Consider the following 72,089-nt stretch of genomic DNA (forward strand, 5'->3'; position numbering starts at 1 on the left):
CTGGGGTAGTATGAATGAAGCTGAGTAGGAGCTGATCTTTCATCTCTCACTTAATGGAAACAAGTGGTTGCTAGATTTTCCTGCTGGAGTAGTGGCAAATAGAGTCCAACATCAATCTGAGCATCCACTCTCACTTGTCAGCAAAGAGAGTTAACAAGGCAGTGTGAGGCAAAGCTAGTATCTAATCTGCTTCATCCTCACCCCAGAGTCAGTGGATCTCATTGAGGGGCTGTGCCTATACCCCCACCTGGCATTACTACGAGACTCAATATGGTGGTGTGAAATGGAGCTAGGTAGCACTCCACTATCTTCCTGGTGTCAGCAGGGCCCCAGGGGGAATTAACCGGCCACAACCTTCTAGAAACAGGACACTGAAAGAGGAGATGTGAAGCAAAGCTTAGTGGCACTCTATCTCCTACCAGTGTCAGCAGGGCCAATGGAGAGCTGAGCCTCTAGCAACATTCAATATCAGTTGCACAGAACAAGGTGATTCAAAATCAGGATAATGAGCACTCTGCTTCTCCACATCCCTTCAGTCAGTTGGGTCCAGTAGGGAGCTGATCCTCTATTCCAACCTGGCATTAATGGGGTAGAATATGGCGGTGGCAGGTTGGGATAATTGGCACTCACCTCCCCCTTGCTCAGTTTTCATCCCCACTACAGAGCAACAAAGCACTACCCTACTCCCTTGTGTCAGTGGGGCCAAGCAAGAAGCTGATCTTACAACCTTCTCACTCAGAAGCAATGAGGGGGTGTGAGATGATGACCTCCTTTCATTGGGAAGGTGTCAGTAGTGCTGAAGGGAGAAGCTTAACTCCTGTACCCCCTGCCCCCTAGAGTCTACAATGAAGCAGCACTCCACTTTTTTGTTAACCAGCACTCCACTTTTCCTGGTGTGTGTCAGCAGGGCACAGACGGAAGTTAAACACATACAAAGGCAACAGTCCCTTGTACTGCACCTCAGTGGGGGATTAAATGGGACCACTGTCTCATAATATGATATCCAAAAATGTCTAGGATACAAGCATACTCACCTGTTATACCAAGAACCACAGATATCACAATATGAATGAGAAAATACAAATGGACAGATGCCAGTAAAAAGGTGAATCAGAATTTGAAATTATCTAAAAAGCAGTCATCATGAAAATTATTTAGCAAGTACCTGTGAATTCTCTTGAAACAAATGAAAAAATATAAATTATCAGCAAAGAAATATAAGTTGTAAAAATAATCCACTTTCAGTTCCAGAATAAGATGGGGTGGACCACTTTACCCCTCTTTTCTTTGAAACAAAAGTAAATATACTGAAAATAATTCAACAATCAATTATAAAATAACTTGAAAGGTGTGAAGAAGAAGGTTGACTGACTTTGGTCCTCCGTGGTTGTATAACAACACTGCATTATATTCCCTGTGCTTTATTTTTTTAATCTCTCATACATGCTGCAGTGGACAACAGAGCATCCTGAAACTGTCAACCACAATGGATAGAGAGACAAACACAACATAAAACAGGAAATGAAAAAAGAAAATCCTGATGGTGTTGGACAAGTCACTGGAAAGGGAAAGCCCAGTAGAGACTTGGGAGGCAGATTCATAACCAATGGCAGCAGTGGTTAATCCGCATACAGCAATATCAGTTGCAAAACACAGTTGGGCTATCCAATTTCCACCTAGCAGTGGTCAGCAGAAGTAGCACAATCTGCCATTAAAGCATCATTAGTAGACTCTACAAGGGCAAACCAATCACTGCCTCACATCAGCCAGCAGCAGTAGGCCTACCTGCCTGCATCAGAATCCCCAGATCTTAGGTGGATAAAGCCATTTCCTGCCTCAAAACCTCTGGTAGTGGTGAGTATGATCTGCATGCAGCAGTGGCAATAGTAGAAACAATGAAGGGTCAGGTCACCTCCTCTCCACTCTCACTGACAGCCAGAGAAGTATTTGAAGAAATAATGTCTGAAAACATCCTAAACTTGGTGAAAGATACAATATGTTCACAGCATCATCACTGGTAGAGCCTGTGGACCAATCCATTTTCTGTCCTACAAACACAGAGAGTGGCAGGTCTGATCTACCTATAGTGGGGCATCAGGAAAGTCCAGGAGAGCTGTTAAAATATATATGCTAAAGCTTGAAAGAGTGACAGTTTGGTAAAATAGATAATTTAAATAGAATGAAGTCTCCTAACATAATATCCAAAATTGTATCCAGGTATAATAAAAAATCACTAGTCATATAAGAAAAATGATAATCACAACTTAAATGAGAAAATAAAATGGACAGAAAACTATTAGATACATCAAATATTGATATTATCTGACTGCAATTTTAGAGCAGCTATCATAAAATTATGTCAGTAAGTAATTATGATTTCCTTTGAAATGAATAAAAAGTAGAGACACTCAGAAAAGAAATATGTTATGAAAAGATCTCAATATGAATTAAGAATTGAAGAATAAAAAAACCAAAATAAAAAATTACTGGAAAGGCTCACTAGTAGGGATGACAGAAGTTAAAATCAGTTAAACTGATGACAGTGGAACAGAATTTCCATGATATTAAGAACAAAAGTAAATAGACTGAAAAATATAAATGAGCAGAGACTCAGGAACCTGTGAGATAATAATCCAAGATTTAATATTTATATCATTTGAGCCCTGGAAGTAGAAAAGAGAGTGATTGTAACTGAAGAAGTATTTGAAGAAACAATAGCTGGAAACATCCAAAATTTGATAAAAGGCATAAACCTATAGATTCAAAAAGCCAAGTAAATATCAAACAAGATAAACTCAAATAAATCCATGACAAGACATGTCATAATTAAAGTTCTGAAAACTAAATAAAAAGAAAATAAAACCTCAAAAGCAACCAGAGGAAAATGACTCATTACCAATAGGGAGATATTAATTTAAATGACAGTGGCACAACATTTTCTCAAATACTGATAGAAAAAAACACTTACTGAGAATTCTATAATCAATGAAACAATTCCTCAGGAATAAAGGGTATGAAGAGATATTCTTAGAGAAAAGAATGCTAACATAATTTGTCCCTAGTAAATCTTACTTTGACTAATGGCTAAAGAAAGCTTTTCAAACAAAATAAATAAGAAGGATTGGAAATTGAAAAAAGAAAGGAGAACAACAGAATGGGTAAGTGTAGAAGTAAACAAAAGAGATTTTTCTTCTTCCAATGAATTCCTTAAATCATATATGATTGTCAAAGAAAAAATTATAACATGCATTGTGGTGTTTGATGTATGTGGAGAAAATAACAGAGACAATTATATTTAATAATTGGGGAGGGTAAAGGGACTCAAATGGAAGCAGTTTCAATACTTCACTTAAAGAGGTAAACCACTGAGTATCAGCAGTTTGTGATAAGCTACATATGTATATTGGAAAATCTAGAGAAACCAAAAGAAAATTAAACAAAATGATTTACTCAAAACAAATATAATTTAAAAAAAATGAAACCCTAAAAAATCAAGTAATTTACAAGAAGCCAAGAAAAGAGAAAAAGAGAGTAGAGAAATGTATAGAGTGCAAATAATAAAATGTCACACTTAGGTACAAACATATAATTACTTTTTTTAAATTTAACATCTTTATTGGAGGATAATTCAACTATAATTGTGTGTTAGTTTCTGTTTTAAAACAAAGTGAATCAGCGATACATATACATATACTCCATATCTCTTCCCTCTTGCATCTCCCTCCCTCCCACACTCCCTATCCCACCCCTCTAGGTGGTCACAAAGCACCGAACTGATCTCCCTGTGCCATGTGGCTGCTTCCCACCAGTGATCGATTTTACATATGGTAGTATATATATGTCCATGCCACTCTCTCACTTTGTCCCAGCTAACCGTTCCCCCTACTCGTGTCCTCAAGTCCATTCTCTAGTAGGTCTGTGTCTTTATTCCCGTCATGCCCCTAGATTCTTCATAACATTTTTTTTTAGATTCCATATATATGTGTTAGCATACTGTATCTGTTTTTCTCTTTCTGACTTACTTCACTCTGTATGACAGAATCAAGCTCTATCCACCTCACTACAAATAACTCAATTTCGTTTCTTTTTATGGCGAGTAATAATCTATTGTATATATGTGCCACAACTTCTTTATCCATTCATAGATCAATGGACACTTAGGTTGCTTCCATGTCCAGGCTATTGTAAATAGAGTTGCAATGAAAATTGTGGTAAATGACTCTTTTTGAACTATGTTTTTCTCAGGATATATGCCCAGGACTGGGATTATTGAGTCGTATGGTAGTTCTATTTTTAGTTTTTTAAGGAACCTCCAGACTGTTCTCCATAGTGGCTATATCAATTTACATCCCCACCAACAGTGCAAAAGGTTTCCCTTTTCTCGACACCCTCTCCAGCATTTATTGTTTGTAGATTTTTTGATGATGGCCATTCTGACTGTTGTGAGTTGATACCTCACTGTAGTTTTCATTTGCATTTCTCAAATGGTTAGTGATGTTGAGCATCCTTTCAGGTGTTTACTGACATTCTATGTATCTTCGTTGGAGAAATGTCTGTTTAGGTCTTCTGCCCATTTTTTTATTGGGTTCTTTGTTTTTTTGATATTGAGCTGCATGAGCTGCTTGTAAATTTTGGAGATTAACCTTTGTCAGTTGCTTCATTTGCAAATATTTTCTCCCATTCTGAGGGTTGCCTTTTCTTCTTGTTTATGGTTTCCTTTGCTGTGCCAAAGGTTTTAAGTTTCATTAGCTCCCATTTGTTTATTTTTGTTGGCCTGTGAAGCTATCTGGTCCTGGGCTTTTGTTTGTTGGAAGATTTTTAATCACAGTTTCAATTTCAGTGCTTGTGATTGGTCTGTTCATATTTTCTATTTCTTCCTGTTTCAGTCTCTGATGGCTGTGCTTTTCTAAGCATTTGTCTATTTTTTCCAGGTTTTCCATTTTATTGGCATTTACTGCTTGTAGTAATCTCTCATGATCCTTTGTATTCCTGCAGGGTCAGTTGTTACTTCTCCTTTTTCATTTCTAATTCTATTGATTTGGGTCTTCCCCCTTTTTTTCTTGATGAGTCTGGCTAATGGTTTATAAATATTGTTTATCTTCTCAAAAAACCAGCTTTTAGTTTCATTGATCTTTGCTACTGTTTTCTTCATTCCTTTTTCATTTGTTTCTGATCTGATCTTTTTAATTTCTTTCCTTCTGCTAACTTTGAGGATTTTTGTTCTTTCTCTAATTGCTTTAGGTGGAAGGATAGGTTGTTTATTTGAGATGTTTCTTGTTTCTTGAGGTAGGATTGTATTGCTATAATCTTCCCTTTTAAAACTGCCTTGCTGCATCCCATAGGTTTTGGGTCATCGTGTTTTCATTGTCATTTGTTTCTAGTGTTTTTTTGCTTCCTCTTTGATTTCTTCAGTGATCTCTTGGTTATTAAGTAGTGTTTTGTTTAGCTTCCATGCGTTTTTATTTTTTACAGATTTTTTTCCTGTAATTGATATCTAGTCTCATAGTGTTGTGGTCAGAAAAGATACTTGATACGATTTCAATTTTCTTAAATTTACCAATGCTTGATTTGTGACCCAAGATATGATCTATCCTGGAGACTGTTCCATGAGCACTTGGAAAGAAAGTGTATTCTGTTGTTTTTGGATGGAACATCGAATAAATATCAATTAATTCCATCTTGTTTGATGCATCATTTAAAGCTTGTGTTTCATTATTCATTTTCATTTTGGATGATCTGTCCGTTGGTGAAAGTGGGGTGTTAAAGTCCCCTACTATGATTTTGTTACTATCGATTTCCCATTTTATGGCTGATAGCATTTGCCTTATGTATTGAGGTGCTCCTATGTTGGGTGCATAAATATTTACAATTGTTATATCTTCTTCTTGGATTGATCCCTTGATCATTATGTAGTGTCCTTCTTTGTCTCTTGTAATAGTCTTTATTTTAGAGTCTATTTTCTCTGTTATGAGAATTGCTACTCCAGCTTTCTTTTGATTTCCATTTGCATGGAATATCTTTTTCCATCCCCTCAAATTCAGTCTGTATGTGCCCCTAGGTCTGAAGCGGGTCTCTTGTAGACAGCATATGCATGGGTCTTGTTTTGGTATCCATTCAGCCAGTCTATGTCTTTTGGTTGGAGCATTTAATCCATTGACATTTAATGTAATTATTGATATGTATGTTCCTATTACCATTTTGTTAATTGTTTTGGGTTTGTTATTGTAGGTGTTTTTCTTCTCTTGTGTTTCCTGCATAGAGAATTTCCATTAACATTTGTTGTAAAGCTCGTTTGGTGGTGCTGAATTCTCTTAGCTTTTGCTTGTCTCTAAAGGTTTTAATTTCTCTGCTGAATCTGAATGAGATCCTTGCTTGGTAGAGTAATCATGGTTGTAGGTTTTTCCCTTTCATCAGTTTAAATATGTCCTGCCACTTCCTTCTGGTTTGCAGTTTCTGCTGAAAGATCAGCTGTTAAACTTATGGGGATTCCCTTGTATATTATTTGGGTTTTTTTCCCTTGCTGCTTTTAATATTTATTCTTTGTGTTTAATTTTTGATAGTTTGTTTAATATGTTTCTTGGCATGTTTTTCTTTGGCTTTATTCTGTATGGGGCTCTCTGTGCTTCCTCGACTTGATTAAATATTTCCTTTCCTGTATTAGGGAAGTTTTCAACTATAATCTCTTAAAATATTTTCTCAGTCTGTATCTTTTTCTCTCCTTCTGGGACCCCTATAATTCGAACGTTGGTGTGTTTAATGTTAGCTCACAAGTCCCTTAGACTGTCCTCAATTCTTTTCATTCATTTATTTTGCTCTGCAGCGTTATATCCTTTATTTTATCTTCCAGGTCATTTATCCGTCCTTCTGCCTCAGTTATTCTGCTATTGATTCCTTCTAGAGAATTTTTAATTTCATTTATTGTTTTGTTCATCATTGTTTGTTTGCTGCTTAGTTCTTCTAGGTCCTTGTAAAATGTTTTCTTGTATTTTCTCCACTCTATTTCCACGATTTCCACGATCATCTTTACTATCATTATTCTGAATTCTTTTTCAGGTAGAATGCCCATTTCCTCTTCATTTGTTTGGTCTGGTTGGTTTTTTCCTTGCTCCTTCATCTGCTGTGTGTTTTTCTGTTTTCTCATTTTACTTAACTTACTGTGTTTGGGGTCTCCTTTTCACAGGCTGCAGGTTCATAGTTCCCGTTGTTTTTGGTGTCTGTCCCCCGTGGCTAAGGTTGGCTCAGTGAGTTGTGTAGGCTTCCTGGTGGAGGGGATTAGTGTCTGTCTTCTGGTGGCTGAGGCTGGATCTTGCCTTTCTGGTGGGCAAGTCCACATCCGGTGGTGTATTTTGGGGTGTCTGTGACCTTAGTATGATTTTAGGCAGCCTTTCTGCTAGTGGGTGGCGTTGTGTTCCTGTCTTCCTAGTTGTTTGGCATAGGGTGTCCAGCAATGTAGCTTGCTGGTCGTTGAGTGGAGCTGGGTCTTGGCATTGAGATGGAGATCTCTGTGAGATTTTTGCCGTTTGATACTACATGGAGCTTGGAGGTCTGTGGTGGACCATTGGCCTGAACTCGGCTATCCCATCTCAGAGGTACAGGCCTGACACCTCGCCTGAGCACCAAGACCCTGTCATCCACACGGCTCAGAATAAAAGGGAGAAAATAAGAAAGAAAGAATGAAAATAAAATAAAATTATTAAAATAAAAATTAAAAATAATTATTAACAATAAAAAAATTAAAAAGTAATAAAAAAAAGAAACAAAGAAAGAAGAGAGCAACCAAACCAAAAAACAAATCCACCAATAATAACAAGCCCTAAAAACCATAGAAAAAATACAACAACAAAAAAGGGCAGACAGTACCCTAGGACAAATTTTAAAAGCAAAGGTATACAGACAAAATTACAAACAGAAGCATACACATACACATTCACATAAAGAGTAAAAGGAAAAAAAAAAATATATATATATATATTACTGCTCCCAAAGTCCACCACCTCAGTTTGGGATGATTCGTTGTCTATTCAGATATTCCACAGATGCAGGGTACATCCAGTTGATTGTGGAGATTTAATCCACTGCTCCTGAGGCTGCTGGGAGAGATTTCCTTTTCTCTTCTTTGTTTGCACAGCTCTTAGGTTTCAGCTTTGGATTTGGCCCCACCTCTGTTTGTAGGTCGCCTGAGGGCATCTGTTAACACAGACAGGACATGGTTAAAATAGCAGCTGATTAGGGGGCTCTGGCTCACTCAAGCCGGGGAGAGGGAGGAGTACAGAATGCAGGGTGAGCCTGGGGCAGCAGAGGCCAGCGTGTCATTACAACAGCCTGAGGAGTGCCGAGTGTTCTCCCAGGGAATTTGTCCCTGGATCACGGGGTCCTGGCAGTGGCGAGCTGCACAGGCTCCCAGGAGGAGAGGCATGGATAATGACCTGTGCTTGCACACAGTTTTCTTGATGGCTGCAGCAGCAGCCTTAGAGTCTCTTGCTCATCTCTGGGGTCCGCACTGATAGTTGCGGCTTGCGCCCATCTCTGGAGCTTGTTTAGACGGTGCTCTGAATCCCCTCTCCTCTCGCACCCCAAAACAGTGGTCTCTTGCCCCTTAGGCTGTTCCAGACTTTTTCCTGCACTCCCTCCCGCCTAGCTGTGGTGCACTAGCCCCCTTCAGGCTGTGTTCACGCAGCCAATCCCAGTCCTCTCCTTGGGATCTGACCTCCAAAGCCAGAGCCTCAGCTCACAGCCCCCACCAGCCTTGGCTGGTGAGCAGACAAGCCTCTCGGGCTGGTGAGTGCTGGTCAGTACCAATCCTCTGTGCGGGAATCTCTCTGCTTTTCCCTCTGCACCCCTGTTGCTGCACTCTCCTCCATGGCTCCAAAGCTTCCCCTCCACCCACATCCCATCTCCCCCAGTGAAGGGGCTTCCTAGTGTGTGGAAACTTTTCCTCCTTCACAGCTCCCTCCCCCTGGTGCAGGTCCCATCCCTATTCTTTTGTCTCTGTTTTTTTCTTTTTTCTTTTGCCCTACCCAGGTATGTTGGGAGTTTCTTGCCTTTGGGGAGGTCTGAGGTATTCTGCCGGTGTTCAGTAGGTGTTCTGTAGGAGTTGTTCCACATGTAGATGTATTTCTGATGTATTTGGGGGGAGGTAGGTGATCTCCATGTCTTACTCTTCTGCCATCTTGACGGTATCCCCTATAGTTACTTTAAGTGGTCCATATACACCAAATAAAACATAGAGTTTCTCCCAGGTGAGTTTAAAACATTACTATATGCTCTATACAAGAAATGCACTGCAAGCACGATAACATAGGAAGGATTGAAAGGAAAATAATGGCAAAAGATATATCATACTAACATTACTCAAAAAAAGCAAGAGTGGCTGTATTAATATAAGATAATGTAAACCTATTGAAAAAGAAAATTTCTAGTGACAAAGAGGCACATTGCATAATTCTAAAAGGATAAACCAACCAAGAAGACATAAAAATCCTAAATGTGTATGTACCAAACAAGAGGACTTCAAAATACATTGAAAAAAACTGATAAAGCTGAAAGGAAAAATAGCTAAATTCATAAATATAATTTGAGATTTCACCTTCCCATTACCAGTAATTGATAGAATTACTAGACAGAAAATTAGCAAAGATATTGAACTCAATGACACATCAATGAATAAGATCTAATAAACAGTTATAGAACATTTCACTCAATAACTGAAGAATACATATTCTTTGTAAGTACCCATGGGATGGTCACCAGGATATACCATACCTTGGGTAATAAACTTCAACATATTTTTAAAAAGTTGAAATAATACAAGTATATACTGTGATCATAATGGATACAACATAAAAATAATAACAGAAAGACAACAGGAAAATCTTCAAATACTTCGAAACGTTTTTAAAACTACAAATTTAAAGAATCCACAGTCAAAGAAGATGTCTAAAAAAATAAAGCACTAAATAGAACTGAATGAAAATGAAAATACAACATATCAAATTTCTGGGATGTAACTAAAACAATGTTGAAAGAAGTTGTACAAAACGCTTACATTAGTAAAGAAGAAAGTTTTCAAGAAAGGAGAAAAGAAGAAACTCAAAACTAGCAGAAAGAAATACATTAAAAAAATAAATAAGAGCAGAAATCAATGAAATTACAAACAAGAAAGCAACAGAAAAAATCAATTAAAACACTAGCTAGTTATTCAAAAAATTTAATACAATTGACAAATCTCTATCAAAAGTGAAAAATATAAGAACAACAAAATCCAGTGTAAAACGGGGGCTATCACTACAGATCCTGCAACCACTAAAAGGATAATAAGGGAAAAATATGAACAACTTTGTGCTCCTAAATTGGGAAGCTTAAAAGAAATGGACCAATTTCTTGAAAATTACACACTACCAAAACTCAACCAAGATGAAATAGTGTGAATAGTTCCATAACCATTAAGGACATTTAATTTGTATTTTAAAAATTTCCAAAATGGAATCTCATGTACCAGATGGTTTCACTGGATGGTTCTAACAAATATTTATGAATTAATTCCAATTAATTTAATTAATAACATTTGTTTTAATCACCTACTATTCACTCCATTGGTGAAAGAGGGTCTCCCACCCTAAATAGTAAAAGATGGCAGGACACCTGACACCCAAAATGGACAGATAACATTAGCAGCAGTTTATTAATGACAAATACTCACATCCTGGGGAGGAAGACACCGCACATCATGCAGAACTGCACAGGGGTTGGACTCATGAGTAGATTGAACCAACTGGGGATGTGGAAGGCAGGCTTCATAGTAACCAGAGGGTGAGGTGACCCTTGGTTCCCAAGGGAGGATACAATTTGCTTGTTTGAATAATTTCAAGGGCACACAGGAAGGTAAAACCCATCAGGTTGAGGACCAGGTGGGTGACATCTGGTCTGGCTGATCTGGGAACTAGCTAGGTGGGCAACCTTTCCCTCTGGGTTGAGGACCTATCTGGTGAGAGCAAAGGAATGCATGGCTAGGCCTTTGCAGCCTTGTGAAGCTCTATGTTAGAAAGGTAGAATTTGAAATTTCAGGGGTTACAACAGCTTCTTCCAGAGAATAGCTGAGGAAAAAACCACTTCTCAACTAATTTTATGAAGTCATTATACATTAATACCAAAACCAGACAAAGAAAGAAACAAAAAGAAAACTACAAACCAATATCTTTCATGAACTTACATGTATAATGTAACCAACATTTTATATGCAAACTGAATCCTTCAATGTATAAAAAGAATTATGCAATATGACCAAGTGAGATTGATTCAAAGTATGCAAGACTGGTTCAATATTCAAAAATCAATCAATGTAATCTACCATATCAACATACTAAAGGAGAAATATTATATAGCCATACCAAATGATTCAGAAATGGCTTTTGACAAAATCTAAAACCTGTTGATGAAAAAAAATCTCAGAAAACTAGGAATAGAGAAAAACTTGCTCAACTTGATAAAGAACATCTACAAAAACCCTACAGCTAACATCATACTTAATGATGAAAAACTGAATGTGTTCAGCCTAAGATCAGGATCAATAGAAGATTGTTTGCTCTCCCCATTTCTATTCAACATTCTAATGGAGGTCCTAGTTAAGGCAATTAGACAAGAAAACAAAAGTCAAACATATAGGGAAGGAAAAAAATAAATCTGTCCCTATTTGTAGATGACATGATTTTCTATGTATAAAATCCCAAGATGTCTACAAAAATAACTTGTAGAACTAATGAATTCAGCAGGTTCACAGAAATTATGATCAACACACAAAAATCCATCATATTTTTATACACTAATAATTACCACATGAAAAATGGAATTTAAAAATAATACAATTTATAATTTTTCCAAAGAAATTGAAGTATTTAGGTTTTTTATAGCATAAAAACAAGCCTATTCGAAAATTTTATACTAAGACGTAAGACCTAGAATATCTAACACAAAATCTTTAAATACTAAAATTAAGTGGGAGGAATTGCTCTACCTGATATTAGGGTGGCCTAGGTAGCTAGAGTAATCAAGGGACTGTGATATTGGTGGATGGATAGGCAAATAGATCTGTGGAACAGAAAAGGTAACACAAAAATATAAAATCCATCCAAATTTGCCCAAATCATTTTTGAGAAAGGTGCAAAAGCAATTCAATGGAGAAAGGATATCATTTTCAACAACTGGTGCCAGAGCAATGGGACATATATAAGCAAAAAAATAAAAACAAACTAACAAACAAATAGATAATATGTGCACACTAGTTCTCATGTGCACACACACACATACCCCATCACCACCATGAAGAGTAAAAATCCAAATCAAAACAGAAAAAAAAAAAACAATATAAAAAGCCACCCCTATCTAAACTTCACACCTTATACAAAATTTAACTTGAAATTTATGATGAACTTGACATCGACAGAAGGAAAAAAATTACTAATTGGACTTCATCAAAAATTTTAAAGGTTGTTCTGCAAAAGACCCTGTTAGGAGGATAAAAAGGCAAGCTACAGGATGAGAACAAGTGTTTGCAAGCAATATATCCAACAACAGACTAATATTTTGAAAAGAATTATCAAAACTCAATAATAAAAATCCAAACAATCCAGTTAGAAATGGACAAAGGACATGAACAGACATTCCACCAAAGAGGATATACAAATGACAACTAAGTACATGAAAATATATTCAACTTCATTAGCCATTAGAGAAATGTAAATTAAAACCATAATTAGTTATCACTACAGACACGTCAGAAAGGGTAAAATAAAAATGCAGTGACACCAAATCAAAGGATGCACTAAAATAAGATGACTCATACATTACTGGTGGGAATGTAAAATGGTACATCCACTATGGAAAAGTTTGGTAGTTTCTTATAAAATTAAACATGCAGCTACCATAAGACCCAGCATTGCACATTTGGGAAATTAACCCAGAGAAATGAAAATTTATGTTCATACTAAAACGTTTATGGGAATGCTAATAGCAGCTTTATTCATGATAATACAAAACTGGGAACAACCCAACTATCTTTCAATGTGTGAATAATTAAACAAACTGTAGTACATCCATACCATGATATAAATCCCTTGAACAACTTGGGAGTTAGGGGCGCTGACTTTCCATGCAGTCGAAAATGCGGGTATATCTTATGGTTAGCCCTCCCTATACAAGGGTCCTTTGTATCTTGGTTCTTCCCTATACATGGTTCAGCATCTGCAGATTCAACCAATGCCAGATTGTGTAGTACTGTGTTTAGTGGAGAAAAGAAAGTGTTGTTCAAGGGTCCACTGTACTACTCAACAATAAAAATGAGTTAATTATTGATACAAACAGCAACTTAGATGAATCTCCATGGAATTATGCTAAGTGAAAAAAGCCAATCACGAAGGTCACATATTTTAAAATTGTGTTTATCTAACATTATTGAAATGACAAAGTCATAGAAAAGGAGATCAAATTAGTGCTTGCCAGCAGTTGGGAATGAAAATTAGGGGTAATATTAATGCATGTGGTTAAAAAGGGTGGAGGATCCTCGTGGTGATGGAAGTTTTCTGTATTAGTATCAATATCCTGATTTTGATATTGAACAATGGTTTTGCAAGTGCTACCATTGTGGGAATTTGGGGAAAGGGCATAGGGATGGATCTCTGTGTCATTTCTTACAACTGCACATGAATTTAAAATTATCTCAAAATAAAATGTTTAATTAAAAAAAAGTTCTCCACCCACTAGTAATATCCCAAAGTATGTTCTTCACAAAGTGGAAGAATCCATAGCTTTCATTCACTGAAATAGCTGCCTTTTGGTGCTCAAGGTTGGGCTGGAAGGGTCTTTTACCCTTTGTGATAATGTTCCCTTCTGTATACTGCTTTGTTTAACAAGCATGTAGCTAATTAAGTTTGTAAGCACAAATATATCTCAATTTCCTGAGCTCTTTATATTTCTTCCAGCTACATGCTCAGAATTTTATGTTGTTTTAGTATTATTCTTAATGCATATATTTCTCTTCAGTTGTTACATGATGCACTATTTTGTTATTATTATTTAACTCAAACTTTGTGCTTAGCAAATAGTAATTTGAGTAACATGAACCATGATAAAGAAACCATCAGGAACTTATGAGCTAGCAAATATTTTGCATAAAAGAAAGAGAATAGGCCAGATCATTCATGTATTATCTGTTTTGTGCTGCTGCAAGCAAACCTAGTTTGTACAGCTTCCACCTGCTACAATATTGTTATGCTATAGCTATAATGTTTCTGTGGATCTTTTAAAACCTTTTGCATAATTATCAGCAAGTAGTCTGTATCCTATCTCTTTGCTCTTTCTTGCATGCAGAACATGTTTCCTGCAATCTGTTCTCTTTTTGCTGAGTGTCTTTCTTAAAGAAATCATTTTACACTGACATGGAGTAGACAGTAAAAGAGTCCTGCTGGGTGCCCTCACCATAACCTGATTTCCTTCCTATTTGTTCCATCGGAAATGGTTACCTGCAGTGTTTAAACACAATTTTAGACTGCTGATTCAGAACTAAACAACTTAAAAAGCATATAGAAATGGGATTTGCAGGATCATTTGGAACATTAGAGCTTTTGCTCGAAGCATTTTTGAACAGAAGTAGTTATTTTTATGTAGTGACAGTAAAGTTTGGGACGCAGAAATTCAATTCTGTTGTCCTCGTCATGATTTACCATTCATGAATCCTAGATGCTATGCCCCAACATGTTGGCATGTGTAATTATTTTAAAATGTTCCTATTCACATAAAATTCTTCTCACAGTCCCTTAAATACTTAATGGATTTTATTTCCAAAGGCATTTCTAACTAATTCTACAGATACATACTTCAGTAAGCTCTGAAGAGCTCTTGAGATTGTTAAGCTTGGAATCATTTGGAGACGTGGTTGTGTTTCAAGCCCAAAGTTCTCATTATCAGATGGTTCTTTGGTGACCTCTGTGAAAAGAGATCCCAGGGTCTTAGTCATGTTCCTGAAGTAGAGGCAATTGCTACAGAAAAATCACAAAAGGGTAATTGGTCCCATGTAGTGCCAAACTCAAATGAAAGTCCAGGTACTGAATGAATCACAAACACAATACAAACCGGCAGTGTGGTTAGCTCACATGGCTGCTCCCCATTCAAGATCTAGTTAAAAAGTAAGATTCATTTCATTATATTTTCATTTTATTTATGGTTTCCTTTGCTGTGCAAAAGCTTATAAGTTTGATTAGGCCCCATTAGTTTATTTTACTTTTGCTTTTATTTATATTGCCTTGGGAGACTGACCTAACAAAATATATCTACTATTTATGTCAGAGAATATTTTGCCTATCTTATCCTCTAGGTGTTTTATATGGTGTCATGTCTTGTATTTAAGTCTCTAAGGCATTTTGAGCTTATTTTTGTGTAGGGTGTGAGGGGATGTTCTAACTTCATTGATTTACATGCGGCTGTCCAACTTTCCTAACACCACTTGCTGAAGAGACAGTCTTTTCTCCACTGTACATTCTTGACTCCTTTGTCAAAGATTAATAGACCACAGGTGTGTGGATTTAGTTCTGAGCTCTCTATTCTGTTCCATTGACAATGGACGGGAGAAAATATTTGCAAGTGATTCGACCAACAAGGGCTTAATTTCCAAAATATACAAACAGCTCATACAACTAAATAACAACAACAACAACAAAAAAAAAAACAATCCAGTCAAAAAAATGTGCAGAAGACCTAAATAGACATTTCTCCAAAGAAGACATACAGATGGCCAACAAGCACATGAAATGATGCTCAACATCGCTAATTATTAGAGAAATACAAATCAAAACTACAATGAGGTATCACCTCACACTGGTCAGAATGGTCCTCATCAAGAAGTCTACAAATAAAAATGCTAGAGAGGGTGTGGAGAAAAGGGAACCCTCCTACACTGTAGGTGAGAATGTAAATTGGTACAGACACTATGGAAAGCAGTATGGAGGTTCCTGAAAAATCTAAAAATATTGTTACCATATGATCCAGCAATCCCATTCCTGGACATATATCTGGAAAAAATAAAAGTTCTAATTTAGAAAGATACATGTGCCTCAATGTTCATGGCAGCACTATTTACAATAGCCAAGACATGGATGCAACCTAAGTGTCCATGTGTCCATCAACAGATGAATGGATAAAGAAAATCTAGTATGTATATATATATATATATATATATATATATATATATATATATATATATATATATATATATATATATATATATAATGGAATATTACTTAGCCATAAAGAAGAGTGAAATAATGCCATTTTCAGCAACATGGATGGACTTAGAGATTATAATACTAAGTCAGAGAAAGACAAATATTATGATATCACTTATTTGTGAAGTCTAAAAATAGTACAAATGAAAGTATTTACAAACTGAAGCAGATTCACAGACGTAGAAAACAAGCTTATGGTTACCAAAGGGGAAGTGGGGGGGAGGGACAAATTGGGAATATGTGATTAATAGATGCACACTATCATATATAAAATACATTAACAACAAGGATTTACTGTATAGCACAGGGAACTATATTCAACATCTTGTAATAAACTATAATGGAAAAGAAAAAAAATGATTTATTTCAGAGGAGGTTGTCAATGTAGCAATTCTCAGCATTAACAAGGCCATTCATTTTTTTTTAAGTCTTTGAGCAAGAAATATGTCATAGATTTCTAGGCCATATAGCCAATACAAATATCCTGGAGTTCCAGTTACTAGAATACTAAATTTTCAGTTGATTAGAAAAGATTATGTGATGTGCCCATACCATAAACTAAGATATCAAAATGGTCTGCAGTGGTAATTTTTTTTTTTTTTCTGGGATTGTGATTATGGACTGAACATTTGTTCTTTGGGAAGTTTCAAGAATTTTTATCACAAAGTCTAATAGAGATAGATTTACATTAGCCTATTTATTTTCCCAATACCACTTCATCTTAATACTTTGATTTTATAGTAAGCTTGGATTATCAGTAGGGCAAGACCCTTACCGCATGTTTTCTTAATAAGGCTTTTGTCATTTTTGGCCCACAGCTCTTCCGTATAATTAGAATTATGTTGTCAGTTGCACAAACTGTACCCTTGGGATTTTATTGTAATTGAATTCAGTCTACAGATGAATTTGGGTAGAATTGGTATCTATTTTAATATTATCTTCCTATTAATGAACAGAGTATATCCATACATTTATTTTAGATCTGTTTAAAGTTTAATACTTTTCTACAAAAAAGGTCTTACATTTATTACATTTCTTCCTAAATGCCTATGTATTTTTGTTGTTACTGAATGTGACAACTTTAAAATGAAATGTTCCAACAGTTACTGGTGTAAAGAAATAAAATGGACAGTGATATATTGACATTATATGCCACAAACATGCTGTATTTTTAATAAATTATAATAATTACTATATAGACTGAACTGGACTTATATGTATACATAATCATATTGTCTTTGAATATTGTGTTATTAACTTCTTGTGTTTTCTTCAGAGAATGTGTTCTTTATATTACAAATTTGTTGAATTTTTTGACACTTACATTATAGGCTTATAATATAAGGATTATATTACAAGATATAATCAAATTCATAATTTTGGGATGTGCATTTTTAAAAGTATGCATTTTCATTTGGTGGAATTTCTTGTGATTTGTTGTATAAGTGTCTATTTCTATTCATTTAGTTTAGTATAAATGATATTCTCTATATTTTTCTTAACAAATTTTAAAGACAATATATACTCTTACCATCTTCATGAACAATTCAAGTGATTTAAGATATGTTATTTTCAATCATCTCTACAAACGTGTATAATATATTTGTCTTCTGATCTAGTTCTAGCTTGTCTTTTAACTCCAGAAATTAGAAACTGTATATTATCCTATTCTTGAGATATTGAACTAATCTTACATTTCTGGGAGAAATCTATTTAGTCATACTATATCATCCTTTAAAAATATTGTTAGATTCAATTTGTTAATTAATCATTAAATGATTTGCATCTATGTTAATGGGAGATACTGATCTATAATTTTCTTTTATTGTAACAACTTCTTCAGGATAAAAAAATAAGATTATAAAATAAAATATGCTGGAAAGTGTTCTCATTTCCTATATTTTTTTGAGAAACTTTGTGGAAGATTGGTGTTATTTATTCTTAAATTGTTGATATGTGGTCTTGGAAGTCTCTTTGTGAGGAGATGTATGATGACTAATTCAATCTTTTAGTAGATGTAGGACTATTAAGATTTTAAATTTTATCTTGTGTCACTTTTAATGTATTGTTTTCAAGGAATGTAACCATTTCATCTGGATTGTCTAATCTGTTAGCATAAAGTTGTTTATAATATTCTTTTTTTTTTCTTTTAATGGATGTAGAATCTGCAATGATAAGCCCTATTTCACCCTAACGAGGATTTGTATTCTCTTTCCTTATTACTTATTAGTCTAGCTTAGAGTTCATGAATTTTGTCAATCATTTTAAAGAACCATATTCTATTTTTTTGTTATGTAATTGATTTCTACCAATGTCTTCAATACTTTATTTTTCTTATTTTGGATTTAGTTTTTCTGCCTTTGTAAGGTAGAACATTAAATCATTGAATTAGACCAGTTTTTTCTTTATGTATTTAAGCTTTTAAGCTATAAATTTTCCCTTAAGCATTGCTTTATCTGCAACCCATAAATTTGACATGTATTAATTTCATAATTTTTAAGTTTGAAACATTTCTGATTCTACTTGTGATTTCTTCTCTAACCCATTGTGTACAGAATTTACTGAGTTTTTTCTAAATATCTTATTTTTCTTGTTTTCTTTAAAAATTTTTATTGGAGTATAGTTGATTTACAAAATTGTGTTAGTTTCAGGTGTACAGCAAAGTGAATCAGTTATACATATACAAATATCCACTGTTTTTTAGATTATTTTCCCATATAGGCCATTAGAGAGTACTGAGTAGAGTTTCCTGTGCTTTACAGTAGGCCCTTATTAGTTATCTATTTTATATATAGTAGTGTGTATATGTCAATCGTAATCTCCCAAGTTATCCCTCCCCCCCATTCACCCCTGGTAACCATAAGTTTGTTTTCTACATTTGTGACACTATTTCTGTTTTGTAAATAAGTGCATTTGTAACATTTTTTTAGATTCCACATATAAGCAGTATCATATGATATTTGTCTTTCTCTTTCTGACTTACTTCACTCAGTATGACAGTCTCTAGGTCCATCGCTGTTGCTGCAGATGGCATTATTTCATTCTTTTTATGGCTGAGTAACATTCCATTGTATATATTTACCACATCTTCTTTATCCATTCCTCTCTTGATGCATATTTAGGTTGCTTCCATGTCCCGGCTATTGTGAACAGTGCTGCAATGAACATTGGGGTGCATGTATCTTTTTGAATTATGGTTTTCTCCAGATATATGGCCAGGAGTAGATTGATGGGTCATATGGTAGCTCTATTTTCATTTTTTTAAGGACCCTCCATACTGTTCTCCATAGAGGCTGTACCAATTTACATTCCAATCAACAGTGTAGGAGGGTTCCCGTTTCTCCACAACATCTACAGCATTTATTGTTTGTAGATTTTTTGAGGATAGGCATTCTGACTGGTGTGAGGTGATACCTCATGATAGTTTTGATTTGCATTTCTCTAATAATTGGTGATGTTGAGCATCTTTTCATGGGCTTTTTGGCCATCTATTTGTCTTCTTTGGAGAAGTGTCTATTTAGATCTTCTGCCTATGTTTTGGTTGGAGGAATCAAGCTCTCTGACTTCAGACTATACTACAAAGCTACAGTAACCAAGACAGTATGGTACTGGCACAAAAACAGAAATACAGATCAACAGAACAGGATAGAAAGTCCAGAGATAAACCCACACACCTACGGGCAACTAACCTATGACAAAGGAGGCAAGAATATACAATGGAGAAAAGACAGTCTCTTCAATAAGTGGTGCTGGGAAAACTGGACAGCTACATGTAAAAGAATGAAATTAGAACACTCCCTAACACCATACAAAAAAATAAAATGGATTAAAGACCTAAATATAAGGCCAGGTACTATAAAACTCTTAAGAGGAAAACTTAGGCAGAACACTCTCTGATATAAATTGCAGCAAGATCTTTTTTGATCTACCTCTTAGAGTAATGAAAATAAAAACAAAAATAAACAAATGGGACCTAATTAAAGTAAAAAGCTTCTGCCCAGCAAAGGAAACCATAAGCAAAATGAAAAGACGACCCTCACAATGGGAGAAAATATTTGCAAAAGAAGCAAGCAACAAGGGATTAATCTCCAAAATATACAACAGCTCATGCTGCTGAATATTTTCCTTGATTTTTATTTTAATTCTGTTGTGATCAGAGAATATATTCTGTATGATTTTACCTTTTTAAAATGAGTTGAGATTTATTTTTCTGGCCTAACATGGTCTACTTTTGGAAAGGGCTATGTTCTCTTGAAAAGAAAATGTATTGTGAAGAACTTAAGTATAGTGATCTGTAAATATTACTTAGGTCAAGGTGGTGAATAGTGTTATTTAGATGCTTTATGTCTTCACTTTTTGTCTAATTTTTCTACAAAATAATGATGGGGATCAGAGAAAAAAAGAGAAAGATAGAGGTGAAGCTGTCCAATTATAACTGTGTTTTTGGCTTCAATTCTGTCAAATTTTTCTACATTTATTATGAGGCTCTGTTTTGAGGTGCCTACATACTTCTGATTGTCAACCTTCATGCTGGATTGACTCTTTAGTCATTACAAAATTGTCCCTCTTATCTCTTTACACTGGTCTATTTTGCCTGGTATTAATATAGCATTGATAGGCCTACTGACAGCATGATGTCTATTTTTTCCCATCCATTTATGTTGAAACTGTATCTTTATATTTCACATATGTCCATTTTATATAGTTATAGTATCTTCTACTTAGTGACTCAAGTTTATGCAGTCTTTGGAGTCTCAATATAGTATATTTTTTCTGTTGATTCTCACATAAGATGTCTTGTTTACTTATGTGGGTTTTTTGGTTTTGTTTTTTTTAATTTTGTTTTTGTTTTTACTATGAACTTATGTTTGGTGAAATGTTATCTGTGAGACATTTTGACGTGAGAGTTTAAAATGGTTTCCATTATAGAAGATATTGGTTATTCATGCTAGGTTTTGGGGGGCACTACCAATACAGGAAAGTGTAAACTAGGGGTTCAGCTTTGATTTTTTTTATTGTGATAAAATATGCATAACATAAAATTTATCATTTTTAAATGTACAATTTTGCTGCATTAAGTCTATTCACATTGTTGTGCAACCATCATCACTATCTATTACCAGAACTTTTTCATCATCCCAAACTGAAACACTTTACTCATTAAAAAATAAACCTCCATTCCCTCCTCCTCCTAGACCCTGGTAACCACTATTCTACTGTATGTCTATATGAATTTGACTATATTAAGTACCTCATACAAGTGGAATCGTATAATATTTGTCTTTTTATGTCTGACTTATTTCATTTAGCATGTCTTCAGTATGAACGTCCATATTCTGCCATGTATCAGAATTTCATTCCTTTTAAGGTTGAGTAATATTCCATTATATTTATGTATAATATTCCACTGAATGTATGTATGAATGTTTATAAAACATTACATTTATCCATTCATCTTTTGATGGATATTTGGGTTGTTCCCTTATTTTGGCTACTGTAATAATGCTGCTATGAAAATTAGTGTGCAGATATCTATTTGAGTCCTTGCTTATAATCCTTTTGTGCATATACCTAGAAGGAGAATTGCTGAATCATACAATAACTAGATGTTTAATTTTTTGAGGAAATGCTGTACAGCTTTCCACAGAGGTTTCACCATTTTACATTTCCAATAGCAATGCACAAGACTCCAATTTCTCCACATTCTCAACACTTGTTTTCTGTTCTGGGGTTTTTAAAATAGCCATTCTGAGTGGGTTCAACTTGCATTTCCCTAATGACTAGTGATGTTGAAGATTATTTCATGTACTTATTGGCCATTGGTGTATTTTCCTTGGAGAAATGTATAACAATTTTTAAATTGGGTTTCTTTTGTTGTTGTTCTTGTTGAGTTGTATTAGCTTTTTATAGATTCTGACTATTAATCCCTTATCAGGCATACAATTAGCAAATATTTTCTCCTATACTGTGGCTGCCTTTTCACTTTCTTGACAGTGTCCTTTGATGCATGTTTTTTTTTTTATTTTGATGAAGTCCTTTTTATCTGTTTTCTTATGTTGCCTGTGCTTTTGTTGTCATAGCCAAATCCAATGCCATGACACTTTTCCCCTATATTTTCATTTAAGTTTTATGCTTTTAGTACTTATATTTAGGTCTTTGATCTACTTTGCACACACTTTTATATATGGTGTAAAGTAAGTGTCCAACTTCGTTCTTTTGCACATAGATATCTGTCCTTTCCCCATTAATTTGTCTTGGCAACCTTGTTGAACATCACTTGGCAGTATATGTGAGATTTATTTCTGGACTCTCTATTCTATTCCATTGTTCTATGTATCTGTCTAAATGTCAACAACACAATGTTTTTATTACAGTAGCTTTGTAGTAAGTTTTGAAATCAGGAATTATGAGTCCTCCAACTTTGTTCTTTTTTTTTCAAAATATTTTTGGCTACTCAAGGTCATTTGAGATTCCATATAAATTTCTCTATTTTTGAAAAAAATTCATTGGAATTTTGATGGCAATTACATTGAATATGTAGATTGGTTTGGGTAATATTGCCATTCTTAACATATTAAGTCTTATAATCCATAAACAGGAGATGTATTACCAATTGTTTATGTCTTCTTTAATTTCTTTCAGAACGGATTGTAGTTTTAAGTATTCATGTCTTTCACCTTCTTGGTTAAGGTTATTCCTAAGTATTTTCCTTTTTCTTGATGCTATTGTAAATTGAATTCATTTCTTAAATTCCTTTTCAGATTTTTCATTTTTAGTGTATAGAAACTAAACTGATTTTTTGTATATTTATTTTGGATTTGCAAGATGATTAATTTGTTTATTAGTTCTAATAGATGTTTTGTGGAATCTTTTGGGAATTTCTACATATAAGGTAATTTCATCTGTGAAGAGATCATTTCACTTCTTTCTTTCCAATTTCGACATCTTTATTTCCTTTTCTTGCCTTTCTGCTCTGGCTAGAACTTCCAGTTCTATGTTGAATGAAAGTGGCAGAATTGGGCATCCTTGTCTTGTTCCTGATTTTAGGGAAAAATCTTTCAATCTTTCACCATTAAGTTTGATCTTATCTGTGGGTTTTTCTTACATGGCTTTTATTATGTTGAAGAAATTTCCTTTCATTCTTAGTTTGGTGAATGTTTTCATCATGAAAGGTGTTGAAATTGTCAAGTGCCTTTTCTGCACCAATTGAGAAAATCCTGTGGGGTGTTTTTCCTTTACTCCATTAATGTGGTGTATTATACTGATTGATTTTCATATATTGTATTACCCTTGTATTCCAGGAATAAAACACATGCTCATGCTATATAATCCTTTTAATATGCTGCAAAATTTGATTTCTTGGTATTTTGTTGAGGATTTTTTTTTAATTTATTTTTTATTTTGGTTGCACAGAGTGGCATGCAAGATCTTAATTCCCCAACCAGGGATCAAACCCATGCCCCCTGAAGTGGAAGCACAGAGTCTTAACCACTGGACCTCCAGGAAAGTCCAAGTTGAGGATTTTTTAAATCAATACTTAACAGTTTTATTATTATGTGTCTCAGCATGGGTCTCTGGGTTATCCTGCTTGGAGTTTGCTGAGCTTCTTTTATTTACATATTCAGATTTTAAAAATCAATTTTGGGATGTTTTCAGCCATTATTTCTTCAAGTAATCCTCTGCCCCTTTCTCTCTTCTCCTTCTGGGACTTCCATGGTGTGTATATTGGTCTACCTGATGGTGTTCTGTAAATTCCTTAAACTCTGCTCACTTTTCTTCATTCTTTTTTTTTTTTTTTTCTTTTGGTTTCTCAGACTCAATAATTTCAAATGACCTATCTTCAAGTTTGCTGATTCTTCATTCTGCCTCTTTGAGTCTGCTGTTGAAGCTCTCTAGTGAATTTTTCAATTCAATTATGTTATTTTTTAGTTCTATAATTTCTGTTCAGTTCCTTTTTATAATTTTTATATTTTTTAAATATTTTCATTTTATTCATATATCATTTTCCTGAGTTCCTTTCATTATTTGTATATTTCTTTAGCTCTTTGAGCATATTTAGGACAGTTGTTTTAGAGACTTTACCCATTGAATCTGATTCCTGTATCTCTTCAGGGAAAGTGTCTGATAATTTATTTTCTTCCTTCAAATGGGCAATATTTTCTTATTTCTTTGTATGCCTTTTGATTTTTATTGTCATTGAAAGTTGGGCATTAAAAAAAAAAAAAACAGCTGCTTCTCTCAGTCTTGGTGGACTAACCCTGTGCTGAGATAGTTCTTCACTAATTACCTTGGTGTGGTGCGATCCTTGCAAACAGCCAGAAGTTAAAGTCTTCTGAAAACTTTTCTGAGCATACATTTTGCCTGGGCCTGTGTGATTTTTTGATTCCCCTGTATTACATGGTTTCTTTTGAATGTTTAATTTCCCAAATAGTCTCCCTCTAACTTTTTCTGAGTTCCTTAGTTGGTCTCTGGTATGTTTCCACCTGCAATCTCTTCCCCCAGGTGTCTGTGGATCTTATTTTCCCTGTAGCTTTCCTGAGAAGTGCCTGCTGCTTCTTCTCACCTGATATCTGAGTTAGGTGAAATGGGGATAATTCTTTCAGGTATCCCTCACACTGGTTAGAATGTTGAAAACATGGTCTGTTCTACTCCCTCCTGTTTGAGGGAGTAAATTGGGAACTGAGTTGTTGTCTCCACCTGAACAATACTTTGCCATGCTAGGGACAGTGTGGGACATGGGTGAGTAAAAATGCCATAAAATTTCCTGCCATTGTTAATGTGGATTTTTCTTAATTGCGTGTTTTTAGGTTGCCAAAGACCTTTGACTGTTCATCAGAGTTCCTATGAGGTTATTTTACCCAGTTTTGTTATTTTTGATATTTTGATGGAGAAACAAGGTCCTGGGGCTTCCTAGTCCATCATTTTATGATATCATTCTTGTTTCTCATCTTTGACTTTTGGAGGCCACACAGTTTGATTCAAGCCTCAGATTCACATGAGGGCTATCTTGTGTTTAAGGATCCTCAGAGCATGCTTTTTCTTTCCTCAAAAAGCCAAGTTCAAGTTAATCAGGTGTTTTAAACTGCTTCTTTTAGTGAGAAATTAATCTTTTTTCTTATTCAATCAAACTGAAGGTATGGCTCTTAAGATATACCTTCTTTATATGAGGCCCTCAATTCAATTTTCTACCTTGCTTTGTTCCTAGGTTCTGTCTCTTCTCCTCTGCTTCTGACCCATGAAAACAAGAAACTGACAGATGACACAAGAACAGTGCTTGGCTTCAATATAGTTTTGGTGATTCATGTTTTCTCAGTAATTTTATCCTCTAACCACGTCTTTTACTTTCCTAACATTTGTACAATACATTTAACTGTTTAAAAATATTTTTATCCAGATTTTTGGATATTTTGTAAAAGGAGATCTTTTCTAAAACATATAGTCCACCATATTGTCACACTCGTAAATCCTTCATGACTCACTTTTAACAGTTGTTCTTTACAGGCCATAAAAATAACTGTGATGATCTTATCTCCTGTAGTTCTCTAAACAATGTATGAATTTACATAGCATCAAGGGATCAGTCTTTGATGATGAAAATTTCCACATTTTGGTTAATAAGATATAGGTTCTAAAAATCCTAATTTGTGAATATTTTATAAATATTGGCAGCATGCAGAAAATGTTTAAACAGAAAATGTTTAACTCGTTGATTAAAAACTTAGTGCATGTTACATCACTGGTCTGATTATCTAAGATCTGCTGTTGGACTTGTAGCCATTCTTCAATTGTACTTTCCAAATGTCTCTTCCTTTGGAAACTTTATTTCTGGGGAGAAAAAGAAGGAGAATTCTGCAGATATAAAGTGGGATATCAATACAGAGACATTTGGTATACAATTGCAGATAGAAAGGAACAGATAGGAGGAGGAAAAACTACAAGAAAAGATGTTAAGTGCTGGGCAGATAAGGTGACATAAGTACTGAAGATGAATAGGAAATAATGAGTAAAATGGAGGAAATGAAGAGTCAAACAGAAAAGGCAAAATGAAATAAAACTGGGTAAAACTGATGAAGGGCTGAAAGTCTGTCTTAAAAATCCTCTCTATCTTTACAGGTCCCCAGTGGAAGTTAATAAATCATTTCTCAAGGTTGATAATATATCCTGTTACTATAATTCACAGTCTATTTCACTAATTTTATATTTTTTAAATTTATTTATCTATCTGTACCTTTCTATCTTATCTATCTATCATCTATCTATCTATCTATCTGTCTTCTATCTATCTATCTATCTATCTATCTATCTATCTATCTATCTACCTAACATCTATCTATTTTGCCAAGAGGTGGCTCTCTTTCTCCCACAGAGTAAAATTCAGGACCTTTATAATATAAATTTTCTGATTAGAAGCTATTTTGTTTCTGATTTACATTTATGTTCCCAGTAGTTAAAGTTCCTAGAATTCTGACCTAGGATAAATATAGACCTGCTAATTTGGAAAATGGAAAACAGACACCAGATTTGTTACTAAGTGCTTCCATTATCACTATGACAAGCTTACAGCTCTTTAAATTTCCATCTCTTTGCCTTGATAGTTATTGTTCTTTATTCAGAAGCTTTCTATTCTGAGTTAAACCTCTCCTTTAGATGCATTAGCCAAACTCTCACCTCAAGAAACTAAACCTTTCTCCTTGGATTGTAAGCTATTCATGACTATCTTAATTCCATGTTCAAGCCAATGGCTACACAGTCTACTCAAACTAGACTTCCTAGTTGAGAATGAGAGCATGAGAATATCTCTTTTTTCTTATCCCTAGGCCAAAAACTCTATTGTGTTATTATCAACAACGTGCCAAGTCTATCTCCTTTATCATCCCCTGAAAGGACCAAGTTTTCATTGGGCCTGGGACATTTTTTATTATATCACCTTTCCATAAAAGAAAATGAAGACAGTAGTCGTTGGCTGTGGAATTTGTGAGACATCTTAAAAATGAAAACTCAATTTATGAATTTCATAAGCCCATATATAACAGTTTCCTTATGGGTATGTAGGATCTATTATAAGTACTGTATCTACCAATTTTTGTCTCTGGCTTAACCTGAATCATGAATTGCAAAAGCAGTAGAATAATGAAAATAAAACTATACTACCCCAAAAAGATATTGTCTTTGACACTTTTTCTTATTCCATTAACAGCTTGCCAGTTTTTAATGTTAATTAGACTTATTAATCTCTATTTTATATTTTAATTTCTTTTTTCATGTAGCACAATTTGGAGCATATTGAATTTTCCATGTGTACCAGGTCTTTCTTTTCAATAGTTACTAAAGCACTGACCATGGTTAAGTTTTATAAGAAGTTGCAAATTGATGAGCAGCTTTTAAAGATAAGCATATTTATGGAATGATACATACTTTTTGAAAAATCTCACCTTCATTTTCAAAAGCTTTTTAAAATGAATGATTCACACACCAAAGCCAGTAGTTTCATTAAAGAGTGAGGTTAGAAAGGATAACAAAGTACAAATTGATTCTGTAACAATGTGGGTTCTAGAATTTGAGTTCAAGTTAATAGTCCAAAATTTTAAACTCCTTAATCACCCTTTCATTGTTTCAATTTTGCATCGTCTTGTCATTTTCTCTTTACTCTGTTATTCTGTTTCTGACTTTAAAAACATATTACTGACAGTTTGCCACTTTTACCAAATATATGATATGAGGTATGAAAATTCAAATTATACAGTTTAGTTATTTAATTTTTTTAGCCTTGAGTAATACTTGGAAAAAGTTATGGGTAATAATGACATTATTTATTTTACTTTTCTGATATTGACTTTAAATTAATTAGGCATCTGTAACTTACAAATAATTAATTAACCTCTTTCAACAATGGGTATTAGGCACAGTTCCAATATATAGTATGCAATAAAAATTGATGAAGAGAATAATCTGTAATTCCATGTGATAGTTGATAAAATCATATTGGCCAAATCAAATCAAGCTATTGATCAATTTGTTGTGGTGTAACAGAGAAATTCCTCTAGCCATATGATCATTAGATGCTTAAGTCATCTTTGGGTATATCTTTTAAACATTTCAGCTTGAAAAAATATTTTTCTTTCTTCCAGCTTTATTGATATATAATTGGCATACAGCACTGTATAAGTTTACGGTGTACAGCATAATAATTTGACTTGCATACATTATGAACTGAAGACCACAATAAGTTTAGTGAACATCCATCATCTCATATAGATGAGATTTAAAGATACAGATTTATAGATACAGATTTAAAGAAATAGAAAAAAATGTTTTTCCTTGTTATGAGAACCCTTAACATTTACTCTCTTAACAACTTTTATATATAATATACAGCAGTGTTAATTATATTTATCATATTGTACATTGCATCCCTAGTACTTATTTATCTTATAACTGGAAGTTTCTACCTTTCGGCTGCCTTCATCCAATTTCCCCTCCCCCTTCCCCCACCTCTGATAACCACAAATCTGATCTATTTTTCTATGAGTTTGTTTGTTCCGGGTACACAACATAGTGATTCAATATTTCTATACATTTCAAAATGACCACCATAATAAGTCTAGTTACCAATCTGTCACCATATGAAGATACTATATAATAATTGACTGTATTCTCCACACTCTACAGTAGACATCTATTTTTTGCTCAATACCCTTTTGTTAAAACAAGTACCTAGCATTTTCTTTGAGGACTATCCTCTTCTTTACTCTCAATCCATATGGTCTGTATAAGACTGAGACCATCCCAGACCTCCAAGGTTACATCCTGATTAGCCTAAACCATTTCTCTGTTCTCAGTCATCACTTTAAGGATGGATATCTGTCCTACTGTAGCCAGTCATATGCAATTAAAGTTTTGCTGATATTTTTGGAAAAGAGGCTGTTAATCCTTTTGCTTGGATAGAAAACTGAGATGATGTATACACTGCAGTGTCACTACCTTCTGACTTCGTAGAGTGTGAGTATGAAGCCAACTCAGCTGAAGAGTCATAACACAGAGGTGAACTGAGACTGAGTCCTGATAACATCATTTAACCGTAAATATAACTGTTCCTGAAGGCAGTTTTACCTTTGGAGTTTTCATTTGTTAAGCAACCTATATATTACTTTCTATCTCTCAGAAAGACTTTACTGACTCTAAGAGGTCAAATATAAATGAACAGGTAAAATGAGAGTAAATAGGCAAAGTTCCCCAAACTTGGAACATGTTACCATCTTTTTCAGGTCCTCTTAAAGTCTAAGACTTCAATAAATGTTACTTTGGAGTAAAGATGAGCACAAGGGTTAGATTTTACATCCTTAATACACCAATATGTGGATTCTTTGAAAGTAGCTTTTATTTGGTAAACTCTTTGCATCTCTTTGTCTAAGCTAGCTATAAAAGTGTTTATTACATTATATTTTAATAATTTAATATAATACTTCATTAATGTAAATTCTATATTTTGTCCCCAATATTTGTTTTAATGATAACAATATTAGTAATAATAACAGCTACTATGTATCATGTGTTTATGTGCCAAGCATTATGCTAAGTGAAAGGTACACAATTAATTATTTTAATTGAGAACACATATCTGTAAACTAAGCATTGTAATATCGATTTTATAGATGTGGAAATTGAGGGTCAGAAAGTTTAACTAATTTGTCTCAGATAACATAGCCGGTAACTAGCAGAGTACGATTTAAACTTTTCTGTCTGACTCCACGCCTAGGGCTTTAACTATTATGCCATTGAACTCCAAAATCTGTACTCTTAAACACTGTTCAAAACTATCTTTAAACCAAATGGTGAAAATAAAACAAGCAAATAAAACACTATGGATCCAGGAAGAGGAGAGAAAAGATAGATACTAATGATGAACCAGAATATCAAGTGAAGAGAGTGAATAATAAAATATTTTCAATAACAAAAAATCCATTAAAAATAGGTACAGGAACTAAATAGACACCTTTCCAAGGAAGACATACAAATGGTCAACAAGTACATGAAAAGATGCTTAACACCACTAATCATCAGGGAAATGTAGAACAAAACTACAATGAGATATCACCTCACACCTATTAGAATGGTTATTATCATCAAGACGACAGATAATGAGTTTTGGTGAGAATGTGAAGAATAGGGAGCCCCGTATAATGTTGGTGGGAATGTAAATTGGTGCAGCCACTATGGAGAACAGTATGGAGTTTCCTTAAAAAATTAAAAATAAAACTACCATATGATCCAGCAATTCTACTTCTAGGTGTATATCCAAAGGAAATAAAAAATAGGATATCAAAGAGATGTCTGCATTCCCATGTTTACTGCAGTATTATTCACAATAGGCAAGATATGGAAACAACCTAAGTGCCCATCAACAAGTGAATGGATAAAGAAGATGTGATATACACACACACACACAAACACACACACACACAAACACACACACACACAATGAAATATTATTCAGCCATGTAAAATAAAGAAATCCTGCCATTTGAAACAACATGGATGGGGCTTGAGGACATTATGCTCAGTGAGGTAACTCAGACAGAGAAAGACAAATATTGTATGATATCACTCATATATTAAAGCTAAAAAGCCAAATTCAAAAAAGCAGTGTAAAATGGTGGTTACCAGGGACTGGAGGGTGGGGAAATTGGAGACATGTTTCTTAAGTGTACAAACTTACAATGAGTAGTAAATAAGTTCTAGCAATCTAATGCACAATACAGTGCATATTGACAATAATATTGTATTATAATCATCAAAATTGCAAAGAAATGAGATCTTAAGTATTACAACCACAAAAAATTAAATGGTAACTATGTGATGTGATAAAAGTGCTATTATTACAATGGCAATCATATTACAATATAAAAATGTATCAAATCAACATGTTGTATACCTTAAATTCACAGTTATATATCAAATATGTTTCAATTTAAAAAATCTTCAGAGTATAATAAGAGAAATAAAGCATAATTCAAGTAAAACTTGGTGTTCTACACTTTAAATACAAAATACAGCATAGAAAATACCTAGGGTTATATACAAGTGCATAAAATATCCCAAGTTGAGAATCAGATGTTAAAATAAAATTTAAAGTAAAATAGTCAAGATTCTTATAAAACATGACAGATTTTGCTCAAGAGTTACCTAGGGAGATAACACATTTTGGCGACATATGTTAGGCTGTGCACAAAGAACCAACATTTACAATACAATACAACTCTCTTAAAAATAAGCTATGCTAGATTCCCCCATGAGACTTTTAAAGATTCTGTTACTGAATTTGCATACAGCTTGACAATATTTTTAAATTAAAAAATCAAGACTTTTAAAACGTGATTTTCAACTGGGTCAGTACAAATTTGCATGACAGCAAAGACAGGATTTACAGTTTCAATGATTTTCATATACTGATTAAAGTCATAGCAATGTCAGATAGTAGAACATGTTGATGACAAAATAATTCTACAATATGTTTTTCTTCTTGGAAATAAAGGTAGAATCATTTAGATGCAGCTAATTTGCTGCTTCAAAATCTGGTTCTGTAACTTCTTGTGAGATTTTTTTCTCTATGTTCATCAATGTATCTTAATCTATGTTCTGTGATACTTCAAGGAGTAATCTAGTCTAAAAATATAATTAAAGTGGGCTGATAAATCTGAAAAAAATGGAGATCATATATGAGACTTCAATAGAGGAACCCTATTAAAAGATTCCCAATAGTAATTCAGATTTGACCATTTTCATAGAATTTAGTGAACTTAGCCTGAGTTTGCCTGAGTTTGATCTATTGACCAAGAAGTAAACTGAATCAGAATGGGCTATATGTACTTGAAGGTGCAAAGAGATAATATGGCTCCAATTTGTTATTAAGTTAAATTTGAAATTAAAAATTGCCAAATAGTAGAAAATGGCCAGTGTCTTATGAGACTTGAGTTAGGATATAATACGTGGCGTCTGGAGTGGATTCAACAAAGACAATTGTAACCCATATTCATTTCCAAACCAAGGCTCATTCAGATCACTTTCACCATGATAATCATTCAGGGAAAGATTGAGATCTTTGAGTGATCACAATACACAGAAGATGAAATTGTTATTCATTAACTGGGAGGTCATAATGATATTTCAAAAGAATGTTGAACCATAACTTGAAAAGTTCATTCTTCAGGAGCCCTTGAGGAGTTGGAATCCCGAAATGACATTGGTAGGGATAGACAGAGAAGCAGGCTACCTCTAGGTGAGTGTGGAATCATGGTAGCCAAAAGAAGAAAATGTTTCAAAAAGGTAAAGTAAGTTGAGGACTGATAAGTGGTCCTTGGTTTAGAGAATACAGATATTACTGATGATCTCAGCAACAACAGTTTTGTGAAGTGATGAGGGACTGTGGAAGCCAGATTAGAAAAGGATGATATAAAAGTGGACAAATGGAAATAGCTTTGAACTCTGTCTCTACCACTGACACAGACATTTGATCACTCAGCTGCCATTTCCCTATCTCTTTCTAGAGGATAAGAATTCACTACACATATAGGAAACATTAAAGAGCACACTTAGCACATTGATTTCACATGCTAAGAAATCAACTTTGTGGTTTAAGAAACCTACCCTTCACCCAAGATGTACCTATATTCTTTAACAAGTGTGATTTTTACCAAGTTTGCCCTGCACTGTCAAGGGAGGAATTAACATGCACTTCTGTCTCACCAGTCACCCAGTAAACTTTATCCTCAAAAGTGTTGTGAGAATACTTGTCAAATGACTTAATGAACTCTTGATATGCTGTGTATAGAAATCCCTGAATCTAAGGACCTCTCAGAGAGAAGAGAGTGGTAGTTTTTCATTTTGCTTTGTATTGTTTCATTTTTACAGTAGTATATCTTTTAAAAGATATTTAATGTCAGGGTGAGATGCTTGAGATCGACATGAGTTGCTGATGCAATCAATATGGTACAATGAAAATAAATATTTCCTCTGAATTCAAAATTAGTGAAGCAGTAGATTCCTGGACAAACTGTAATTTCCCCCTTTAAAACTGAGGAAAGCTGCCATATGACATATTGCTCTAATTTTGATCCAAGATACATTACAGGGTAAATCAGTGTCTCAAACGCAATGAGGCTTTCAGCACGTCTCAAGATAGGTCCAAAGACAGGTAATGTAAGGTGCAGGATAGAAAGGTGTTTTGCAATATGATAGATAAGGACCCTAAAGGGGGAAAATGTGCAGGTCAAGCAAGTCCTGAAGTTGCACATTTTACACTACCATAGATTGCAATATCATCAAAATCAAGAGATGGTGGGTATTCTGAGGACCTCTGCTAACACCTATAACTGTGGATTATGATCACATTTGGTAGGGCCAGGGCCAGAGCCAGGGACAATCAGGCACAGTTCTTAGCAAGCTGCTCTTGTGAAAGAAATGCATAGCAGTAACATCTGGACACAGCCTGGAGAAAATCCATTTGTTATAAAGAACAGGTTATTTATAGGTGTGTTGTTTTGTTTGTTTATTTTTTGTCTGTGTTTACTCGCAGATATAACAAAATCCATTATAATAAAAGTGATTATTTTATTTGGAAAACAAAACAAAAGCAAATTAAAAATAAGCAAATATGCAAATCAATTGCATGTCTGACAGGTAATAAAAGAAAAAAGTAGTCTTTACTGACTTGTTTTTGACTCTATGGCCTATGTTGTTATTGTAGAGCACAGGAACGTTGCTGTCAAAGAAGAGTTATAAAAGATTTGATTGACATCTTCAAAGTTACAAAGGTGGGTAATACCATCTTGTCAGGCTCTCCTTTTAGTTCTGTGCAGTAATATGAAAATCAATATGTCATTTGAAATTAATGGCTGTCAAATTTGGATATAATTTAAAAATTACTATTGCTGTGGTCAATATGAAGCAGGCTGCAGGACTGAGGAAGGTCACAGAGGCCAATTCTGTAGTCATTTCTGAGAAGGGCCTCATAATTTTATGACCACTAATAAAGTTTGTGGATTTCATGCAAACTAAGCTAATGAAGAAGGTAGTCAAAGCATGCTGCAGTGTTTAAAATAGCTGTCCTCCATATGTTAAAGGAATAATTTCATTTTCACCTTGCACCATTAACTCCGAAAAAAAGATTATTTTCTCCATCTGGGAGATTCTAACCTAGGCACTGTGGTGCATTGAGTCATCATATGACTTCATTTATGGCATTAATAGAGATCCTTCACATTTGTATAGTAATTAACAGTTTTAAAAATATTTTATATTCAATTATCCATTTATTTCTCACAATATTCCAAAGTAATGATAATCCCATGGGATATTATTCTTACCTCTTGTTTATTTTTTAATTTTTAAAGATTTTTTTTTTTGATGTGGACCATTTTTAAAGTCTTTATTGAATTTGTTTTAATATTGCTTCTGTTTTCATGTTTTGCCTTTTGGCTGTGAGGGATGTGGGATCTTAGCTCCCTGACCAGGGATCGAACCTGCACCCCCTGCATTGGAAGTTGAAGTCTTAACCACGGGAACACCAGGGAAGTCCCTCATTTATTTTTTAACATGAATATAATCCAAGCCAGACATTTCCTAGAACTCAGCTAAAGTCCTTCATTATTGATAGCTGTAAAATCAGAGCACAGGGTTAAGGAGTTCAAGGAATCTCGCTGATATTGATCTCAGTTTTCTTATCAGTAAAATGAAAACGATGATCCTTAAGTTACACCCAGCTCTAATGTTACAGAAAGCTATAAGTCTAGGTTACTTTTAAGGCCAACCTCATTTTAACATTAAATCCTTCCAGCCTGAAAGCTTAATAACCCTATACCATCCTTGTAATGCTGAGGAACATGCACATGCACTGTTAGGAGTTGATGTGCGCATTTTTTCACTAATGTGTTTTACCCCTTAGGAGGCAGACTGTCAATCTCGTGCAGATTCAGACCTGTTTTCTTTTTCTTTTTTCATTTGATGCTAGTCTCTGTTAAAAATAAAATCTTATATGGAAAGCTGATATATTAACACCATGTTTAAATTTCATAGTACTATGAACTTAGGTGTGTTAAGTATGTAACATATTTTTCAAAACTTAAAATTAATTTCTACTGGAGCCTCCATTTGTTTGAATCAGAAATAGTTATCAAGTTACTTTCATACAAACTCAGTCACTTTTACTATTTTTCTCGGTCATTTTAATTTGAATGTGATTAAATTCATGGTATCACTGTCGCCCCTTCTTTCTCCCTGTGGTATATTCTAAGTTTACAGTAGAAGCTTATACAAATGCCACATTGACCTTACTCTAGATATTGATTTGTCTTGGTTTTATGATATGCAACTACTTCTAATACTGGGTTACATTCCCTTGCTTGCTAGCATCATTTTGACATAATGGTGTCCTTATCTGACTCCTTGCTGGATTATCCACTCTTGACCTCTGCTATAGCCTTCTCGCGTACCACCGGAAGATCCCCTGTATGTCAGCTGACTTTCTTTCCTCCTCAGCTAACTACTGCACCTGCCTCCTGGGAACTATAGGATATCTGTATATTTAACCACTCCAGAGCTTCAGGAAATCCAAGGAACTATCTCTGATACTCCAACTGTTCGACATGCCATACTATCAATTCTTATAACGTGATGTGTTCAAAGTAATAATTTTCTATGAGTCTTGCATGAGCCTCTGTGTTTCACCAGAGAAAGAAGTTCAAATATTTTCTCTTGGGGAAATCCAAACTCAAAATGTTCCCTACTTCCCCAGATCTTAGACAGGGTTCCCATGTTATTTCTAACTTTATATTCTCTCCAAACCCTTATTGCCTCTTCTGTAGCCCAGAGAGTTCTTTTCTCCTCTTCTTGTGACAGGAGAAATGGCTAGCTAAGTACTCTTCTAAATACAAGATTTATGCTAGGACCTGGGACCTTGGAAGTTCAATGTCAATATTATTTTCTTTACATTTCAGCTGTGGCTTCACGTTTCTGGACAATGGAGCCCAAGTTGAGTTTAAATCAGGAAGAAGGTGAGGCAAAGGGCGTCAGAGAGAAGTGGGAAGGGGTCCAAGTTAAAACAAATAAACTAAGAAAAGTGACCTCTCGATACACAGAGAGACAAAGTAAGAGCTATTCAGACCCACTCACTGTCTCTTGTTCCTGTCCTCTTGCAACAACCACTAAAATTTCCCAGAAACACTTGGAAACCTTGGAGCACAATTTGAAAACTGAGACATACTCAGAATTTTGGTTTAGTACTGGTTCTAACATTAACTAGCTGTATGACTTTGAAAATGCTATTAATCTCTCTTGTGCTCTGCTTAACACATATTTTAAATAACAAGAAAACAAAAAAGGTGTAATTAGACCCTCTATGCCTAACTCACAGGCTAGTGCAAGAGAATCAGAAGTAATATATATAAAGCATCACTATAGTCAAGCACTATAGTCAAGCGAAATATATATGTATGTACACACACACAACACACCCAGAGAAATACAGAGAGTATTTTTTTTTTTTCATTTTGTTTCACTCTGCCTAGTACTTTCAAGATCTGAGCACTTTGCTAACGATTATTTTCCCTATAAAGAGCTATCTTATAATGAAATTTTGATGTGACTTTGGAATGCTTAAAGGCTTCATTGCCACAACTTACTATGTATGGTCTCCAAAATCATACCTCATCATATGACCCCAATAAAGCCTCGTATCTGAAAACTTTTCTGCTTCCCCTTCTCCATCAAAACTTACCATTCAATCAGGATCTTAACCTCTGCTGCTCCATTCCTAATCATGTCTGTTATATTAGTAAGGATCACCTGGAGGCGATGATCCAACTTAGATTAGTAACTATGCTTGTGTAAGTTGAACTCTAATTGTGGGTATTAACTATCATGGAAAGGTATTTGAAAAAGTTAATGGTGGCAGCAAGAGTAGGAGAAACAGGGTAGACAGGCAGGGAAAAGATCTTTTAGTATGTTACAAATCATACCAAATTTTATTAAGTTGAACTCAGCCTTTAAATACTAAAAAATATTTTGAGCTAGAAAGCAAGTTCTATTAGTAACCTTGAATATTCATCAAAGGGTTAAAATATGGGTCATAAATCAGTGTGTGTGTGAAAAAAATTGTGCACACATAGTGGCAATTGCGGGGATAAATATGGCTTTTTAATTTCCATCAAAATTCAGTCTTTCTCAATTCAGACAAGATTTTACAAACATTTAATAGAACAGGGGGAATGACTGATAGAACCTGCAAGACATGAAATAAAGGACAGTATTACTGAGCTATAAAGTGCAAAGCATTTTGGAACATGCCACTGTTTTCTTGTTTCAGTCATTTCTTGCTTCTATTGTTTCAAGCCCCATGCACAGATTAGGAATGTCCCCAGCCTACAATTTCCTATTGCTTTATGTTTTAGACAGACTGAGGCATTGTTCAATGGAGACATAGGCATTTGATCATATTTCTTGACTGGCTCCATATTCAATTAGCTTTGCCATGCTTTTCAAAAGCAGGCTTAGAGTTGACTTATATAAAATGTCTTTTGTGATAGCGGGTTAAAAAATATGGTCAGACACTGTAGGGTGTATGTAGTGTCTCTGCGCATGGCCCACCACCATCTTGAGGTGAGTGTCCTCTGAGGAGGTTCAGTGCACACCCCGAGCTGAAGTGTCAGCTCAGCCATTGCACGAGGATATCTGGCCTGAAGGGCTGGGGCAAGGCCTCTGCACAGGGTCCATGATGAGTAAGTGAAACAGACAAAGCACAAAGGGAAAAAAAGTGAATGGGCTAGGCCTGAAATGAGATTGCCAGATTTATTTTCTTTCCAAATGAAATGTGGATCTTCTAGCAACACGAGCTGTGTGGCTGACAGGGTCTTGGGGATCTGGCCAGGTGTCAGGCCTGAGCTTCTGTGATGGGAAAGGCGAGTTCAGGACACTGGACCACCAGAGACTTCCCAGCCCTGTGTAATATCAATCAGCAAGAGCTCTCCCAGAGATCTCTGTCTCAACACTAAGACCCAGCTCCACTCAATGACCAGCAGGCCTCAATGCTAGACACACCATGCCAAACAAATAGCAAGGAAGGAACACAATCCCACCCATAAGCAGAGAGGCTATCTAAAATCATAAGACGTTCAAAGACACCACAAAACACACCACCAAATGCGATCCTAAACACCAGAAAGACAAGATCCAGCCTCATTCACCAGAACAGAGGCACCAGTCTCCTCCACCAGGAAGCATACAAAATATACTGAACCAACATTATCCACTGGGGGCAGACAACAAAAACATTGGGAACTATGAACCTGTAACCTGCTAAAAGGAGACCCCAAACACAGTAAGCTAAGCAAAATGAGAAAACAGAGAAATATACAGCAGATGAAGGAGCAAGGTAAAAACCCACCAGACCAAACAAATGAAGAGGAAATAGACAGTTTACTTGAAAAAGAATTCAGAGTAATGATAGGAAACATGATGCAAAATCTTGGAAATAGAATAGAGAAAATACAATAAACATTTAACAAGTACCTAGAAGAACTAAAGAACAAACAAACAATGATGGACAACACAATAAATGAAATTTAAAATTCTCTAGAAGGAATCAATAGCAGAATAACTGAGGAAGAAGAACAGATAAGTGTGTTGGAAGATAAAATAGTGGAAATAACTACTGCAGAGCAGAATAAAGAAAAAAGAGTGAAAATAATTGAGGACAGTCTCAGAGACTTCTGGGACAACATTAAATACACCAACATTCAAATTATAGGAGACCCAGAAGAAGAAGAGAAAAAGAAAGGGGCTGAGAAAATATTTGAAGACATTATGGTTGAAAACTTCCCTAATATGGGAAAGGAAATAGTCAATCAAGTCCCAGAAGCACAGAGAGACCCATACAGGATAAATCCAAGGTGAAACATTCCAACACACATATTAATCAAACTATCAAAAATTAAATACAAAGAAAAAAATATTAAAAGCAGCAAGGGAAAAGCAACAAATAATATACAAGGGAATCCCCAAAAGGTTAAGAGCTGATTATTCAGCAGAAACTCTGTAGGCCAGAAGGAAGTGCAGGACACATTTAAAGTGATGAAACAGAAAAACCCACAACCAAGATTATTCTACCCAGCAAGGATCTGATTCACATTTGAGAGACAAATTAAACCCTTTACAAATAAGCAAAAGCTAAGAGAATGCAGCACCAGCAAACCAGCTTTGAAACAAATGGTAAATGAAATTATCTAGGCAAGAAACACAAGAGAAGGAAAAGATGTGCAAAAACAAACACAAAACCATTGAGAAAATGGCAATAGGAACATACATATGGAAAATTACCTTAAATGTAAATGGATAAAATGCTCCAAATAAAAGACATAGACTTGCTGAATGGATACAAAAACAAGACCTGTACATATGCTGTCTACAACAGACTCACTTCAGACCTAGGGACACATACAGACTGAAAGTGATGGGATAGAAAGAGAAATTCCATGCAAATTGAAATGAAAAGAAAACTGGAGTAGCAATTCTCATATCAGACAAAAAAGGCTTTAAAATAAAGACTATTGTAAGAGAAGGACACTACATAATGAACAAAGGATCAATCCAAGAAGAAGATATAACAAGTGTAAATAATTATGCACCAACAAAGGAGCATCTCAATACACACGGCAAATATTAACAGCCATAAACGGGGAAATCAATAGAAACATAATAATACAAGGGGACTTTAAGAACCCATATTCACCAATGGACAGAATATCTAAAATGAAAATAAATAAGGAAACACAAGGTTTAAATGATACATTAAACAAGATGGACTTAATTGATAGTTATAGGACATTCCATCCAAAAACAACAGAATGCACTTTCTTCTCTAGTGCCCATGGAACATTCTCCAGGATAGATCATATCTTGGGTCACAAATAAAGCCCTGGTAAATTTATGAAAATTGAAATGATGTCAAGTATCTTTTCTGACCACAGCGCTATGAGACTAGATATCAATTACAGAAAAACAACTGTAAAAAATAAAAACATATGGAGACTAAACAATACGCTACTAAACAACCAAGAGATCACTGAAGAAATAAAAGAGGAAATCAAAAAATACCACGAAACAAATGACAATGAAAACACGACGAACCAAAACCTATGGGATGCAGCAAAAGCAGTTTTAAGAGGGAAGTTTATAGCAATTTAATCCTACCTCAATAAAAAAGAAACGTCCCAAATAAACAACCTAATCTTACACGTAAAGCAATTAGAGAAAGAAGAACAAAAAAACACAAAGTTAGCAGAAAGAAATCGTAAAGATCAGCTCATAAAAAAGTGAAAAAGAATTGAAGAAAACAATAGCAAAGGTCAATTAAACTAAAAGCTGGTTCTTTGAGAAGATAAACAAAATGGATAAATCATTAACCAGACTCATCAAGAGAAACAGGGAGAAGACTCAAATCAACAGAATTAGAAAAGAAAAAGGAGAAGTAACAACTGACCTTGCAGAAATACAAAGGATCATGAGAGATTGCTACAAACAACTATATACCAATAAAATGGACAACCTGGAAGAAATGGACACATTCTTAGAAGAGCTCAACCTTCTGAGACTGAACCAGGAAGAAATAGAAATTATAAACAGACAAATTACAAGCACTGAAATTGAAACTGTGATTAAAAGTCTTCCAACAAACAGAAACCCAGGATCAGACGGCTTCACAGGCTAATTCTGTCAAACATTTGCAGTAGAGCTAACACCTATCCTTCTCAAACTCTTCCAAAATAAAGCAGAGGGAGGAACACTCCCAAGCTCATTCTACGAGGCCACCATCACCCTGATACCAAAACAAGACAAAGGTGTCACAAAGAAAGAAAACTACTGGTCAATATCAATAATGAACATAGATGCAAAAATCCTCAACAAAATATTGGCAAACAGATTCCAGCAGCGCATTAAAAGGATCATACACCATGATCAACTGGGGTTTATCCCAGGAATGCAAGGATTCTTCATATACACAAATCAATCATTGTGATAAACCATTTTAACAAATTGAAGGAGAAAAACAAAATGATCATTTTAATACATGCAGAAAAAGCTTTTGACAAAACTCAACAGGATTTATAATAAAAAACTTCTTGAAAGTAAGCATAGAGAGAACCTAGCTCAACATAATAAAGACCATATATGACAAACCCAAAGCCGACATCTTTCTCAATGGTGAAAAATTGAACCCATTTCCTCTATGATCAGGAACAAGACAAGGTTGCCCACCCTCACCTCTACTTTTCAACATTGTCTTGGAATGTTTAGCCACAGCAATCAGAGACGAAAAAGAAATAAAAGGAATCCAAATCGGAAAAGAAGAACTAAAACTGTAACTGTTTGCTGATGACATAATACTATACATAGAAAATCCTAAAGATGCTACCAGAAAACTACTAGAGCTAATCAGTGAATTTGGTAAAGTAGCAGAATACGAAATTAACGCACAGAAATCTCTTGCATTCCTATACACTAATGATGAAAAATCTGAAAGAGAAATTAAGGAAACACTCCCTTTTACCATTGCAACAAAAAGAATAGAATACATAGGAAAAAACCTACCTAAGGAGACAAACACCTGTATGCAAAAATATACATCACTGATGAAAGAAATGAACCATGGTACAAACAGATAGAGAGATATACCATTTTCTTCGGTTGGAAGAATCAACATTGTGAAAATGACTATCTACCCAAAGCAATCTGCAGATTCAATGCAATCACTATCAGACTACCACTGGCATTTTTCACAGAACTAGAACGATAAATTTCACAATTTGTATGGAAACACAAAAGATCCCAAATAGCCAAAGCAATCTTGAGAAAGAAAAACAGAGCTGGAGGAATCAGGTTCCCTGACTTCATACTATAATACAAAGCTACAGTAATCAAGACAGTTTGGTACTGTCACAAAAACAGAAATACGGATGAATGGAACAGGATAGAAAGCCCAGAGATAAACCCACGCACATATGGTCACCTTATCTTTGATAAAGGAGGCAAGAATATACAATGGAGGAAAGACAGCCTCTTCAGTAAGTGGTGCTGGGAGAACTGGACAGCTACATGTAAAAGAATGAAATTAGAACACTCCCTAACACCATACACAAAAATGAACTCAAAATGGATTAAAGACCTAAATGTAAGGCCAGACACCATTAAACTCTGAGAGGAAAACATAGGCAGAACACTCTATGACATAAATCACAGCAAGGTCCTTTTTGACCCACCTCCTAGAGAAAGGAAATAAAAATAAAAATAAACAAATGGGACCTAATGAAACTTAAAAGCTCTTGCACAGCAAAGGAAACCATAAACAAGAGGAAAAGACAACCCTCAGAATGGGAGAAAATATTTGCCAACGAAGCAACTGACAAAGGATTAAACTCCAAAACATACAAGCAGCTCTTGCAGCTCAATATGAAAAAAACAAACAACCCAATCCAAAAATGGGCAGAAGACCTAAATAGACATTCCTCCAAAGAAGATATACAGATTACCTACAAACACATGAAAGGATGCTCAACATCACTAATCATTAGTGAAATGCAAGTCAAATCTACAGTGAGGTATCATCTCACACCAGTCAGAATGGCCATCATCAAAAAATCTACAAACAATAAATTCTGGAGAGGGTGTGGAGAAAAGGGAACCCTCTTGCACTGTTTGTGGGAATGTAAATTGATAGAGCCACTATGGAGAACAGTATGGAGGTTCCTTAAAAAACTAAAAATAGAGCTACCATACTACCCAGCAATCCCACTACTGGGCATATACCCTGAGAAAACCATAATTCAAAGACTCATGTACTGCAATGTTCATTGCAGCTGTATTTACAGTAGCCAGGCCATGGAAGCAACCTAAGTGTCCATCAAGAGATGAATGTATAAAGAAGATGTGGCACATATATACAATGAGATATTACTCAGCCATAAAATGAAACAAAATTGAGTTATTTTTTAGTGAGATGGATGGACCTAGAGTCTGTCATACAGAATGAAGTTAAGTCAGAAAGAGAAAAACAAATACCGTATGCTAACACATATATATGGAATCTAAACAACAACAACAAAAAAAATGGTTATGAAGAACCTAGGGGCAAGACAGGAATAAAGATTCAGACCTACTAGAGAATGGACTTGAGGATATGGGGAAGGGGAGGGGTGAGATGTGACAGCGTGAGAGAGTGGCATGGACATATATACACTACCAAATGTAAAATAGATAGCTAGTGGGAAGCAGCCGCATAGCACACGGAGATCAGCTCGGGGCTTTGTAACCACCTAGAAGGGTGGGATAAGGAGGGTGGGAGGGAGGGAGACCCAAGAGGGAAGAGATATGGGGATATTTGTATATGTATAACTGATTCACTTTGTTATAAAGCAGAAACTAACACACCATTGTAAAGCAATTATACTCTAATAAAGATGTTAAAAAAACAAAACCATTAACAACAATAACAACAAAAAAATTATCCTCCAGGTTTATCCATGATGTCACAAATGGCAGGATTTCCTACTCCTATTTTCCATTTTATAAGACTAAAGAATATATATATATATATATATATATATATATATATATATATATATATATATATATATATAAAATATAATATTTCTTTATCCACTCATCTATTGATAACAGGTTGTTTCCATAATCTAGCTACTGTGAATAATATAGGAAAAAACATAGGAGTGCAAATTTTTAAATTTCAATTCCAATTGTTCATTTCTTTCATATAGGAAAATAAACTGACTTCTGTATTTCAACCTTGCATCCCACAACCTTGATACACTTCTTTTTAGTTCCTGACATTTCTTTTTTTATAGGTAGGCAATTGAAACGTGTCATCTGCAAATAATTACTGTTTTATTTCCTCCTTTCCAATCTATTATACATTTTTAAAATTATTATCTTATTATGCTACCTAGGACTTCCAGTAAAATGTTGAAGAGAAATAGTGAGAGAAGACATCATTGCCTTTCCCCATTCTCAGGAGAAATCCTGTCTATCACCATTAAGTATGATATGAGCTGTAGTTCTTTAGAGTTGTCCTTTATCAAGTTGAAGAACATTCTTCTTATTCTCAGTTTGCTAAAAGTTTTTACTATGCATGGGTGTTGGATTTTGTCAAATGATTTTTCTGCACCTATTAATATGACCACATAACTTTTCTATTTTATTCAACTGATTATTGAGTGTTGAACCAACCTATCAAATCTGGGATAAATCTCACTTGTATAATTATTTTTATACATTGTTGGATTCTATTCATTAATGATTTGTTGAAGGTTTTTGCCTCTGTGTTTATGAGAGATATTGGTCTGCAGTTTTCCTTTCCTGTAATATCTTTTTCTGGTTTTGATAATGCTGATTAGAGTAATGCTGGCCTCATGGTATGATTTAGGATGTACGCATTCTGATTCTATAATCCAGAAGAAATTGTGGAGAAATGGTGTTATTCTTCCATAAATATTTGATAAATTCAACTGTGAGATAATCTGAGCTTAGCATTTTCTTTTTTGGAGAGTTAATATTCATTGTTTCAATTCCTTTAATAGATTTTGGGATATGCAGGTTATATATTTCTCCTTCTGTGGATTTGGGTAGTTTGTGTATTTAAAGGAATTGGTCCATTTCATGAAAGTTATCAAATCTGTGGACATGTAGTTGTTCATAGTATTCTTTTATTATACTCTTAATATCCTTGGGATGAGTAGTTATATCTTTTCTCTTTCATATATTGATTATTTTTGTTATCTTTATTTTTTCCCAGTTAGCATGATTAGAGCTTTATCAATTTTATTGATCTTATCAAAGAACAAAACTTTTGCTTACATTTATTTTCTGTATTTTTCTTGCTTTTAACTTTATTGATTACTGTACTACTTTATGTTATTCCTTTTCTTCTAATGTCTAGGTTCAAATTACAGTTTTCTCTAGTTTCTTAATGTGAAGCTTATATTACTTGATTGTATATCTTTCTTCTTTTCTAATATGTACCTCTAATATTACACATTTCTATAGAACAGTTTTTGCTGCACCTCACAAATTTTGATATATATATTCTTTTCACTCTCACTTCAAAATATTTTTTAATTTCTCTTGAGAATTTTTCTCTGACCCATGGGCTATTTAGGGGTTTGCTGTGTAATCTCCAAATATTTAGGGATTTTCCAGCTATCTTTATGTTACTGACTTCTATCTTATATTGTGATCTAAAAAATATACTCTTTGTGATTCAAATCTTTAAAATTTTTTTAGTGTGTTTTATGAACCAGAATGCAGTGTGTCCTGGTGAATGGTCCATGAGAGGTCAAGAAGAATGTGTGCTCTGTTGTTGTTGGATGGAGTATAATATTGATATAAATATAAAGTAGATCAAGCTGATTGATAGTGCTGTTCAGGTCATCTACATTATTACTAATTTTCTGCATGCTTAGGTCTATCAGTTATTGAAAGAGGGGTGTTGAAGTCACCAACTGTAATAGTGGAGTTGTCTTTATCTTTTTTCAGATTTATCATTTCTACCTCATGTATTTTAATATTCTGTTGTTGGGTGCATGCATGTTTAGAACTGTATGATGTACTGGAGAATTGAACCCTTTAATATTATGTAATGTCCCTCTTCATCACTGATAATATTCCTTTTTGGAAAGTCTGGGTTTTTTTTCTGAAATTAATATAGCTACTCCAGATTTATTTTAATTAGTATTAGCATGACATATATTCTCCATCTCTGTACATTTAGATTTCTGTGATTTTATACTGAATGAGACTTTTTTGTAAAAGACATATAATTGGGTTTGCTTTGGTATTCACTCTACTTTACTTCATATACTTAGATCATTCACATTCAAAGTGACTATAGATATAGTTGGATTAATACCTACCATTTAGGTAATGGTTTTCTATATATTTATCCCTTATTTCTTTTTCTGCCTTCTCTGATTATTACTGAGCATTTAATATTATTTCATTTTATCTCTTCCTTTTATGTGTCAATTATACTTTTTAAAATTTTCATACTGCTTTTTCTAGAGTTTACAATATACATTTTAATATATTTTATTTTTATAGCAGTTTTAGGTTCACAGGAAAATTGAGCATAAGATACAAAGATATACCTCCTGCACCCCACGTATGCATAGCCTTTCCCATTATCAACATCCTTTACCAAAATGGTGCATTCATTATAATTGATGAACCTACAATGACATAACATTATAACCCAAAGTGCTTAGTTCACATTAGTGTTCACTTCTGGTGTTGCACATTCTATGGATTTTGACAAATGCATAATGACATTTATTCACTCTTACAGTATCATACAGAGTAGTTTCACTGCCCTAAAAGTTCTTTGTGCTCCACCTATTCATCCTTCCCTCCCCCAAAGCCCTGGTAATCACTGATCTCTTTAGTGTCTCCATAGTATCTCCATTTTTGCCTTTGCAAAAATGTCATGTAGTTGGAATCATACAGTATGTATCTTTTCAGACTGAATTCTTTCACTTAGTAACAGGCACATAAGTTTCTGTTGTCTTTTTTTATGACTTGATAGCTCATTTCTTTATGGTACTGAATAAAATTCCATTGTCTGGATGTAATACAGTTTATTTATCCATTAACCTACTGAGAGGCATCTTGGTTGCTTCTAAGACTATGGCAATTATAAAGAAAGCTGCTATAAACACCTGTGTGCAGTTTATTATGTGGACATAAGCTTTGAACTCCATTGGGTTAATACCAAGGAGTGCTATTGTTGGATCATATGTGTCTTAGTCTTTTCAGGATGCTATAACCAAGTACTATAGACAGAGCAGCTCATAAACAACAAGAATTTATTTCTTATAGTTTTGTTATGACAAGCAGTTATATCTTTTTCACCACTTCATCATTATGTACGACCTCACTTCATCTCTGGTAACTTTTCTTTCTCTAAAATTTCTGCTGTATTTAGGGGCTTCCCTGGTGGTGCAGTGGTTGAGAATCTGCCTGCCAAAGCAGGGGACACGGGTTTGAGCCCTTGTCTGGGAAGATCCCACATGTCGCAGAGCAGCTAGGCCCGTGCACCACAACTACTGAGCCTGCACGTCTGGAGCCTGTGCTCCGCCACAAGAGAGGCCGCGACAGTGAGAGGCCCATGCACCACGATAAAGAGTGGCCCCCTCTCGCCACAACTAGAGAAAACCCTCGCACAGAAATGAAGACCCAACACAGCCAAAAATAAATAAATAAATTAATTAATTAATTTTAAAAAATGTTATAATTTCCACCTGAGTTTTAGAAAAAAAAATTCTGCTGTATTTGAAATTATTATAGCTACTCCCACATTCTTTTGACTAGTGTTAGCATGATACATTTTTCGTCATCCATTTATTTATAATCTATATGTGCTTTTCTATTTAAAGTGCATTTCTTTTAAACCACAGGTATTTGTGTCTTGCTTTATGATCCACTCCAAAAATCTTTGTCTTTCAATTGGTGTATTTAGACTATTGCTGTTCAAAGTAATTCTTTTTTTTTTTTTTACAAATACAAATATAAGACTTTTAGAAATTTCATGTAATGTCTGAAACATTTATATTAACATATTTCCATACAAATAACCCAATGAAAGTTTAGTATTAGTTGTTTTGTTTGTTTGTTTGTTTATACTGCAGGTTCTTATTAGGCATCAATTTTATACACATCAGTGTATACATGTCAATCCCAATCGCCCAATTCAGCACACCACCATCCCCACCCCACCGCAGTTTTCCCCCCTTGGTGTCCATATGTCCATTCTCTACATCTGTGTCTCAACTTCTGCCCTGCAAACCGGCTCATCTGTACCATTTTTCTAGGTTCCACATACATGCATTAATATACGATATTTGTTTTTCTCTTTCTGACTTACTTCACTCTGTATGACAGTCTCTAGATCCATCCACTTCTCAACAAATGACTCAATTTCGTTCCTTTTTATGGCTGAGTAATATTCCATTGTATATATGTACCACATCTTCTTTATCCATTCGTCTGTTGATGGGAATTTAGGTTGATTCCATGACCTGGCTATTGTAAATAGTGCTGCAATGAACATTCGGGTGCATGTGTCTTTTTGAATTACGGTTTTCTCTGGGTATATGCCCAGGAGTGGGATTGCTGGGTCATATGGTAATTCTATTTTTAGTTTTTTAAGGAACCTCCATATTGTTCTCCATAGTGGCTGTATCAATTTACATTCCCACCAACAGTGCAAGAGGGTTCCCTTTTCTCCACACCCTCTCCAGCATTTGTAGATTTTCTGATGATGCCCACTCTAACAGGAGTGAGGTGATACCTCATTGTAGTTTTGATTTGCATTTCTCTAATAATTAGTGATGTTGAGCATCTTTTCATGTGCTTCGTGGCCGTCTGTATGTCTTCTTTGGAGAAATGTCTATTTAGGTCTTCTGCCCATTTTTGGATTGGGGTGTTTGTTTCTTTACTATTGAGCTGAATGAATTGTTTATATATTTTGGAGATTAATCCTTTGTCTGTTGATTCGTTTGCAAATATTTTCTCCCATTCTGAGAGTTGTCTTTTCGTCTTATTTATGGTTTCCTTTGCTGTGCAAAAGCTTTGAAGTTTCATTAGGTCCCACTTGTTTATTTTTGTTTTTATTTCCATTACTCTAGGAGGTGGATCAAAAAAGATCTTGCTGTGATTTATGTCAAAGAGTGTTCTTTCTATGTTTTCCTCTAGGAGTTTTATAGTGTCCAGTATTATATTTAGGTCTCTAATCCATTTGGAGATTATTTTTGTGTATGGTGTTAGGGAGTATTCTAATTTTATTCTTTTACATGTAGCTGTCCAGTTTTCCCAGCACCACTTATTGAAGACACAGTCTTTTCTCCATTGTATATCTTTGCCTCCTTTGTCATAGATTAGTTGACCATAGGTGCGTGGGTTAATCTCTGGGCTTTCTATCTTGTTCCATTGATCTATGTTTCTGTTTTTGTGCCAGTACCATATTGCCTTGATTACTGTAGCTTTGTAGTACAGTCTGAAGTCCGGGAGTCTGATTCCTCCAGCTCCATTTTTTTCCCTCAAGACTGCTTTGGCTATTCGGGGTCTTTTGTGTCTCCATACAAATTTTAAGATGATTTGTTCCAGCTCCGTAAAAAATGCCATTGGTAATTTGATAGGGATTGCATTGAATCTGTAGATTGCTTTGGGTAGTATACTCATTTTCACAATGTTGATTCTTCCAATCCAAGAACATGGTATATCTCTCCATCTGTTGGTATCATCTTTAATTTCTTTCAACAGTGCCTTATAGTTTTCTGCATACAGGTCTTTTGTCTCCCTAGGTAGGTTTATTCCTAGGTATTTCATTCTTTTTGTTGCATTGGTAAATGGGAGTGTTTCCATAATTTCTCTTTCAGATATTTCATCATTAGTGTATAGGAATGCAAGAGATTTCTGTGCATTAATTTTGTATCCTGCAACTTTACCATACTCATTAATTAGCTCTAGCAGTTTTCTGGTGGCAGTTTTAGGATTCTCTATGTATAGTATCATGTCATCCGCAAACAGTGACAGTTTTACTTCTTCTTTTCCGATTTGTATTCCTTTTATTTCTTTTTCTTCTCTGATTGCCGTGGCTAGGACTTCCAGAACTATGTTGAATAATAGTGGTGAGAGTGGACATCCTTGTCTCGTTCCTGATCTTAGAGGAAATGCTTTCAGTTTTTCACCATTGAGAATGACGTTTGCTGTGGGTTTGTCATATATGGCCTTTATTATGTTGAGGTAGGTTCCCTCTATGCCCACTTTCTGGAGAGTTTTTATCAGAAATTGGTGTTGAATTTTGTCAAAAGCTTTTTCTGCATCTATTGAGATGATCATATGGTTTTTATTCTTCAATTTGTTAATATGGTGTATCACATTGACTGATTTGCGTATATTGAAGAATCCTTGCATCCCTGGGATAAATCCCACTTGATCGTGGTGTATGATCCTTTAAATGTGTTGTTGGATTCTGTTTGGTAGTATTTTGTTGAGGATTTTTGCATCAATATTCATCAGTGATATTGGTCTGTAATTTTCTTTTTTTGTAGTGTCTTTGTCTGGTTTTGGTATCAGGGTGATGGTGGCCTCATAGAATGAGTTTGGGAGTGTTCCTTCCTCTGCAATTTTTTGGAAGAGTTTGAGAAGGATAGGTGTTAGCTCTTCTCTAAATGTTTGATAGAATTCACCTGTGAAGCCATCTGGTCCTGGACTTTTGTTTGTTGGAAGATTTTTAATCACAGTTTCAATTTCATTACTTGTGACTGGTCTGTTCATATTTTCTGTTTCTTCCTGGTTCAGTCTTGGAAGGATATACCTTTCTAAGAATTTGTCCATTTCTTCCAGGTTGTCCATTTTATTGGCATAAAGTTGCTTGTAGTAGTCTCTTAGGATGCTTTGTATTTCTGCGGTGTCTGTTGTAACTTCTCCTTTTTCATTTCTGATCTTATTGATTTGAGTCCTCTCCCTCTTTTTCTTGATGAGTCTGGCTAATGGCTTATCAATTTTGTTTATCTTCTCAAAGAACCAACTTTTAGTTTTATTGATCTTTGCTATTGTTTTCTTTGTTTCTATTTCATTTATTTCTGCTCTGATCTTTATGATTTCTTTCCTTCTGCTAACTTTGGGTTTTGTGTGTTCTTCTTTCCCTAGTTTCTTTAGGTATAAGGTTAGATTGTTTACTTGAGATTTTTCTTGTTTCTTTAGGTAGGCTTGTATAGCTATAAACTTCCCTCTTAGAACTGCTTTCGCTGCATCCCATAGGTTTTGGGTCGTCGTGTTTTCATTGTCATTTGCCTCTAGGTATTTTTTTATTTCCTCTTTGATTTCTTCAGTGATCTCTTGGTTATTTAGTAACGTATTGTTTAGCCTCCATCTGTTTGTCTTTTTTATGTTTTTTTTCCCTGTAATTCATTTCTAATCTCATAGCGTTGTGGTCAGAAAAGATGCTTGATATGATTTCAATTTTCTTAAATTTACTGAGGCTTGATTTGTGACCCAAGATGTGATCTATCCTGGAGAATGTTCCGTGCGCACTTGAGAAGAACGTGTAATCTGCTGTTTTTGGATGGAATGTCCTATATATATCAATTAAATCTATCTGGTCTATTGTGTCATTTAAAGCTTCTGTTTCCTTATTTATTTTCATTTTGGATGATCTGTCCATTGGTGTAAGTGAGGTGTTAAAGTCCCCCACTATGATTGTGTCACTGTCAATTTCCTCTTTTATAGCTGTTAGCAGTTGCCTTATGTATTGAGGTGCTCCTATGTTGGGTGCATATATATTTATAATTGTTATATCTTCTTCTTGGATTGATCCCTTGATCATTATGTAGTGTCCTTCCTTGTCTCTTGTAACATTCTTTATTTTAAAGTCTATTTTATCTGATATTAGTATAGCTACTCCAGCTTTCTTTTGATTTCCATTTGCATGGAATATCTTTTTCCATCCCCTCACTTTCAGTCTGTATGTGTCCCTAGGTCTAAAGTGGGTCTCTTGTAGACAGCATATATATGGGTCTTGTTTTTGTATCCATTCAGCCAGTCTATGTCTTTTGGTTGGGGCATTTAATCCATTCACGTTTAAGGTAATTATCGATATGTATGTTCCTATGACCATTTTCTTAATTGTTTTGGGTTTGTTTTTGTAGGTCCTTTGCTTCTCTTGTGTTTCCCACTTAGAGAAGTTCCTTTAGCATTTGTTGTAGAGCTGGTTTGGTGGTGCTGAATTCTCTTAGCTTTTGCTTGTCTGTAAAGCTTTTGATTTCTCCATCAAATCTAAATGAGATCCTTGCCGGGTAGAGTAATCTTGGTTGTAGGTTCTTCCCTTTGATCACTTTAAGTATATCATGCCACTCCCTTCTGGCTTGCAGAGTTTCTGCTGAGAAATCAGCTGTTAACCTTATGGGAGTTCCCTTGTATGTTATTTGTCGTTTTTCCCTTGCTGCTTTCAATAATTTTTCTTTGTCTTTAATTTTTGCCACTTTGATTACTATGTGTCCTGGCGTGTTTCTCCTTGGGTTTATCCTGTATGGGACTCTCTGTGCTTCCTGGACTTGGGTGGCTATTTCCTTTCCCATGTTAGGGAAGTTTTCGACTGTAATCTCTTCAAATATTTTCTCTGGTCCTTTCTCTCTCTCTTCACCTTCTGGGACTCCTATAATGCGAATGTTGTTGCATTTAATGTTGTCCCAGAGGTCTCTTAGGCTGTCTTCATTTCTTTTCATTCTTTTTTCTTTAGTCTGTTCCGCAGCGGTGAATTCCACCATTCTGTCTTCCAGGTCACTTATCCGTTCTTCTGCCTCAGTTATTCTGCTATTGATTCCTTCTAGTGTAGTTTTCATTTCAGTTATTGTATTGGTCATCTCTGTTTGTTTGTACTTTAATTCTTCTAGGTCTTTGTTAATCATTTCTTGCATCTTCTCAATCTTTGCCTCCATTCTTATTCCGAGGTCCTGGATCATCTTCACTATCATTATTCTGAATTCTTTTTCTGGAAGGTTGCCTATCTCCACTTCATTTAGTTGTTTTTCTGGGGTTTTTTCTTGTTCTTTCATCTGGTACATAGCCCTCTGCCTTTTCATCTTGTCTATCTTTCTGTAACTGTGGTTTTTGGTCCACAGGCTGCAGGATTGTAGTTTTTCTTGCTTCTGCTGTCTGCCCTCTGGTGGTTGAGGCTATCTAAGAGGCTTGATGGGAGGCTCTGGTGGTGGGTAGAGCTGACTCTCAAAGTAATTCTTGATGTAGTTGGACTTACATCTACCATATTTGTTACTATTTCCTATTTGTTGTCTTTGTTCTCATTTTTGTCTTTTTTTCTTTTTTCTGCATTTTTTGTTTGTATTTGGGCATATAATTCCATATTCTCTCCTTTCTTAGTATATCAGTTTTAGTTTTTTTGCTTTTTTTTTCCCCTTTTTTTTTACTGGTTGCCCTAGAGTTTGCAAAATACATTTACAACTAAGCCAAGTACAGTTTAAAATAACACTATACTACCTCACAGGTAGTACAGGTAGCTTATAATAACAAAAAAATCCTAATTATTCTCTCCCTTTCTTTGTATCATTGCTGTCATTCATCTTATTTATACAGAAACATATATAAGTATATATATGTATAAATATATATAATGCATTATTGGTATTGTTAATTTGATTGAAAACATTATCAGTTAGATCAATGAAGAACAAGAAAATAAAACTTTTTATTTTACATTCACATATTCCTTCTATGATGCTATTTTTTCTGTGGATTTAAGTTTCTTTTTTTATTGATGTGTAATTGACTTATAATATTACATTAGTTTCAGATGTACAACATAGTGATTCAATATTTTTAAACATTACAAAATGGTCACCATGATATGTCTAGTTACAATCTGTCACCATACAAAGTTATTACAATTATTGAATATATTCTCTACAAGGTACATTACATCACTGTGACTTATTTATTTTATAACTGGAAGTTTTTACCTCTTAATACCCTTCACCTATTTCACGCAAACCCCCACAACCCTTTTTTTCTGGCAACAACCACTGTGTTCTCTGTACCTATGAGGAAGTTTCTGTTTTGTTGTTTCTTCATTTGTTTTCTATTTAGATTGCATGTATAAATGAGATCATATGGTATTTGTCATTCTCTGTCTGAGCTATTTCATTTACCATAATACCCTCAAGGTCCATCCATGTTTTCACAAATGGGAAGATACCATTCTTTTTTTTATGACTGAGATGTGTCCCTTTTTTTATGACTGAGATGTGGCATATGACTGAGATGTGTCCATTCATCTATCAGTGGACACTTAGGACACTTCCATATTGTGGCTATTGTAAATAATGCTACAGTGAACAATGGGGTACATATATCTTTTCAAGTTAGTGTTTTCATTTCATTTTCTTTGGAAAAATACCCGGAAGTGGAAATGCTGGATCATATAGTAGTTCTATTTTTAACTTTCTGAAAAACCTCCATGATGTTTTGTATACTGGCTGTACCAATTTATATTCTCACCAATAAAGCACAAGTGTTCTCTTTTCTCCACATCCTTGCCAACCCTTGTTATGTCTTGTCTTTTAGATAATAGCCGTTGTGACAAGTGTGAGGTCATACCTCACTGTGGTTTTGATTTGCATTTTCCTAATGATTAGTGATGCTGAGCACCTTTTCATGTGCCTCTTGGCCATTATTTTGTATTCTTTGAAAAAATGTCTATTCAGATCCTCTGCCCATTTTTGGATCAGATTAATTGGTTTTATGATATTGAATTGTATGAGTTCTTTGTATATTTTTGATATTAACCTCTATTGGATATATCTTTTGGAAATATCTTCTCCCATTCAGTGGATTGTCTTTTCATTTTGTTGATGGTTTTCTTCACTGTGCAAAAGTTCTTAGTTTGATGTAGTCTCATTTATTTTCACTTTTGTTACCCTTTCGTGAGGAGACAGATTTTAAAATATATTGCTAAGACCAATGTCAAAGAGCTTACTGCCTAAGATTTTTTTCTAGGAGTTTCATGTTTCTGATCTTACATTCAAGTCTTTTGTCCATTTTGAGTTAATTTTTGTATATGTTGTAAGATCATATATGGTTCAGTTTCATTATTTTCCATGTAGCTGTTCAATATTCCCAACACCATATGGAAGAAACTGTCTTTCTCTCCCTGTATATTTTTGCCTCCTTTGTTGTAGATCAATTGACCTTATAAGAGTTGGTTTATTTCTGGATTCTCTCCTCTGTTTCACTGAACTGTCCATTTTGGTGCCAGTACTGTACTGTTTTGATACCGTAGATTTGTAGAATAGTTTGAAACCAGGAAACATATCTCCAGATTTGTTCTTCTTTCTCAAGATTTCCTTGATTATTTAGGGTCTCTTGTGATTCTATACAAATTTGGGGATTATTTGTTGTCTATAAGAGACTCTCTTCAGATCTAAAGACACATACAGACTGAAAGTGAAGGGATGGAAAAATATATGTCATGCAAATTGAAATGAAAAGGAAGATGAGGTGGTGATACTCATATCACACAAAATAGACTTTAAAGCAATAACGGTAACAAAAGACAAAGAAGGGCACTACATAATGATAAAGGGGTAATCCAAGAAAAATATATAACATTATTAAATATTTATGCACCTAATATAGGAGCGCATAAATATACAAATCAAATATTAACAGACATAAAAGGAGAAGTTGAAAATGATAGTAGGGAATTATCATACCACACTTACATCAAGTAATAGATCATCGTGACAGAAAATCAATAAGGAAATGTTGCCCTTAAACAGCACATTAAACTAAATTGAACTGGTAGGTATATACGGAGCATTCCATCTATAACCAGCATAATACACATTCTTTTCAAGTGTACATGGAATGTTCTCCAGAATAGTTCACATTTTAGGCCACAAAATAAGTCTCAATAAATTTTAAAATATTGAAATCCTATCAAGCAGTTTGTTCTACCACAATGGTATGAAACTAGAAATCAATTACAAGAAGAAAACTGGAGAAATCACAAGCATGTGGAGACTAAACAACATGCTACTAAATAATCAATGGGTCAACAAAGAAATCAAAGAGAAAAAAATACCTTGAGACAAATGAAAATGGAAGCACAATTTTCCAATATTTATGTGACCCAACAAAAGCAGTTCTAAGGGGGAAGTTCATAGAAATACAGGTCTACCTCAAGAAATGAGAAAAATTTCAAATGAGCAATCTAACACTTAATGGAACTAGAAAAAGAAGAACAATCAAAGCCCAATTTAGTAGAAGGAAGGAAACAATGAGGCTCAGAGTAGTAATAAATAAAACAGAGACTAAAAAATCAATAGAAAAGATCTATGAAACTAAGAGATGGCTCCTCGAAAAGATTAAAAAAAAAAAAAAAAGATAAACCTTGAGTCAAACTTATCAAGAAAAGAAAGGCTCAAATAACTAAAACCAGAAATGAAAGATGGGAAGTTACAAACAATACCACAGAAATGCAAATAATCACAAGAGGATACTACAATTATGTCAATATATTGGACAATCTAGAAAAAAATGATAAATTTCTAGAAATACACAATTTTCCAAGACTTAATAAGGAACAAATAGAAAATCCAAATAGACCAATTACTACTAATGAAATTGAATCAGTAATTTAAAAAACAAACTCCCAACAAAAAAAGGCCAGGACCAGATGGCTTTACAATTGAATTCTACCAAGATTTAAATAAGATTACCTAAAAATCCTCCACAAACTATCAAAAAATTGAAGAGGAAAGAATACTTCCATGCTCATTTTATGAGACCAGCATTACCCAGATACCCAAACCAGACAAAGACATTACAAAAAAAGAAATTACAGGCACATATTTCTGATGAACATAGATGCAAAAATCTTCATCAAAATATGAGCAAAAGGAATTTAGCAATACATTTTAACAATACATTAAAAGTATCAAGTGATATTTATTCTAGGGATACAAAGATGGTTCAATATCTGAAAATCAATCAATGTGATACATCACAATAACAAAATAAAGAATAAAACTCATGATAATCTCAGTAGATGCAGGAAAAACATTTGACAAAATTTAACACCCATTTAAGATAAAAATTCTCAACAAATTGGGTATAGAAAAAGCTTACCTCAACATAATAAAGCCCATATATGACAAACCCACAGCTAACACCATATTCAATAGTGAAAACCTGAAAACGTTTCTACTAAGATCAGGATACCCACTCTCATTATTTTCATTCAGTGTAGTATTGGAAGTCCTAGCCATAGCAATCAGACAAGAAAAAGAATAACAGGCATCCAAACTGGAAGGGTAGAAGTACAAACATCAGCATTTTCAGAAGACAAAATATTATACATAGGAACCTCTAGACTCCACCAAAACTGAACTAATAAATGACTTCAGTAAATTTGCAGGACAAAAAATTAACATACAGAGATCTGTCATGTTTCTATACACTAATAGAGTTTTCAGAAAGATAAATTTTAAAAAATTCCATTTACAATTGCATCAAAAGGAATAAAATACCTAGGAATAAACTGAACCAAGGAGGGGAAAGACATGTACTCTGAAAACTATATGACACTGATGAAAGAAATTGAAGAAGATGCAAATAAATTGAAAGATATACCGTGATCATAGGTTAGAATAATTAATATTGTTAAAATGTCCATACTACTCAAAGCACTTTACAGAGTCAAAGCAACCCCTATCAAAATACCCATGGAATTTTTCACAGAACTAGAACATATAATCCTAAAATTTATAGATCCAAGTTTCTGACCTGTATCATTTTCCTTCTTTCTGAAGAATGTCTAACATTTTTTAATAAGGCACATCTACTGGCAACAAATTCCCTCAATTTTTGTTTGTATGAGAACATCTTTATTTCTCTTTCCCTTTAGAAGGATAATTTTGCAGGGTACAGAATTCTAGCTGGGTGAGTTTTTTCTCTCGACACTTTAAATATTTCACTCATTCTCTTCTTGCTTGCACAGTTTCTGAGAAGTCAGATGTAATTCCTATTTTTTCTCGTCTATTGGTATAGTATTTTTTCCTCTGGCTTCTCTGAAGATATTTTTTGCCTTTGATTATCTATAGTTTTTTTTTTTTTTGATTATCTATAGTTTTAAAATTATATTCCTAAGTGTAGTTTTTCTGGCATTTTCCTGTTTGGTATTCTCTGATCTTCCTGGATTTGTGGTTTTATGTCTTATGTTAATTTGAGGATATTTTCAGTCATTATTGTTTCAAATACGTCTCTTCCTTTCTCTCTTTCCTCTTCTGATATTTCCATTATCAGTATGTTAGAAATTCAGTCGTTGTTACTCAGTTCTTGGATATTCTGCATTTAAAAAAATAAGAATCCTTTTTCTCTTTACTTTTCAGTTTCAGAGGTTTCTACTGAGATAGCCCCAAGCTCAGAGATTCTTCTCTCAGCTCTGTCTAGATTACTTGTAGGCACATTAAAGGCATTCTTCATTTCTGTTACAGTGTTTTTGATCTCTAACCATTTCTTTTTTGTTCTTTCTTAGAATTCCATCTCTCTACTTACATTGCCTATATGTTATTTTATTTTCTCCATCCATTAGAACTCTTAGCACATTAATCATAGTTGATTTAGATTTTTGGTCATATATGAATCTGGTTTTGAAACTTTCTCTGTCTCTTCAAACTGTGTGTTTTGAATTTTAGTCTGCCATGTAATTTTCCCTTGGTAGCCATGCATGATGTACTACATTAAGGGAACTTGTAAATAGGTCTTTAGTAATATGGTGATAAGGTGTGGAGGGAGGAGTATGTTCTATAATCCTATGATTATGTCTCACTCTTTTAGTGAGCCTGTACCTCTTGATTGTAAACTTTGCATTGGATTTTCAGCCCCCTTTACCCTTAGTGGCACAGGATGTCTAGATTGGGCTAATGTTGAATATTTCCATCCCTTCAACTCAGTTTGGTTCTGACAAAACCCCAGCAGATTAGGGTCAGGTTAAATAATTTCTCCTGAAGGAAGGTCTTGTTGAGCAGAATTAATGCTTTCTGGCCTGTATCAAAATGGCTTATTTTCCCCTCTCCCTGCTGGAAGCATAAGGGGAGGGGAGTTCTCTCTGATATTCACTGTGAATACCTGGTAGTATTCCAAGAGGAAAAACTCACAAAATTGTACTGGATATATATATATATATATATATATATATATATATTAGTGGATATATAAATATATCTAGTATATATTAGCAGATATATGTATATATATATATTAATAGTGGATATATATATATAAATGTAAATCTACTTTCAAATAACACTCTACTGCTTCAGGTGTAGTGCACTTGATGTATAACAGATTACTCCCAATTATGTCTTTTGCCATTTGTGATGTTGCTCTCATTCATTTGACTTATGCAAATTGTATAATTACCCAATACATTATTTCTCTTATTCCTTTAATCAAATAGTTATCTTTTAAATAAATCTCCTATGCTTTTCCTTTCTTTGTGTACATACAAGTTTATGACATGGCATTTTCTTTCTTCCTGATGATGTTCTGGGCATAAAGGTTTTTTTGTCTGTTTTTTGTTTGTTTTGTCTCAGTTTGTTTTGTTTCTTTTGTCTTTATTTCTCCTTCACTTTTTTTTCTTTTTCTTCCTTTCTTTTCTTCTCTCCTCTCCTCTCCCTCTTCCCCCTCCCCCCCCCCCGTTTTTCATCTTATAATCCAGTTGTCCCAACACCATTTGTTGAAGAGACTATCCTTTCCCAATTTTGGGGTCTTGGCAACCTTCTCAAAGATCAGTTGAACGTATATGAATGGAATTATTTCTGTGCTCTCTATTGTGTTCCATTGACCTATATATGTCAGTCTTTACCCAGTACCATACTGTTTTAATTACTCTAGCTTTGTAATATATTTTGAAATTAGGACGTGTGATACCTCTAACTTTGTTCTTCTTTCTTAAGATTGCTTTGGCTACTCTAGGTCTTTCAAGATTTCACATAAATTTTAAAATTCTTTTTTCTATATCTGTAAAAGTGCCTTGGGATTTTGGTGGGGCTAGTATTAAATCTGTAGATCACTTTGGATAGTATGAACATTTTAACAATATTGATTTGCTAATAGATGAACATGGATGTCTTTCCATATATTTGTGTCTTCTTTAAATTCTTCTATCAATGTTTATTTTTAATTTTTAGTGTATGTGTATTTACCTCCTCAGTTAAGTTTACTCCTAAGTATTTTTTTTCTTTTTAATGCTACTGGAAATGGAATTGTTTTCTTAATTTCCCTTTGGAGTAGTTCAATGTTAGCTTATTGGAACACAACTGATTTTTACATGTTGATTTTGTATGCTGCAACATTCCTGAATTCATTTATTAGTTATACCAGGGTTTCTCATGGAATCTTTAGGATTTTCTACATATAGAATCATGTCAGCTATTAAAAACTCATTTTTTCTTCTTCCTTTCTGATTTGGATTCTTTTTATTTCTTTTCTTCTTTTCAAATTGTTCTGGCTAGGACTTTCAATACTATGTTGAATATAAGTGTTGAGAGTGGGCACCCTTGTCTTGCCTTGATTTGAGTCAAAACTTTCAGTTTTTCACCATTGAGTATGATGTTAATTGTAGTTGTGGGTTTGTTATTTATAGCTTTTATTGTATTAAAGTACATTTCTTCTATACCTCATTTCTTTATTGTCTTTACCATGAAATGGAGTTGATTTTGTCAAATGCTTTTTCTGCATGTATTGAGATCATTACGTGATTTATGTCCTTTTTTCTGTTAATGCAGTGTACTGCATTGTTTTGTATATAGTCATTTGTATCAGAGGGCTAAATCCCTCTTGATCATGGTGAATGATCCTTTTAATGTGATGTTGAATTCAGTTTGCTAGTATTTTGTTGTGGGTTTTTGCATAAATGTTCATCAGCAATATTGCCCTGTAATTTTTTTTTTTTTTTTTTTTGGTAGTGTCTGTCAAGCTTTGGTATCAGAATAATGCTAGCTTTGTAAAATCAGTTTGAAAGTGTTCTCTCCTCTTCAGTGTTTTGGGAGAGTTTGAGAAGGATTGATATTAATCCTTCTTGAAATGTTTAATAGAAATTGCTAATGAAGTGTTCTGATCCTGGGCTTTTCTTTTTGGAGCACTTTTGACTACTGATTCAACCTCCTTATTCATTATTAATCTGTACAAATTTCTTACTTCTTCATGATTTACCATTGATATCATATTCCTATGATATTATTATTATAAATTTTATTTATTGTCTCTAGGTTATGCAATTTGCTGGTTTATAATTACTTACAGTAGCCTCTTATAATCCTTTTTATTTCTGTATCTTCAGTCGTAATATCTCCTCTTTTGTTTCTGATTTTATTGATTCTCTTCTTTCTTTCTTAGTCTAAAAAGAAGTTCCTCATTGTCAATTTTATTTTTTTTAAACAAGCTCTTTGTTTCATTGATTTTTCTATTATTTTCCTCGTCTCAGTTTCTATTATTTCTGCTCTAATATTTACTATTTCCTTTCATTTGTTAACCTTCAGCTTAACTTGTTCTTCTCTTTCTAGTCCCTTGTAATGTAAAGGTAAGTGGTTTATTGAGATTTTTTTTCTTTTAATGTAGATGTTTATTACTATAATCTCCCATCTTAATACTGCTTTTGCTACATTCCCCAAGTTGTGGTATGTTTTGTTTTCATTTTCATTTGTCTCAGGATATTTTCTTATTTCCTTTTTGATTTCTTATTTGACTCATTGGTTGTTTAGGAAATTGTTGTTTAATTTCTACATATTTTTGATGTTTCCAATTCTCCTCTCTCTTTGATTTGTGATTTCATACAATTCTGGTCAGAAAATATGTTTGGTATAATTTCAGTCTTCTTCAGTTTGCTAAGACTTGTCTTGTGACCTAACATGAACTATCCTAGAGAAGGTTTTATTAGTCCTTGAGAAAAATAGTCATTATGCTGCTGTTGGAGGTAATGTTCTATAAATGTTCTGTTAGGGCCATGTAGTCTATTGTGCTAAGTCCTATGTTTCCATTTTGATTTTCTGTCTTGATGATCTATCCATTATTAAAAGTGGAGTATTGAAATTCCATACTATTATTTTGTTGCTGTCTATTTCTCCTTTTAGATCTGTCAGTGTTTGTTTTATGTATCCTGGTACCCTGAGGCTGTGTGCTATGTACTTCAATTGTTACATCTCTCTGATAAATTGATATTTTATCATTATATAAGGTTCTTTGTTGTCCCTCGTGACAGTTTATGATTTGAAGTCTATTCTGTCATATATATATATACAACCACCCTACTCTTTTTTATTTGCAATTTGCATGAAATTTATTTTTGATCCCTTCACTTTCAGCCTATGTGCATCCCTAAATCTAAAATGAGTCTCTTGTAGACAACATATAGTTAGTTAATCTTGTTTTATTATCCATTCAACAGCTATGTCTCTTGGTTGGAGAGTTTAACACATTTACACTTAAAATAAATATTAAAAACAAAGATTTAACTTATTGCAATTTTGGTATTGGTTTTCTGACTATTTTGTAGTCCTTTTGTTCTCTTTTCCTCTCTCACTGTCTTTCTTTGTGTTTCACTGAAATTTTTGGTAGTGATATTATTTAATTCCTTTTACTTCTTTTTCTTCTCTGATTGCTGTGGCTAGGACTTCCAATACTATGTTGATTAAAAGTGGTGAGAGTGGGCATCCTTTTCTTGTTCCTTATCTTAGAGGAAATGCTTTCAGCTTTTCAAAATTGAATATGATGTTAGCTGTGGGTTTGTCATTTATGGGCTTTTTTATGTTGAGGTATGTTCCCTCTATGCCCACTTTCTGGAGCGTTTTCATCATAAATGGATACTGAATTTTATCAAAAGTTTTTCTGCATCTATTGAGATGATCATATGGTTTTTATTCTTCAATTTGTTAATGTTGTGTATCATACTGATTGATTTGCAGATATTGGAAAACTCTTGCACCCCTGGGATAAATCCCTCTTGATCATGGTGTATGATCCTTTTAATGTATTGTTGGATTTGGTTTGCTAGTGTTTTGTTGAGGACTTTTGCATCTATGTTCGTCAGTGATATTGGCCTGTAATTTTCTTTTTTTTTGTCGTATCTCTGTCTGGTTTTGGTATCAGGGTGATGGTGGCCTAATGAAATGAACTTGGAAGTGTGAAGCTATAATAGTACAGTATAAGATCTATTATATGCAACAAGAAAATGAATCCCTTTCCAGAAACATAATTAGAAGTATAAATACTGAAAAGGAAGAGGAAAGTTGTAAATATTTGCAGAAAATTTATTGTCTACCAAAAATACGTAAGTGAATCAACTAAAAAACTACTAAAATTAATACATTTATTAATACATTTGGACAAAAATTTTACATACAAAAGTCTATTTATATGAATTTAAGTTTTTCAGAATTAAAATATTAAGTGTTTCTTCACTTTTGTGTGTAACTTAAAAGACATCATATATCAAGTTATATTACAAAGTTACTTCATTGAAAAGAAAATCATATTGACACAGGAACATCCAGGCAAAAATGTAACAAAATAGAATATAAAGAAATAGACACATAAGAATACTGGTATTTACTGTATTATCAATGTGACATTTAAATTATTAAAGGTAATTTACACTGAAAAAGAAGCCTAGTGCCATTCCGATTTTGTTATTTGTTAATAATATATTTTTGTCTCTCCAAAACCTGCATAATTTACTACTTAATCATAGAATATGAAATATTACCACAATATATTAAGATATCTTTCCTTAACCATCTTTTTTGGCACTCATTATGCCCTTTACATTTAAAAACGTTCCTTTCTCTAGTACTAAGAAAATTACTTTTTTAATTACATCCTCCCATTAATTTCATTTTTCTCTCTTCTGGAACTCCTATTACATTATGTTGGAACTAATTCTTGTATGCTAAATGCCTCATATTTTCTGTCATATTTTGCATATTTTTATCTTCTTATCTTTTATTTCAAAGAATATCTTTACTTTATTTTAAGTTATATGCATTTTGTTAATTAGCCCATCTTAAAAGTCTCTTTATTTTTTCCATTTAATTTTTTATTTCAATCAGTTTTTATTTTTTCCCATCCCTTCTTTTATGGAGTGTCTTGCTGTATTTTTATGGATACAATATCCTCTTGAATCTCCTAGATTTCAATATACACACTTATTTGCTTTTTGCCTTTATATTTCTAAAATCAGCCTGCACTTTTTTATGGACTGGATTTGGTCCCCAGAAAATTCATAGCTGAAGTCCTATTTCTCAGTGTTATGGTAATTTGAGATAAGGACTACAAGGAGGTAATTCATTTAAATGAGTTTATAAGTCTGGGGCCCTGACATAGGATTAGTGTCCTAATAAGAAAAAATACCAGAGAACTCACCTTCTTCTCTCTCCATCATGTGAGGATACAGCAAGAAGGTGGTCCTCTGCAAGACAGAAGCAGAATCCTCACCAGAACCCAACCATGCTGGAGTCCTTGTCTCAGACTTCCAGGCTCCAGAACTGTGAAAAAATTAATTTACTTCGTTTAAGCCACCCAGTCTATGGTAATTTGTTATGGCAGTCTGAGCTGACTAATACATACTTTTAACCAATTTGTACATATTTTTCTTTAAAAATTGATTTGATGTTATGTCTTAAATATTTTTCAGAATCGAGGAAATATATTACTTATACTTTTGGAATCCTTTTCTGTTCCTTGAATCTTTTTCTCTTTATTTTTCCAGGGACAATTTTTCTGCTTGCAATATTGATCCTTCCATTCAATGCTATTTGTTTCCATCAAAAGCCTAGTGACTTTTTTCACATATACAAATTAAGGACTATATTATTCAGTATAAGTTGCTATTGTCAGTTGTTATGGCCAGTTTTCTAATAGAAGTTCACAAGAGGGCTTTGCAGTAACAAACCTATGAAGGACAGAATTTGCCGAAACTTTCATTTCTCTTCAGACTGTGTGAGCAGAGGAGAATCAGGACAATTGAGGATATCTAATGGTAAGAAAGCATTCATCCTTTTTTGCTATACAGAAACCTATGAATTACTGTAGTCACTTCACTCTTCTTCAACCACTTGTCTAATTCCTGCTATTGCTGGAATATCTCTTGAATCTACCATTACTTTCTGTTACTGCATGCATTCTACTTCATCTTTCCCCTTGAATGCTACAATTTTGGTCATATTATCCACCCATTTAAATCTTTTCAATAGCTTTCTGTTGCTTTTAAGGAAATAAACAGAACTTAAGAACATACAAAATCCTCTATGATCTAACTCTAATTTGGCTTCATTTCTATACATTCTCTCTTGCTGTCCTTGATGCAGCCAAGCTACTCTACTTTCTCTCTTTTGTACTAGTAATGCTTTCTCCCATCACTGGGCTTTTAAACATGCTTCCCCCTTTACCAGCCACATTCTTTCACCTTTGCTTTTAGTCACCTTTATGATCTCATCTCAAATATCACTTCCTCATGAACTACTTTTCTTAACTTCCTACAGAAGTAAAATCCTTTTTCCCAGTTCTCTATTGAACCATGCATCTTTATGTCATAGACATAAGTGTGAGTTTTTGATCAATATCTGTCTCCCCCAACAAACACTCAATTTAATGAGGACAGATAATGTGTCTGTTTTCACTCACCATTATTACTCCTGGCATCTAGCAAAAAAAAAAAAAATCTGCTCATAGTAGGAACTCAATATACATTTTATTAAAGAATATACAAATGAATAAATGAATTAAATACTTTAGTATATTTCATACCTCAATAATTGCCATTATGTTAGTTTGTTTGTTTTCTTGCTTGTTTCTACTTTTCCATTGGTGATGTTCAAAGTACCTTGGACTTTGCTCTGCTTCTTTTTCTATCCTGATCTTTTCAGGCTCATGTATTTCCTCTGATCTGGAGGATTAATTCTTAGTTTTTCAGCAGCCTACTTTTTTTTTTTTCGATTTTTTTTAACATCTTTATTGAAGTATAATTGCTTTACAATGGTGTGTTAGTTTCTGCTTTAAAACAAAGTGAATCAGTTATACATATACATATGTTCCCATATCTCTTTCCTCTTGCATCTCCCTCCCTCCCACCCTCCCTATCCCACCCCTCTAGGTGGTCACAAAGCACCGAGCTGATCTCCCTGTGCTATGCGGCTGCTTCCCACTAGCTATCTATTTTACATTTGGTAGTGTATATATGTCCATGACACTCTCTCACCCTGTCACATCTCACCCCTCCCCCTCCCCGTATCCTCAAGTCCATTCTTTAGTAGGTCTGTGTCTTTATTCCCATCTTGCCACTAGGTTCTTCATGTCCTTTTTTTTTTTTTTTTTCCTTAAATTCCATATATATGTGTTAGCATACTGTAATGAGGTGGATGGAGTTAGAGTCTGTCATACAGAGTGAAGTAAGTCAGAAAGAGAAAATCAGCAGCCTACTTTTAAACCTGTTTGGATTGTAGATCCTCTTCCACTATTTTGTTTATTTTATTCATCATCATACCCAAACATGCTTTAGGGTTAGCAAGTATCCTCTATTTGTGAGATAACTAGGGACAATAATTTATCTTATTGTGAGTCATAATAATTGGATGGTTTACAGACAAGAACCTAGCCAAGTTCTTAAAAGATGAATAATAAGAATTTTGAATGCTAGATATAAAAAGAGTGGACATGCAGTTGTGGAGTATGAATCATGCTAGGCATAAGTACTGATCAGTGGGGCACTATTGTTGGGGAATTAGCAAAAGCAAAGGCAGCGTGAGAGCACTGGAAAACAGAAATAATGGAAAAAGAGGGGCTCCAGAATACATACAAAATACCCAAGGGTACCAAAGGCAAAGTATGGCTATTGCACAATTTATCTAAGAGCTACATGAGGAATAGAGATATTATATTAACTCATTCTTGAAGTGTAATGCCTCAAAAAAAGAATATATTCTAATCATTACTAACTTTAGCACTTAATAGTAAAGAATTAAAAACCATCCTGCTTCTATTAATAATGGAAAGCTTGACCCAATTGTATAATCAAGAACTCTACTAAGTTATCAAAAGTGCAACATGTGTGAGTATGATACTAAGATCCAAGGAGTTAGCCACAAGCCAAGGGACTAAAGTCCCTAAATGTAGTCTGAGTTAGGAAAATACCCTTTAAATTACCTCCCATACCTGACATGTACAATTTATTTTGCAATTAATACATCGTAGTAAGTGATAGATACTTTTGACACTTTTGCTTTCCACATTATTTTTAACAGCTCAACTGTTGAAGTTATTTTATAGCTTAGAGGTCCTTAATTTCAACATATCATTTTCCCCTTAAGAGTTCATTTTTTTTACAAGTTTAATGAAACACATTTTAAATTAGCAACACACTAATGAATAAATATAAACAGATCTATGCCCCGATGCACAACCTTAGTGATGGATTCTATAAGCTTAAATATAAAAATTTAAACCTTCATATGAAAGTCAAATATTATGAATAAATAGATATCAAACACTCACGTAAATAATATTATCAAAACTAAAGCAAAACAGTTATTTCTTTAAAAATTATTTCAGAGGCTCATAATTTAGGAATTGATTTTTATTAACTTTAATCATTCCTTTAGTTAGAAGAAAGTGATTTTCTTAAACTCATGAACATAGTAGCAAAAACAGTACGTATAAGGAGACATTAGCCAAGAACTACTGTTCCTCAATACATGAAGTATATTTCAGCAAGTTAGAATATTTGTGTTAAATTTTTGATTCTGTGACTAATTAGCTGTGTGATTAGGAGAAAACTTTCTTTCTCTTAACCTTAATTTTCCTCTTTGTATAATGAAGAAAATAAAACTTTTCTCAACAGATTTTTGCATGGGATAACTGAATTCAAGAACAAATGATTTGGGGATTCCCTGGTGGTGCAATGGTTAAGAATCCACCTGCCAGTGCAGGAGACACAGGTTCGAGCCATGGTCCAGGAAGATCCCACATGCTGCGGAGCAACTAGGTTCGCGAGCCACAACTACTGAAGCCCGTGCACCTGGAACCAGTGCTCCACAACAAGAGAAGCCACTGCAATGGCAGGCCTGCACACCGCAACAAAAAGTAACCCCCGCTCGCCACAACTAGAGAAAGCCCGCACACAGCAACAAAGACCTAACAGCCAAAAAAAAAGAACAAATGATTACTGTTTGAAACTATAAAGTATTGATACTATACAGATAAGCAATTTTTCTATTTCGTTTTCTGGTTTTTTGAGTATGTTTCCATTCTTATTCCTCAAATATATAAACTTACAACATAGGTTTCAAGTATGGAAAATGGTTCCAAAGTCCAAGACATTATATATTCTTGCAGCTGCTCTTCCAAATATCAGATTCTAACCATTTTTCATTTTATTATTTTTAGCTTTATATATTGAAATAATTTTAGACATAAAAAGTAGCAAAGATAGTACAAAGAGCTCCTGTATACACTTCATCTAAATTCCCCTAACGTTAGCATCTTACGTATCTATAGAACAATTAGGAAAACTAATAAATTTGTACTATACTATTAACTACATGGCCGACTTTATTCAGATTTCCTCTTTTTTTTTCACTATTTTTGTTTTCTGTTACAAGATCTAATCCAGGATCTCACATTGCATTTCGTGGTCATGTTCCCTTAATCTCCTCCAACCTATGATAGTTTCCCTGTTTTCCATTGTCTTTTATAACCTTGACATTTTGGAGTCCCGGTCAGTTATTTTGTAGAATGTCCCTTCATTTGAGTTTCTCTGATGTTTATGAATGATTAATAGAGATTATTCATTATGGTGAAGAATACCACAGAGGTCATGTGCCCCTTTCAGTACAAGGAGTAGATGTCTTATTACTGGTCACATTAACTTTGGTTAAAGTGGTATCAGCCAGGTTCATCTACTGTTAAGTTTCTGTTTTACAGTTTGTAATTAAAAATATTTTGAGGGAGATACTTTGAGGCTATGCCAAAATTTTTTTCTACCTAAATTTCTGCTCAATTATTTTAGCATATTTTTGTGGATCTTGCATCTAGCAATTATTACTGTAGCATTCTGGTGATGATTTTCCCCATTCTTTCTACATTTATTAATTAGGATTCTTCCATAAGAGTTTTCAGGCTTTCTCCACTTATTTATTTAATCATTTATTTACACTGGTTTGAACTCATGGATATTTACTTCATTATTTGGGTTATAATCTGTTAGTATCCTTATTTAAATAGTTGGTCAAATTGTTCTGTTTCAGCCCTTGAGAGTTATTTCAGGTTGCCTCCTGTGTCAATTTTGGTATGCCTCTATTCCCCCTTCCTGCCATTTTTTTTCTAGCATTTCCTTACTTTCTGGCACCACAAGATATCCCATGCTCATCTTGTATTTTCCTTGCCCCAGTTCTGTGATTAAACAGTTCTACAAGGAGTACTGGTTCTTTTTATTGGAGAATGGTATTTAGAAACTAAGATCTGGGTGCTGGTGTGCTCATTGTTAGTGGGGTGTCCACAGGTTATAGGCCCTCTCAGCAGACAGAGCTAGTATGTATATTAAGCCAAGTGTGCACGCATATCTATATTCATTTCTCTATCTCTCTACAGTTGAGCCTTGAACAACATGAGGGTTAGGGGTGCTGACCCTCTGTGCAGCTGAAAATCCAACTTTAATGTATGGTCAGCCCTCCATATAGGTGGTTCCTCATCTGAGGATTCAATTAAACACAGATTGTGTAGGAATGTAGTATTTACTATTGAAAAATATGCACATAATTGGACCCATGCATTTCAAACCTGTGTTTTTCAAAGGTCAACTATATTTTAAAATACGAGTTTTTACTATGTCCATCTTCATTCCAGCTCAACAGAGTTCATTCTAGCCTTTCCTGTGCTTATCTGCAACTTTCTTCTCTGATAGTGAGATACTTGGCTCTCATTATCTTCAATATACTTATCTGTTCAACCCTACAGTGTTTTTTGTTTGTTTGTTTTTTGTTTTTTTTTTTGTTTTTTAAAAATTACTTATTTATTTATTTATTTATTTATGGCTGTGTTGGGTCTTCGTTTCTGTGTGAGGGCTTTCTCTTTGCAGCAAGTGGGGGCCGCTCTTCATCGCGGTGCACGGGCCTCTCACTATCACGGCCTTTCTTGTTGCGGAGCACAGGCTCCAGACGCGCAGGCTCAGTAATTGTGGCTCATGGGCCTAGTTGCTCTGCGGCATGTGGGATCTTCCCAGACCAGGGCTCGAACCCGTGTCCCCTGCATTGGCAGGCAGATTCTCAACAATTGTGCCACCAGGGAAGCCCCTGTTTTGTTTTCTGATACAAGTAAAGTAGTTTGAGAATTGCTAACCCCCACTCTTGTTAGAAAAAATTTTACCAACTAGAGTGCCATGTTTGTGTAGAGTTATTTTTGTCCTTAGTCTTACAATGTTGAGACAAAACATAGTTTCAAAGTTACTTAGCCCATTGCTTTTATTCCTCAGCCCTTTCAGTAAGATCATGCCATACATTTTTTTTTAATAGATCTTTATCGGAGTACAATTGCTTCATAATACTGTGTTAGTTTCTATCCCATCCTCCCTATCCCACCCCTCTAGGTCATCGCAAAGCACCAAGCTGATCTCCCTGTGCTATGCTGCTCCTTCCCACTAGCAAACTATTTTACATTCGGTATTGTATATATGTCGATGCTACTCTCACTTTGCCCCAGCTTCCCTCTCCCACCCTGTGTCCTCAAGTCCATTCTCTATGTCTACGTCTTTATTCCTGCCCTGCGTTTTTATTATAGTTATGCTTATTTGAGACAGTCTCCATTCCATCTTGGGCTCTGCTGATATCCTAATTGATTTTTAAATTTTGCATTTAGTATAATTTACTCTTTATAAGATACAGGTGTATGGAATTTAACAAATGCATACAGTCATGTATCTACAACCACAGTGTCATACAGATCAGTTTCCTATATTTTGCCTTTTCTAGGATGTCATTTAAACAATCCATGCAATATGTAGCCTTCTTGGTCTAGCTTCTTTTGCTTACCAAAATACATTTAGGGTTCATCCATGTTGTTGAATGAACCCGTAGTTTGTTTCTTTTTATTGCTGAGTAGTATGTATGATGATTTGTTTATCCATTCACCTATTGAAAAACATCTGAGTTGTTTCCAGATTCTTACTATTATGAATAAAGGACTAAAACCATTGACACACAGGTTTTTAGTGTGAATATAAGTTTTCAGCTCACTTGGCTAATATCTAGCAGTAGGATTGTTGGGTCATTTGGTAACCTTCTAAGAAATTGCCAAACTGTTTTCTGAAGAGCATGTGACACTTTGTACTCCCACCAACAAGAGAGTTGCAGTTATTCCATCCTCACTTGGTATTATCAGTTTTTATTTTATCCATCCTAATGTATGTGTAATGATATCTCATTGTGGTTTTACTTTGTATTTCCATAGTAAATCATGATGTTCTGCATCTTTTCCTATCTTCATTTGCCATCCATACACTTTCTTTAATGAAATGTCCATTTAAATCTATTTAAAGTGAGTTGTTTGTTTACATATATAGATTATGAATTCTTTACATATTCTGGATTCATGTTCTTTTTTTGGAAATGCGATTTACAAATATTTTCCTCAGTCACTGACTTATCTTTTCATTCCCTTAATGGTATCTTTCTGAAAGAAGATGATTTAATTTTGATTACATTCCATTTCTCATTTTTTTTTTAATGAATTGGGCTTTTGCTATCATATCTAAATGCTCTTTGCTGAAACAAAGCAGTGAAGATTTTCTCCCATGTTTTCTTCCAGAAAGTTTGTAAGTTTATGTTTTATGTTTATGTCTATGATACATTTTGAGTAAGTTTCGTATAAAATATGTAGTATGTTTTGAGGTTCATTGTTTTGTATGTGAACCACCAATTATGATCTCAGCGCCATTTGCTAAAAAAACTAACATTTCTCCATTGAATTCCCTTTGCAATTGCTTTTATCAAAAATAATTTGACTACATTTGTGCGGATATATTTCTGGAATCATTATCCTGTTTCATTGTTCTGTTTCTATACATTTGCCAATACCAAACATTCTTGATTATTGTAGCTTTAAAGTAAAACATGAAATCAGGTAGTGTTAGTCTTCCAACTG

This window comes from Eschrichtius robustus, chromosome X, assembly GCF_028021215.1.
Source record: "Eschrichtius robustus isolate mEscRob2 chromosome X, mEscRob2.pri, whole genome shotgun sequence".
NCBI lineage: Eukaryota > Metazoa > Chordata > Mammalia > Artiodactyla > Eschrichtiidae > Eschrichtius > Eschrichtius robustus.